The sequence below is a fragment of the Pseudoliparis swirei genome, chromosome 16 (genome assembly GCF_029220125.1).
Source record: "Pseudoliparis swirei isolate HS2019 ecotype Mariana Trench chromosome 16, NWPU_hadal_v1, whole genome shotgun sequence".
Taxonomy (NCBI): Eukaryota; Metazoa; Chordata; class Actinopteri; order Perciformes; family Liparidae; genus Pseudoliparis; species Pseudoliparis swirei.
The window spans coordinates 10174731-10232121 of record NC_079403.1 but is presented as its reverse complement, the minus strand read 5'-3'; the positions used below and the strand labels follow the sequence as shown (position 1 = coordinate 10232121).

General features: G+C 41.3%; 7 protein-coding genes across 10 annotated transcripts; 3 read left to right on the top strand and 4 right to left on the bottom strand.

Annotated features, from left to right (window-relative positions):
* Window positions 1-593: 593 nt before the first annotated feature.
* drd3 (dopamine receptor D3) lies at window positions 594-15232 on the bottom strand. Of its 2 annotated transcripts, none has more exons than XM_056433977.1 (7): window positions 14925-15232; window positions 11122-11234; window positions 9374-9510; window positions 7411-7589; window positions 5471-5536; window positions 2999-3368; window positions 594-1676 (listed from the first exon to the last, which is right to left on the bottom strand). In XM_056433977.1, the coding sequence occupies exons 1-7, from the start codon at window positions 15210-15212 to the stop codon at window positions 1480-1482; spliced, it is 1350 nt and encodes a 449-aa protein (XP_056289952.1). In that variant the 5' UTR covers window positions 15213-15232; the 3' UTR covers window positions 594-1479. The 2 variants fall into 2 exon arrangements, with proteins under 2 accessions (XP_056289952.1, XP_056289953.1); XM_056433978.1 differs by having other exon boundaries at window positions 594-1615.
* A 4277-nt stretch (window positions 15233-19509) lies between these two features.
* si:ch211-161h7.8 (thiosulfate:glutathione sulfurtransferase) lies at window positions 19510-22796 on the bottom strand. 2 transcript variants are annotated; one of them, XM_056434048.1, is made up of 4 exons: window positions 22631-22796; window positions 21988-22110; window positions 21738-21900; window positions 19510-21409 (listed from the first exon to the last, which is right to left on the bottom strand). In XM_056434048.1, the coding sequence occupies exons 1-4, from the start codon at window positions 22782-22784 to the stop codon at window positions 21355-21357; spliced, it is 495 nt and encodes a 164-aa protein (XP_056290023.1). In that variant the 5' UTR covers window positions 22785-22796; the 3' UTR covers window positions 19510-21354. The 2 variants fall into 2 exon arrangements, with proteins under 2 accessions (XP_056290023.1, XP_056290024.1); XM_056434049.1 differs by having other exon boundaries at window positions 22649-22796.
* A 7184-nt stretch (window positions 22797-29980) lies between these two features.
* On the top strand, window positions 29981-31475 carry LOC130206404 (cystatin-B-like). The gene is made up of 3 exons (XM_056434356.1): window positions 29981-30140; window positions 30231-30332; window positions 31135-31475. The coding sequence occupies exons 1-3, from the start codon at window positions 30063-30065 to the stop codon at window positions 31246-31248; spliced, it is 294 nt and encodes a 97-aa protein (XP_056290331.1). The 5' UTR covers window positions 29981-30062; the 3' UTR covers window positions 31249-31475.
* A 3723-nt stretch (window positions 31476-35198) lies between these two features.
* On the top strand, window positions 35199-36508 carry cst14a.2 (cystatin 14a, tandem duplicate 2). The gene is made up of 3 exons (XM_056434355.1): window positions 35199-35371; window positions 35462-35563; window positions 36155-36508. Exons 1-3 carry the CDS (start codon window positions 35294-35296, stop codon window positions 36281-36283), a joined length of 309 nt encoding a protein of 102 aa, XP_056290330.1. The 5' UTR covers window positions 35199-35293; the 3' UTR covers window positions 36284-36508.
* Window positions 36509-37445: 937 nt separating this feature from the next.
* Window positions 37446-39633, bottom strand: mix23 (mitochondrial matrix import factor 23). The gene is made up of 5 exons (XM_056434354.1): window positions 39530-39633; window positions 38729-38854; window positions 38494-38640; window positions 38285-38344; window positions 37446-38202 (listed from the first exon to the last, which is right to left on the bottom strand). The coding sequence occupies exons 1-5, from the start codon at window positions 39578-39580 to the stop codon at window positions 38140-38142; spliced, it is 447 nt and encodes a 148-aa protein (XP_056290329.1). The 5' UTR covers window positions 39581-39633; the 3' UTR covers window positions 37446-38139.
* A 463-nt stretch (window positions 39634-40096) lies between these two features.
* fam162a (family with sequence similarity 162 member A) lies at window positions 40097-43058 on the top strand. Its single transcript, XM_056434093.1, has 5 exons — window positions 40097-40202; window positions 40985-41086; window positions 41675-41786; window positions 42341-42449; window positions 42703-43058. Exons 1-5 carry the CDS (start codon window positions 40160-40162, stop codon window positions 42817-42819), a joined length of 483 nt encoding a protein of 160 aa, XP_056290068.1. The 5' UTR covers window positions 40097-40159; the 3' UTR covers window positions 42820-43058.
* Window positions 43059-43280: 222 nt separating this feature from the next.
* Window positions 43281-50726, bottom strand: kpna1 (karyopherin alpha 1 (importin alpha 5)). 2 transcript variants are annotated; one of them, XM_056434091.1, is made up of 14 exons: window positions 50705-50726; window positions 49499-49632; window positions 49140-49253; window positions 48909-49008; window positions 48498-48592; window positions 48135-48266; window positions 47831-47919; window positions 47620-47719; window positions 47316-47479; window positions 46703-46781; window positions 46467-46592; window positions 46251-46378; window positions 45648-45823; window positions 43281-45280 (listed from the first exon to the last, which is right to left on the bottom strand). In XM_056434091.1, exons 1-14 carry the CDS (start codon window positions 50709-50711, stop codon window positions 45093-45095), a joined length of 1632 nt encoding a protein of 543 aa, XP_056290066.1. In that variant the 5' UTR covers window positions 50712-50726; the 3' UTR covers window positions 43281-45092. The 2 variants fall into 2 exon arrangements, with proteins under 2 accessions (XP_056290066.1, XP_056290067.1); XM_056434092.1 differs by lacking the exon at window positions 50705-50726 and adding an exon at window positions 50339-50382.
* Between the last annotated feature and the right edge of the window lie 6665 nt (window positions 50727-57391).

Genomic DNA, 57391 nt, shown 5'->3' with positions numbered 1-57391 from the left:
CAGTTTATTTACAGGAAGTTTTTTTATTATGGTCTCCGGATGACTGGATGTAATCTAGAAGCACATTTGCACAGCTGTGCAGTATTTACGACCTAAAACGCATCTTTAATTTAATTAATTCACACTCAAATTAATTTACAGAAGAGCAAACACCATGAATCTTAATATCAGTCTATTTATGTCCTGAATACACCATTAAGTATTTACATTTGAAATAAATGTCTAATTTTTTAAATATTGATTCTGGTTGTATAAGGATTTTTTAGAGAAGGATAACATAGAGTAACCCGATGATGTTATTGTATGTTGATCAGAAGCTGGAGGTTTCCTCACACATCACAGCATACATCCATAAATAGTCACACACACACGCACACGCACGCACACTTACACACACACAAATAGAGTGACACACACCTGGTGCTTTATCACCATAAGTGGCCTCAGTGGAACGAGACGACGCAATGGCACAACATGTCAGGGGTGCAGGTGTTCATGTTTCTTAGAGAAATCGGAGAGCTTGAAATATGGACTGAGAGGCACATGAATACACACAAGCTGAATGAAACCTAATGTGTATAAATAGCCCAGAAAAATGTCATCTTTTTTTAATTTACAGCACACTGCAGTAAATGCTCTGTTGATTACAGTCCTGACCACATGACCATTTACAATCCTGCTTGATGTATTAATATCACAAAGCTCCTGCTAGGCAGCAGGCAACTCTCAATTAAAGAGACTGTCCCTTTAAGAAAACACTGAAACAGTTTTCACTTTGATTGACATCAACATCTCACATTTCTATCCACATTGAGCACAATGCTTCCACATCAATATATATGACAATCTCCAAAATGATGTGAGTCTTGACCAAGACCAAAACGATCCTTCCAGCTCAATTCAAGTGCATTTTTACATTTTATGTGTGAATGCACTGGAGTGTAACCGATGGTGATGATAGTGAATACGGGGTGAAAGGGTGAGGTGAGAATCATCAGTTAAGCCACACAGTGCAGCGGGCCTCAGGACAAAATGACCCACAGCGCTACAATCAATAAATCGGCATCAAAGCTTCATCTTGGCTCCAAAGAGCTTCCGAGCGTACATTGATTGGAAAGTCCTCTGCCAAAGAGCAGCACACATACTGTAAAAGATATTTCACAATAAAGTCGGACAAATTGTGCTATCAACAAGACTGTATACATGTACAATGTAGGTCTTATGAGGAATAATGTGGTTCAAATGGAGTCCCAGCCCTGTTGAGAAAACAAGTCTGTTTTGAAATAATAACCTTTTTATTGCATACCACAGTGTGTTGTTTTTTATGCTTCACTTTGCTTCTGCTGTGTAACTCCTGGGACATCTTTGCTTCTGTGGACCATGACCAGCGTAAATCTGTCGTCACTGTTTACCGTATACGCCATGCTCGAGTGCACAGCCTAATTTCCATTTTAATTGTCCTGACGCACTTCGTCTTCCTCAGCAGCTGAGGATCTTGATGAAGGCCCGTCTGAACTCAATGTTGAAGGTGGTGTAGATAATAGGGTTGAGGGCACTGTTGACATAACCCAGCCAGGTGAAAGCACTGTAAAGCCCAGGAGGCACGTAGCATGTCCTGCAGTGGGTGTTCATAATGTGAGTCACAAAGAAAGGCAGCCAGCAGATGAGAAACACCCCTGGAGCAGCCAGAGAGCAGAGAGGTGTAGAGAAAGGGCAAAACCAAAAACACAAGAGCAGAATAGTCAGGAACAGTACATTTATCTGCTGGGTTGTAAGCTGCATATGTTAGCATGTTCGACTATCTAGCTAGACACCAACAATAGGAGCTTTACAAAGTGTTACTTCCAGAATAAGCTAATAATAATAAATGTAGTCATTGGCTAACTATGTTATTATTATTATTATGTTGGGTTATAGTTCATATATACATATACTGCTCCTATATCTGAGTTTAGAGTACCAACTGAATATGTTAGCATGCCCAGCTAACAAGCTTGCTAACAACAGTAACAGTGGGGTACTTTCAAAGCTTACAGTTAGCTAATAATGAATAATAATTAGTCGTCCTTAGATAACTACGTTGTTATTAATGTGGTTCCGCTTGAAAAATCCCCAATATACCAACTCATAGTGACGTGTTAGTATTAGTTAGGTAACACTACATCTGATACAAATATTCTAGTTATTTCAGACAACAAGTTATGTGGTCGGGCCCTACAGTTGGCCTCTTTTACTTTATTATTATTCCACTTTCATATAAAAGTCCACAGCTTAAAAAATGACGATGATTTCCGAGTAGGCCTAGTAAGGAAGCTGCTCATTAAAAACGGAGACTGTAGGCTATCGTATTCATGCCAGAATGAAAAGCTTGGCGAGCTTAACCTCTACTGTGAGTGGTAAACATAGGAAAATGTGTAATGCCACTCAGTGTGCCGAGCAGCAGCCAACAGGGCATGTATTATGTACAAACGACTACGGATGCTGCAGCCCACTTGCAACAACAAATTCAAGCACTATAATTGGGGTCACAAAATCTGTGTTCAGTCGACTTGAAAGCAGGTGGTAGGTAGGCAGGACAGGAAAGTGTAACGTAAAGAGACACCTCTGATTACATTTTTGTCAGCAAGATCTATGCCAAGCCGAACTTGACCGGCCTTGTAACAACCTGGCTGATAATTGGAGCGTGTGGACGCTGTGTCAGGAGCTATACGGCTCTTGTGGACACTCACTGTGATCCGGAACCAGCCAGACATTTCTGACATTCAAACTTGATTTATTGTGGCTCTGCAAAATATGCAGCCAAAATATTCTGGTGCCATCACCACCAGGCAAGAGACCGAACAGGTGGACGGGTACATTAGGTGGAAAAGACTATCCCGAAAATGTTGAAGGAGTTGAAGCAGAATAAGCAACTTTCTATAAACTTGCCTGCATTGGGTGTTTCCATGACATTCATATTTTCATTCATTTTATCCCAGTTAAGACAATTTCCACTCACCAAGCACAATGGCCAGCATCTGAGTCGCTTTTTTCTCCCGTGCGTGCATGCTCCTGAATCGTGGAGTATTGATGGAATGAGCCATCGGCCGCAGTGACGTGTGTGTTCGTCCATTGGAGCGATCCTTCACCTCGCTGCCCATTCTGACAGAAGGCCGCTCATTCTGGTTGTTGCCCTCTGCCTCCTCTTCCCCTTGCTGCTCCTCCAGATCCATCTTGCTGGGACCGCAGGAGGCGTGGCTTATGCTGCAGCAGTTCTGCATGTCCACTGGGGGCAGCATGGAGTTCTCCGCCGGTCCCGTCTTTGGCCATTTGCGCCACAAGCATCGTGACAAAAGGTTGGGCTTGGAGGGACCTGAAGGCTCTACAGTCTGCGGTTGGAACAAACGAAACCCAATGAAGAGATGCCATACAACCGTCGCACATATTAAATAATGTAATCGTTGCAATAGTTTAGTTTTATGTTATGTCATTAAAGCTGCAGTAAAAAAAATTTAGGCTATGAACAATACATCATTTGAAATACAAAAGGTGCCAGTGCTTCAGAATTATCAACAAACTCAGAGGCCCTGAGCTCCATAAAGGCTTTGAGCGTCCTTCAAGGCATTGGCTAGCTGCCATGCACCAAATGACAAAGTTAGCGGGTATCTGTAAACATACATACCTGTAGAGTTAGTGAAGACTAGAAGATGGCGAAAGGACCGAATATTGGACATTTGACAAGAAATACAAGCTTAAATATATCTGGCCAATGTCTACAAATGACTAATAACTTAATATGGTGACAATGTGTCAATATTGTGTTTTCAGCTTGTTCTGCTGTCTTAAATTGATAAAAACTGCAGCTTTAACATTTGCATTTTAAACATCCAGTTCATTGCTCTGTTTATTCTGCTAAACATTGAAGTTATTATGTCCGTCTGGACCTGCCGTGACCTCATGTGGAACATTTTAGAAGCTGAGACTACTCCAGTGAGTCAACAAAGTGGCTCCTCCACTTAGAGTTTTTAAATCACAGATGCTCAGTTAATGTTCGGCATACATCAGTGCAACTGCACTGTGCAGCAAGTATTCCCACTTTCTAAAACGCAGCTAATTCAGCAACTACAGCTCCAATGAGCCTTTCCCCCTTGGAGTGATAAGTTACGACATTAAAGATTTAAGTATAGTGGAATGTGGATTTCCAGTAGAGCCCAAAACATAAATTTCGGTTTTCTCTTACTGGACTCATCAGACATTTTGCTCAGGGGAAAACTGCAGATCATTATTATTTCCACCTTGGAGCAGCAGGAATATGCAGGTGCTGCAGTGCGTCACCCACAGATATTGCTCAGGTGACAAGTGACCAGGTGACGAAGCCATGCTTTAGAATCACAAGTATCAGCTCTTTCTCAGAGCCGGGGCTGCGGTCACACAGCAGAACGCCAAACTCAAGTGTGCATAAATTATACACGCAGACAGACTCGCATAATTAGCCAAAAACAGAACCACGTTGAGTGCCAATGCGTCACAAAAGGCCGAAACAGTCACTCAGGCGCAGGCGGCGCTGCATTGTACAAAACTAGAGGATGAAAAAAAAGGATAAAAAATTCATGAACAGTTGTGTCCTTCACGGAGACGCCAGGCGGTTGGTTGTCCGACTGCCTGCTGAAGAACAGCACACCATCTCCAGATGATGAGGAGAACTAAGCTGGGATAATGGTGGTGAAATATATGATATAGTGAGAATGCACTGGTGCTTTAACACAGATTAAGATGAGTGTTTTTGCTTTTTATAGTTTATTACCTTCACATTGAAAATGCCGGAAGGTTATGTTTTGATCGCCGTGTATTTATTTATTTATTTGTATGCGTGTTATTCGCAAAACTCAAAAAGTATTGAACCGAATCGCATGAAATTTGGTGGGATGATTGTTTATTATCCGGGGACCAGTTGATTAGATTTTGGGATTGATCGGGTCAAAGGTCAAGGTCAAAGGTCATGAACAGGTCAAATCTTCTTGAATCACATGGAATTTGGTGGGATGATTGGTTATTATCCGGGGACCATTTGATTAGATTTTGGGATCAATCGGGTCAAAGGTCAAGGTCAAGGTCATGGAAAGGTCAAACTATTTTTTTTACCATAGCACGATACATTTTTGTCCAATTGGCATGCAACTAATGCCAAAATGTTCATAATTCAATGCCCAATCTTGTGATATGCGAAGGTATGCGCTCTACCGAGTGCCCGTTCTAAATGTGTTTTTTCTGTTTAAAGGTTTTTCACCTCATTCTAATGAATGGAGCTTTTGTTAAATGGATTGTCACAAATTACTTGGAGACTGAACCTACCAATAAAAAGAGGGAAAAAAGGAACAAGTTGTTGTGGTCTGAGTGGAATTCCAGTTTTAAATGAAGACGGATCTATTTCCTCTCAAGTAGGAAATTGCAAAAATCCAAAAGACGGCAACTTGACAATAATAGCACGTACCACTTTAATCCTGATAGGTGACAAGTCTTGCTTTGCCTTAGGAGGTCCTTCTTGCAGACAGGTCTCCTAGGGGGTGAGAGGGAAAGAGCATATTTTTCAGAGAAATACTACTAAACCCCCTCATCTTATGATTAGGTATAAGGTTTTTGACATTCACATAGAAAGTTATTGATTCATCTCTTTGCATCTAAGGGGATTGTTTTGTCAAAGCTCCAAGAAATCTTGGTGAGCGTCTCGGACACAGACATAAATTAGGACTCACATCTGTTATGTTTTGTCGCTTCCAAATGCTGCGTCACTCAATCAAAGCTCACAGCAGAAAGAAAGCCCTACTATATTATTTCAAAACACACTTCCATTATAACTGTCTCAGTCTGATCTCCTCCAGGGCTCGGATCTTACCCATGGATGAGATCCCAAACTGAGGCTCAACCACAACCAATTATCTTTAAACTGCTGTTACGATGCAGGACTTGACTGTGAATTAGTGTGCAATGAAGGGAAAAATGGAGAGGAACCACATAACACAGGAAGCTCCTGGATATGGAAATGATGATCATGTTACAGGATGTAATTATAATGTTATTTTATTCACCAGATTTTAAAAATAGAGTAGATACTGATGCACAACATGACCATGTGTGTCTCCTTGTCCGAGGTTAAGAGGTAAGACCATCATTTGTATTATTGATGGAACTGATGTGAGTCCTAGAATGATGGATGTGATCAAAGACCTGACAGCTGAGAACAAAAGTCCAATTTGCTTTTCAAAATGAAAATAAATAACTTAGCAGAGAGATCCTTCATATTTCATTGACCATATATATCAGTCTATCTATCTATATATCTATACAACTGTATGTTTCTTTGTTCCTAAACTAAAGCTGTTTGTGTTTATTTTTTCTATCCTTTTTTATCCTCCAAGAACTCATCAAGTTGTGTAAATGACTCAAAGACTGAGGCCAGCACAGAGAACGTTCCTCCTCCTGATTAAACTGACCATGTTTTAGTTGACAAGCCATTTAAATTAACTTCAGTTTTTTGCTGACAGTTTGTCAGCTGCTAATGAACCAAATGATAATTTTTTTTAACACATTTAATCCTTGACCTGGGTTCTTCTGAGAGACCAAAGGCGCTCCGCCTATACATTTATTCTGAACATTTTAAACTCCAAATTACTAAAGTGTTTTATTTCACTCTAATGAGTGTTTGGGGGAGATTTACGAAAGAGATCCAACAGAAAAGTCCCAAGATAATGGTAATTAGCAAGTCATTATGAGTATAAAGAAAGTGAATAGAAACATATGGCTTTAATTGAGGAACACACCGTGCATCTACAAAGAATCAGCTCATTAGGAGTTTAAACAAATAGCAGTATTATTCTGAGCATTATCACCATGCAATTTGTACCCAATCAGATCTAAAAGGTTATATATAATGGTGGATAATGGTACATTTCATTGTGTAATAACTCAGGTACCACTATATAATAAGACATGAGATATGAAGGGTTTCTAAATTGTAACTAATGCCTGGTTTAATGGTCAATAAGTAATTTAGTAATGCTTTATAGATCAATTAAAAGCTGTTGATAAGACAACTTTTCAGTTGACAGGTTGAGCAAAATGTCACTGGTTCTTGAGTCATCAACAGTCGAGAGTCATTAATAAGTCAATAAAAAAAGGTCAAGAGTTTCTAATAAGCCAACAGATTTAAACATTTGTAAATATGAATGTTAATGAGTCATAAAAATAAAATAAAAAACCATCAAGTCTGTCGTCATTATCGTTCGTAAACATAAATAAGTAATGAACAAAAATACATATCTAGTCTGGAGTTGAACATTTTACTAAGTGATGAATAAATGATAACTAATCATTATGTCTGCAGCTGGAGCACCATTAGTCAGTAAAAGTGAAAACACTGACGAAGGGTCTCACCACAGACGGCTGCACCTTTCCGCTGGCCTGGCCGAAGATGATCCTCTTTCTTCTCATCCTGAGGAAGACGTAGATGCGGATGTAGACCAGCAGAGTGACAATAAACGGCAGGTAGAAGGACACCACAGAGGAGTAGATCACAAAGTTTGGGTTGGAGATGGAGCACACCGTGGGGTCATCTGAGTCAAAAACAAAATAGCAAAACAGCCTAAAACTCAAAGGGCATGATTAATCGCCAACCTAACACCCCGGTGATGATGTTCTCTGTTGTGAAAATAACCTTCATGACTTCATGTCTCCTTTCATATTCTGCATGCATACTAAATCATACAGTGATGACTGTGAGGTGGAGGGGTGATTGATTTGACAATAATTCCACCATTAATTTAGAACAAAAATCTAATTAAAATAATGAGAGGGTATAGATCAATTTTAGATTCAAGAAAGATTCCACAGTTAAATATCTATCTGGGCACAGCTGTGAAATGCATATTTCATGTCAGTGGCATGAACCAACTTAAGTGATTTGCCTCTCCCTGGATGTTCCCCTGGATCAACACCACACACCTCCATACACAGACGGATATATATGTCTAGCCACATTCCAAACCACCTTCAGTTTCTAGATTCATATTATGTTGTGAGGCACAGTTTTTGTCTAGCTAAGCTGTTCTTATTCAATGCTTTTATTTTGAAGGGCGGTGAAGGACCACATACCTCAATGTTGATGCATGGTTGCATACTGACAAACAAGTTGGATTCCTGCAATCAGCAGCCATTATTTAGCATTGGCTGGAAGTGGACTAAATCAAATTGCCGTATCTGTTAGTATCTTTACATTGTGTCTGCGTAATGCCCTTGATTGTGTATGTGCAGTCATGTATCAGTGCTTATTCAAATTTAAATATCTTTATCCGTTTTATTGTTTGGTGTTTCATTCACACAAATGCAGAAGGCTCCATTTTATTGGCACAGTAAGTAAGTTATTGTTCATTTATGTAGAACATGAATAATACTCTAAAAAAATCCGTTATAATTACCACAGAAACACTTGTCACCATTTCTCCTCAGACAGTAACTTCATTCAACCAGATTCCATTGCAATATTTAAAAGCTAAAAAGGAAGACATTTTCTTGAATCTATCACTTGGTTCCTCCACCAATATACAACAGTTTCTGAATAAGCATGCTCAATAACTAAAACAATAATGTCACATTTTGGAAAAATGAAGATAGCGAAACACATTACCTTGTCACAGATATATCATATGCTATAACACTGTAAGGGTGAATTCTGTTATTACTACCCTCCAAAAAACACATCTAGTCTCAGCTGCAGAGGCCGAGTTGTCTTACGTATCTCTCCCTTCGTTACCTAAGATAAGAAATCTCTTTTTTGCTTTCGCTTGGCATGTACTTTATCTTATCAACGATAAAGTTTATCATAAGCAGGTTGTGCATGCACAGTATATCTAGATCTTTAACACAAGTAAGACACAAATGTGATCTGTGGTTTTAACAGTAAAATGAGACTTTAACTCAATTTTGTAATAGTTTTAAAGCTTAGTTTTCACTCAGATTTTAGTGGATGCTGTGATAGCATATATGTATTTTACACATTTCCAGGGGATTTAATCCATTGCCAAAAAATAAATCCCTATTATTGCAAATTGCAGGCACTCAGACATTATTCAAAGACCAAATCACCTTCACTGGTAACCTTGTTGCCAATAGTTAATATAGTATAAATGCTGATTCACATTAACACATTATCACTACACTCTGACATGCTAAATTGAGGAAGTGCACCTCAGAGTTCAATTCTGGATTGCATTTCTTGTCCCACCGTTGACCCTAAAAAGCTAAATTGTTACCCTGAATCCTATTTTGCATCCTGCATAAACATGGATTTTCTGCTACGATGCATTTAAAGCAAGATGGATCCATAAGTTGTGGATCTGACCTGTGGTGTTGAAGCCAAACAGCAGTGGGCAGGAGACAGTGAAGGCCAGCACCCACACGGTGGCAATCATCATAAAAACTCTCTTCCTGGAACAATGGGTGGTGTTGTAAAAGAGGGGCATCACCACTGCTGTGTACCTGAACACACACACACACACACACACACATATTATTGTCATTCCAGCTTTGAAAATGTGTGCGTGCAGAGAATAGTTGTTGACCTTTTAATGAAGACATGAACATTGCTAAAATAGTCCAGGAGAATGGAGTAATTAGAGTGAGAAAAAAGCACCCTTGAAAATACCTGGACTTTAGTGATGCCAAGAAATGCACTGCTGAGAGAAAGCAGATAATATAAAGAATAACAATGGGGCAGAAAAACAGGCATTTCCATTTCAAAACAATTTGAGTATTCAGCAATAAAGCAAGAGAAGCTTTGATTTAATCGGCTCACTGTATGCCAAGAGTGTATAATGAGCCCAGGAAAACTAGGCAGCAATTTACGAAGGACCCCGACCCGACATGGATGGGATGTTATGTTGTTTAGAGCCAGATATCTGCCACGGTTGTTTATCCTCATCAGACTAATTACATTGGTACTTCTCTGGGCAAAATGCAGGGCTAAACCCGGAGGACAGACGTTCACTAAAAATACTCTTCCCTCGTGCAACGCTGCTGTCTGGTTGAATGAGAGGGGTGAGGACAACATTGCAGCAGGTAAAACATTGTGTATATGATTTATTAATATAGTGCTGCTTTAAAACACATTTAGTTGACGACGAAACAAGGCTCATCTGTTCTGAGGCGCCTCTCAAAATGTGACCTATGCGCAGGCACTACACCTTGAACTTCCTTTCTGGAATCTCCAGGCTGCCTTGAAACTCTCCAAACCAGAGGCACGTAATTATATAATTGTTTTATGCAAGAGGTGCACATTCCTTTACACATTTACAATTAATCAAAAGACCAAAATGCGGCATGGTGACCGAGAGGACGTTGGGGTCCCCTGGTAGCTGTCGCTTTGCCTGGTTGGTGACGTTAAACCAGCTCTTTGCACTTGAGGACACAAGTATCTGAAAGTGCATATTTAATGTCGTAATTTATCCTGGAGAAAGCTCCAGTCCTTATTTAGATCCCAATTAAATGTTACATCGTTAAGCTCTTGATGCCTGCAGGTTGTGAGTTCAAAGAACGTAGTGAGCGATTAAATATTAACTGTGACACTCGAAGAAAACTGAACAAATAAATAATTGAAACACCTGGATGTATTTTACTGTGACGGTTCAAATGGCACAGTTCCACCTTCATTCATGCAAACAAATCACACAGCAATTAGACGTCAAAAGACCAGAGTCCGAACCTAGAACATCAAGTAGAGAACATTGGGACTACAGATGAAAAATAGCCTCTTGGCTAACTCTGGCACATTTACTGCAATGTTTTTATCAATGTGCACTGTCCCTTATTAAATAAACCATTTAAGAGAAAACTCATCTCCTCATTTATGTCTCTTCCTCACTGTCTCTCATTCTGTCATGCACACACACACACACACACACACACTTATCAAGAAAATATGAGCAAGATGGGAATATATGCTCTCCCCAGGGACGTTTTGAAGTATCTGTCAGGTGAGGTTAAGAAACGAACGAGACCTTGAAAAACGTAGATATGACATTTACACTTGAGGTGTCCCTTCAAAATGTCTGCAGTCATAAAATAGAACCGTGGCACACACTGCACACTCACCTGTCAATGCTGATAGCACACAGGTTGAGGATGCTGGCGGTGCACATCATCACGTCTAGCGTGACAAAGACGTTGCAGTAGAGCCGGCCGAAAAGCCAGGCACCGCCGACCACCTGCACAGGACACACAGGCAGATTATCAACGCACACGTTTCTCTTTCCCTCCTTCAGCGTGGAGCGTGACGCACACGCTTGCACATGTGACAGAAGGGCGAGGGAGAGGAGAGGACGCACACATGGAGATGGGTTTGCCTAAAATAAAGGGAAGGGTTCGGAAGAATAAGTTGATAAAGTGACTCCCATCAACGTAAGCATTTATACTAATGTTCTTTTGAAATAGGCAAATGTACGCATTAATTACCTTCGCATTGAAAATGCGGAAGGTAATGTTTTGATCGCCGTGTATTTATAAATTTATTTATTTGTATGCGTCTTATTCGCATTAGTAAAAAATTATTAAACCGAATCGCATGAAATTTGGTGGGATGATTGGTTATTATCTGGGGACCATTTGATTAGATTTTGGGATCGATCGGGTCAAAGGTCAAGGTCATGAACAAGGTCAACATCTTCTTGAATCGCATGACATTTGGTGGGATGATTGGTTATTATCCGGGTAGATTTTGGGATCGATCGGGTCAAAGGTCATGGTCAAGGTCATGAAAAGGTCAACATCTTCTTTTTACCATAGCGCGGTCAATTTATATCCAATTGGCATGCAACTAATGCCAACATGTTTATAATTCAATGCCCAATCTTGTGATATGCGAAGGTATGCGCTCTACCGAGTGGCCATTCTAGTTACACATGTTTATGTCACTTGTTCTCAGGTTACACAAGGGGGGCAAAGAGTCAATGTCCTTTGATGATGCACCATGATGGATAACGTTTAAGGATCCTCAAGGAAATGGGAAATGTCTAAAGAACATTGACCATCCTTCGAAGCAGGTAAGACCCAAAACCTCCTCCTCAGGATGCTCAGGCCGACGGTTTCCCCTGATAGGCGCTATGATGCCTGGTTATAACTGTCTGACAAAGATATATGACATACAAAGAGAAGGCGGGAGGCCCAGACGGGCACACGCGCACATATGCGTGCAAGAAGATGTAAATCGACAGAAATGTCTCTCTCAGAGACACCGTTGTCACACACAGAGACACACAGACCAGTGTGGGAACATTCACTGCTGTCGCTCATTATGTTAACACAAATCTAGCCACAGAACCATTTACGGTCATTCTCATTCACTTTTTAAAGGAGCACTGCAACAATTTTACACGTGACAATCTGTTAACTTGACATGGTTAGTACCACTCAGTCTGTGAACACAGTTGCATAACGTTCTCCACAAGCTGGGGACGCTGAGTTTAAAAGATGTGAGTGTTTAGCAGGCAGGGGGGATGTCATCAAATATGCAAGTGAAATGCATTATGGGAAGTACGGGAACCTTTATTTCTTGGAAGAAGTGACACAAACACGTATGCTCAGTGAAATCATAGTGATGCAGACTACTGACCCACAATGCATTGCACAAAGGAAATAAAGAAGCTGCTCACAGCTACACAAATCTGAATACATTGCAGCCACTGGTGAGAAAACAGAATTTAGAAAACTAAAATGATGGAAGTATGCAGATTTTCAAAAACTGTAAAAACAATATTCTATGACAATGACTGCAGATTATACGATATACAACTAGTTTGTATGGAGCTGGGACATGGCACAAGTGAAAATATCCTCTATTTAAATGTCCACTATAATCCATTTAATCTAGATTGGTCTTCTTAGCGATATAAATAAGACCAATACACACAATATATATGCACAGCATGTACATAGTACTTATTTGTACTCAGTATAACGATGGTGATTCAGTGGGGCTTGCGGAAACTCGGTGTCGACTGTGTTTGAGCATCCTGTATGTGATCTTTACTTTACTTTTAAATGTACCGAGCAGGAAGAGCAATTATCAAGACGCCTGGACAGGAGGCAGAGTATCTGTCAGAGGGATCGATTGTGTTCAATTCTAAATAGCAAGTTATAATAAACTACTATTTTTTAAATGATGGTGATGAAACGGGTGCAGATGATGAAGCTCTTTTTTAGATACCTTTCTTGACAAAAGTCAGAGGAACAAATTGTTGACCGGAGAATAAATCAGCAGGATACGCAGCAGCGACTTTGGATCACTTAATCTTGTGTTTCCTGTCAGATCTCCTTGTACTCCACTTAATAAAACCCCACTGAGGGGATAAACTCTTGACTGACTCAGGCCGTCCATCTGCTGAGGCCGAGCAGCATCCTTTAAGATGAATAGTGGAAAGTGATCTCTCGCCTTCAAGTACAAGTCACGCATCAACGGTGCCTTCCAGGGATACGATGGCTTGCTCAAGGGCACGTGATTGGTAGCTGATACACCTGCAGAAGGAAACCAACGACCCTCTAGTCACAACAGGCTCACCCTTCATCCATTAGAGCTCGCAGCGTGTTGGCACTGGAGTGTTGAAAGTCTTTGCCTATAACTCATGCTGTTTTCTCCCAGTCTTATCCAAGGCATCGTTGACCTTTACGTTCCTGCTAAAAGAATGAATATTATACCTTCCTGTCATACGATCTTTTAATAACTCATTCCTTAAGGGATTGTCTCCCCTTTGAAATGAAATGGAAAATATATAGCACCATGCTCTAACAGCATGACTGCCTGCGTGGAAGTTCAAACACTCATGACTGAATCCAGACGAGGTTCATGGTGACCTCAGATTACTTTTCATCGGATAAAATCATGTTTAATTTGTCAGCTTCTGCTCACTGAGTTAATTTTTGTATTTTTATGGTTGACCTGCTGTTGAATCTTCTGCACACTGTATGAAATAGGACTTCAATCAGATGATTTCTGGACCTCATGTTGAGCCAGACATGAGCCGCACGCACACATGAATATCAATTTTTTAAAATCTTAATGTACCTTCTACCAGTCAATAAGATTGGCTATTCCAACCTAATAAAATCATTGCTGAGGGGTGATTTGTGGCAATATGAGTTTGTCCTTATTTATTTATTGAATTATTATTTATATATTCATATATGAATGATATGCTTGTTGTTTCCCTGCTGGTGTGTGTGTGTGTGTGTCACAGTTGCGAGGCGAGCAGGGTCCTTGCCCCCTCCCTTACTTTTCTAGATGGCACGTTCTAAAGGGCGACTGTGTTTGATACAGATGTTGTATTATCCTGTAAAAAACAGTAATAACAGGATTAAGAAAATGAAATTCACAGGTTTCCATTTGCTTTTATGTAATTTGAAGGCCCGACAATTACCAAAAGCAGATCATTTTTGTATCATCATTACTGTCTTCCTATCGCCTACACACTCTACCAGCAAATGATCAGACCTTTTGTTTCTGCACTCATCTTTCTCCTCTGTTAGTATCTCCCTCACTGCCAAGCATCTGTATGTATTTAAATCTCTCCACATCCTCTTTACTTCCTCCCCACTTTCTTTCCCGTCTTTCCATTCAGAGCTCGAGCTCAGTTATTGATTTTTTGAAATTCTTTTTTTTCAAACCTCCAAAAGTAACAGTTCAGCACAAATGAATGATAAACAGAGGAACCAGGAATACACAAGTGTTGTATGAATTATTTAAGGTCAATTCAACTGCATGAAAAAAATATATTTTAAACTAAATCCACTCATCCAGGTGATATCTCACATCTATTTTGAAATGAACTGAAATGACCTGAAAGGACGCGTGATGTACACCAGACCAAAAAGGGTTGTGAAAACAGACACTGTGACCTCCTCACCTCCAGGTACACAGCCCAGGGCATGACCAGCGAGGCCACCAGCAGGTCAGCCACGGCCAGGCTGACCACCAGGTAGTTGGTGGTCGTCTGGAGGGACCGCTCCCTCAGCACAGCCAGACACACCAGCACGTTTCCAAACACGATGGCCAGGATGAGCAGCGAGAACAGCATGGCGTAGTAGTTACGCTCATCCTGCTCCGATGCCTCGGAGCTCTCGTTCCTTTCAGAGTCCCATCCGAAACGATCGGATTCGTTCCAGGTCCACTGTGCGCTGCTAAACATCGCCATGGAGACGTCCCGGTGACATGGGAGAGCAGATGTTTGACCGACCTGCCAAAGACAATGAGCACAGTTTGACTTAACACAGATTTAACCCTTCTCATCTCATTAGACTAAAGTGGAGCATATTAGCCATCAGATTATGGGGGGCCAACATCCTTTCAGGAGATCTATGGCTCGTTTAAAACCCCTGCACTAATGTTCCCTGAATGAGAAATAGAGGCACATATTGATGCCTCATCAACTTCATGCTTCAATCAATTGCAAAAAGAAATCCACGCTCTCAACAGCAAATTTAATCGCCAATGCATTTATAATTACCCCAGTCCGCCTTCCTGCTCATGGATTATAAAACAGCTAACAGCGAGTTCAAAGCAGAGATGGTGACTTTAATGAGGCTGGCAGTGTGCCTTTGAGCACCGTCAGTGAGGTTAGCTCATCCAGGAGGGGTAATAAATCCGTGCTGCCACCCTGAGAGGTTCGGTTGGCTCTGGTCCCGGGCTCTGCTAATCACACTCCATCCTTCCTCTCATTTACTCCCAATCCTCCCAATCTGGGCTAAATCCAGATAAAGCGTAGTGACAGTGATCACACCTGTGTCTACACCTGAAACGTATACCGATCCATCTTATCCAGCTCCCCCTCCTTCTCTTTCTCTTTCTGTGACCGAAATAGGGAGAAAGAGACTGAGAAACTATCACCAGGACCTGGCTCAAACCCAGGAGGCTTTTAAAGATTTTTCCTTCCCTATAATTGCACTCAGTGCCTCACTGGCTCCAGTATCATATGATTGCACAAGAGGATCACAAGGCACATAAAAGGCATCCACTGATCCCAACCACCTTGAAGTCTCCTAATGGGAGTGAGGTTATCACAGAAGAATCAGGCGTGAGGTCTCGAGGAATGCAACTCAAAAAAACATCTGTCTATAAACATGTCTGTATCTTTATCATGGGGAATGCTAGAAGGCAGCGCAGTGCTCCTGGGAATGGGTTGGTTATATATTGTAGACCACGTATTGTAATAGTATAGTAATTTAATATGATTTTACCTCTTCACTTTGTTTCTAATACAAATGTCATGTCCATTTGCAAAACTCTGACCTTCTACAAGTGTGTGTGTGTGTGTGTGTGTGTGTTATGCAAGCCAAACACAATATTGTCGTCCTATAAACTGCCATGGAAACTTGATTTGTGCAAATCAAACCTTACTCGAAAAATGTATTTAAATTACCAGCATCTTATCGGGCTCCTCATGTCGCACGAGAAAGATTGGGGTCGAAGACAGTCACGGGACATATATTATGATGCTATTATATATTAATAGTTGCGCAAAACAGATTTCCACATATGATCACCTATCAGCTCGCACGCACAATGAAACAATTAGAACTCAAATGCAGCGGATAAAAAACTAATTGAAGTCACTAACATTGAAGCCGAAACAAGAAAACTTAAAATGGTGTTGAATGACATATATATATTATTTACAAGGCAGAATAAGTTAACACGCATACATACCTGTTACTGTTTCCCAGTGAAGAATTCATCAGATGCCATCGAGGGAACGCGTCATTCGTGCAGGTTTTAAAAGTTATCCGGTCAGCGCGCTCGGCACTGCGACCCGAGCGCTGGAGGAGCGCGCGGTGCCATTGCGCACAGGCGAACGGGGATGTGGGAAGCTCCCAGGAGAACCGCTCGCTTCCCACTGCGGTCAACTCAGCCGACACTCGGATCTCCTTGGTCAACTCAGCCGACACTTAAATTTCTGTGCACCTATAGACTGATGTTCACGGTAAACGCATTCGATCGGGAGCACGCAAGGGTTTTGATAAAGTTAGCGGCAGGATTCACGTGACACAACATCCGGTTTTACAAAGTTAGCGGAAAGAACTACGTGAAACAACATCCGTTTTTCAAAATAAGATGTCGACAAATCATACACTAGCATATACAAGTAAACTATTAACTGATTTTGAATCTTTCTAGATCGTTTCTGAGATTTAGCTTAAATTATGCTAACATTAAAACGTTTTACTGTACCAAGGAAGAGTTTATAAAAATAAAACTCAGACTTTGTATGATAAAAAATTCCTGTTTAAAGAAATCGGTCATTTCTTTCATGTTTGAAGTGCTTTATATATGTTTTTCCTCATAATGCCCGGCATTGACTGATGCAGCTGTGTTCAGGACAATCCAGATATCCATTATCCTGGGAATAAGACATATCTACGGTCCCAATTTAGAGATATTTCAAATTAAAAGTCCAAAATCTTTAGAGAAATCGGTCATTTCTTTCATGTTTAAAGAAATCGGTCATTTCTTTCATGTTTGAAGTGCTTTATCTATGTTTTTCCCCATAATGCCCGGCATTGACCGATGCAGCTGTGTTCAGGACAATCCAGACTTCCATTATCCTGGGAATCAGACATATCTACAGACCCAATTGGGAGATATTTCAAAGTAAATGTCCTAAATGTTTACAAGTAATCGGTAATTTACTTAATGTTTGAGGTGCTTTATATATGTTTACCCGGAAAAATCTGGGAAATAATTTGGGAATTGTTAATAAAACATGATTTACCCTTCAACTTCCACTGATATGCATGCAAACTAATACATTGTTTCACACACACACACACACACACACACACACACACTGACAGAAACACATAGACACACATACGTACACACACACACAGGCAGAGACACACATACTCACACACACAGACACACACTCATACGCACACACTCTTACACACGCACACACAGACAGACAGACACACACATATATAAAGCACTTCAAACATGAAAGAAATGACCGATTTCTTTAAACAGGAATTTTTTATCATACAAAGTCTGAGTTTTATTTTTATAAACTCTTCCTTGGTACAGTAAAACGTTTTAATGTTAGCATAATTTAAGCTAAATCTCAGAAACGATCTAGAAAGATTCAAAATCAGTTAATTGTTTACTTGTATATGCTAGTGTGTGATTTGTCGACATCTTATTTTGAAAAACGGATGTTGTGTCACGTAGTTCTTTCCGCTAACTTTGCAAAACCGGATGTTGTGTCACGTGAATCCGTCCGCTAACTTTATCAAAACCCTCGCGCGCTCCCGATCGAATGCGTTTACCGTCAACATCAGTCTATAGGCGCACAGCAATTTAAGTGTCGGCTGAGTTGACCACGGAGATCCGAGTGTCGGCTGAGTTGACCGCAGTGAGAACCGCTCGCTTCCCACCGACGCACTGTGGTTGTGCGACTGGCGGCAACACGCAGTGGGATCGCACTTATTTCGCAGTCACACGGGAGCAGGCTACGAGCGCGTGGTGGAGACGTCAGGTGTCTCCCTTTCAGCAGGGCTCTCAAGTTTTGAAGACAGGCAAGAGTGACATTTCCATCAGCACCCCCCCCCCCCCCTGATTGGCTATTGTGTAGCCCTTTGTTTGTTTGTTGATTGGCTGATAAGTGGCTCCTCACAGCAGAACTCCAGGGGAGCGCGGCCAGCTCATGTTTGCGCGCTGCGGCACATTAAATAGCCGAGAGTTTTTTTCAGCGTGAGAAATACGATGTGTGGCGGGAGTGCGTGACTTAAGACCGAAATGCGTGAGTCTCACGCTCAATGCGTGACACTTGAGAGCCCTGCTTTCAGTGATGCAGTGGCAAATGAAAGTGGCCCATTATTACAACCCTTCCATGCACGTTTTAAGGTGTTAATGAATTGTTTTATCTTTAATATGTTTCATAGAGGGAAAATAAAACGTATGAACAAGTCTAAGCTTAAATGGTGCTCCAGTCCTGTCCCGTGGCTTTACTCGTCGTGAGTCGTGACCCTGAACGGGTCTGGGTCGTGCTTCGCTGGAAGTGACAGCCGCTCAGAAATTGCCTCGTGTTGGCCTCGGAAAACCAGAGCGGAAATTGGGTCAGGGTTAAATGCATGACATAATAAATGTACAAACTGACATACTTTTGTGGCTCTGGTATCCTATGGGTCACTCTACAACCTATAGCAAAAGAAAAGTATAAAAATAAGATGAATTAACCCAGCGGTGAAGATAAGAAAAACGCGCCCAAAGCTTATTTTTTATAGATCTCACAATCCGAACCAATGTGCTTTATTTTACATGGCATTTTAAGATAAGAGTATATATACTTATAAGCCCTGCAGGAGTGTGCGGCAAACAAATGAGAACTGAACCAACGAAGTGTATCAAAGGTATTTTCCTCTAGGAATCAGTTCCACCTGGCAAATAACACCATTCCGTTGGAAAACCCAGAAAAAAATTAATAAACTTTTCTGTGGTAGTATTTTAAGACGTACATTTTATTTGAGCCAATACATTAATCTGTCAATTGGTTTGAAATAAAAACCGCACAGCTCACGTTTCTCCATATTTCTATAACAAACGCCTCACTGTAGATTTCATTACAGAGCCTTTTCAACAAGTGAGCAGCAGGAGGTTTGGGATCTGAATGGCACTTTTCCTCCATGGCAGCTGAGGAATTCTTCACCATGCAGCTGAAAAACAGACCGAACTGATCATTTCCCCGGACCAACCCGGAGTCAGTTCGCATTAAACTAATGTTAAAAGTGTCCACGTGTCCTTAGAAATTGGAGCCATCCTTCTTCTACAGCTGCACGCTAATTAACTCCTGCACATCTTACACTCGCTGGCATAAATCCATACATTTGAAACGTGACTAAATTGATTGGATGTGACATCCATAGCACATGCTGAATTCTGAGTGCAAAGCAGTTTCCCCAACTCATTCAAAAAAAATGTCCACCAAATCCATATTTCCTTTGCATTCCATTTCTGTCTATCATGCAACAATCAGGAAATCAATCTCAGTCTCTTCCATATGAATGCAGCTATATGGAAAAGTATCATTTGATTTCAATGGAGAGGCTATTGTCTGACGTGTACACACAGACACACACCTGCTTTACCGTTGATGTGTTGCAAATAGCCTGGATGAGAGGATAGGATGGAGGGTGAAGGTGAAGTGGGGTATGCTTTCCCTCTGAATGAAGGATCTAAAATGGATCTGCAAATGGGACGCCTGACAGCTGCTCACAGAGCGGTTGCTCAAAGGATCCATACCTGTCTGGACCAATACCTGTGTGAAGGTCAGGCCTGAGAGGGCAAAGCTTCCATAATCATAAACGACAGTGGTCAATGGAAATAAACATGTTCACAGTTGGTTGGAATGTTGCTGCCATCTACTGGTCAAGAGATGGAAGTGATTATCAAACTACAGCCTAAAACCAGAAGCAGGGTTTGAGTCGTATGTAAGAGTATGTTCACTCAGTGAGAAGATAAAGTAAAGTCAAAACAATCTCAATGCGTATAAAAAAAGAAAACTAGAATGTTGAGTGTGTAGTTAACAGGCACCATTCTCCCAAAATGCAGTGCACTAAGGAACTGGTTCTGGTTCGGTTCAGTCGACAGCTTCTATCACTATCTGTTTACTTTTTTTTTTTGCCCAATTTGTTGATGCATTTAAAAATGTTAACAATTGTGTCGAAACTTTTATAATAAACATTTTAATTTCTGCTAATTTGTGTTTTACTTATTATTTGAATAATACATCATACAATAAGTTTATATCTATGTATTTATTTGTTACATTTTGTTTTATAAAGATGGGCTAGCAATGTTTGAATAAGTCTGATAAGAATGATCCCTTATCAATTCATGCTTGTTTAATAAGATCAGTACTAATAAGCCCAGGACTCATGATTGAACAACTCAGAGCTGTGCTTCCCTTATTTTTAAGATGCCTACTACAAAAACCTTAAACTATGACAATTACTGCAAAAGTGTAAAAAATTATTATAATAATGTATTATTATTATTACTAATAATACATTTAAATTTGTAAAGCGTTTTATATGAAGCACATGAATCACAGAATAAAAAGGTTAGAAAGCATAATGCAACACCTCAAAAAGTGTAAAATAAGTAGCTAAAATGAGTTTACAAGGGAAATAATAATATGATTATTATATTAATATTATAATATTATTTAAACTGGTATTAACTTATGAATTAAAAGTTAATATGAATAAAACAATTAAATTCAAGAGTAACTGAAGTTCTGTAGTTTTGTATAAGCTAGGAACTTAATGAAGTTTGACTCGGGTTCATTTCGCTCCTTCCTCGGCCCACTCGGTGTACCCTCCTCTGTAATGTCTCGCCCTAAGAAAAGAAGCAGAAAGAGAAGAGCTTAGTCTTGTTTTCTACTCAAATTCAGCCAGCGTTCAACAAACCAAAGCAGTGCCCAAGGACATTTTGGTCTGAATAATCATCCAACAACACATAAGAGGAGCCATTTCTCCAGCAGTGAAGAAGCTCCACCACAGCACATGATGTGGTTTAGCAGGATCCACATCATCTCATGGGACTGAAATCTGAGACTAACAGGAGAGCGATTTATTTAACTCACCTTTGACCTCTACCGTGTCACGTAGTACTTGGACAACTGCATGTTTCATGAGTGTGCTCGGATGCATCTGCTGTTATTTACCTGCTAAATCCCAGCTGACGGGCAATATCCAGCGCTTTGAGGCTCCTGATGCCACTTCTGCAATGAAACACGATGTTTTGGTCATCCTTCCCAGGAGTCTTCACTGCAAATATTTGCTGAAAGTGTTCCGGGGACAGCTTCAGAGACTCCTCCAGGATCCCCACTGATATTGAAAACAAGCCAACAGCATGAAAGTGCAAACACATAGAAGATCACTCGTTTCTCCAGCGTGTGAAGTACGAACACTTACGCGGGATGTTGACAGCCTGTGGAATGCGTCCAGCCAGGTGTTCATCAGGATTTCTCACATCAAACAGCTGGATGTTTTGGCTGGACAGCATGGTCTTCAGCTGGGAGTAGGTCACCACTGAAGCTTAAACGTGAACAAAAAAAGAGTACGCATTAGTATAAGGTTCAAATCTACCTTTTGCCTATTGACTGCCTTTCACACAGGCCTGTAAACACATTTAAGCTTAATTGCCATCCATCATCTCAACAGTAACCTGACTGGTGCTAATCTATTCGTGGTGCTGACGGGTCAATGCTGTTAGGATAGACTCGTCATTTCCTTGCTGACAGATCATTGTTGTCCATTTGAGAGGAAAAAAATAGCCTGTCAACTAAACTCTCTGTCTCACACAATCACATGAGCACCACTGTACACGCTGCAGTCCTTTCAGGGTGACAATGCAGGTAGTGATGCACTGGCAGCCTCTGCTCGTCCCAAAGTGCAGCTGTTAGAACTCAAATAACATTTTAAAGCGTCATTTCAACGCCACAATAATACTCATATTTTGATATCCAGACCAGTAGATGATACAGGGACATGGGGGCCAACTGGGACAACACAAGGACATGAAGGTGACCTGTTGGACAACAAGTGTTAGTCCTACCAGGAAATGTATTTTTACCACTTTCGGATGTTCCGCCACATTTGGGACTTGAGGTTGTAAAAGCTCGTAAAAGTGAGCCGAACGTCGGGTGAGACGTGGGTCTCACCGCCGCCACAGCCTGGCAGGACCCTCGAGACAGAAGACAAGACAACATGTCGAGGACAAGTGCGACCTGCACGCTGCTGCGAAGGGAAAGCATTCTTCTTCTTTGGTGTTTGTTGCTGGTTGGCAAACCACCTCAGAGGTGTATACCGCCACCTACCGGCATGATTCCTTTTTTAAATGATTATTCCCACTTATATTCCTGTTGCTCTTAGGGAATACATGCCTCCCCAACAGATACCCCAATGTAATATTTAGTTTTCCATTGATAAATTCTGATATTTATGACTTTTTTTCTTCGTCGTACCTTTTGTAATCCAGTTTCTGGTTCATTACAGTGTGCATAGTCCAGTTGAACTAACATCTGCGATTGGAATGGTTACACTTTCTGTACCCTGTCGTGTTATATCTTTGGCCCTTTCTATCACTATTACACACTTTACAGGCTTTATCATCCCAAAAATTCGCAATTCCACACTAATTGAGTCTATATTATTGCCATTCCTCCACTTAACATTTCCTCCACTTCTAACTGGGTTCGTCCTTTGATTCCAAGGTATTTCTCAGCTGAATTTTAATACCATCTTGATCTTTTCAGTCTTTTTCTACTTGTCTGTTCTGAGCAGCTGATCACATCTACTATAAACAGGAGAAACTCCTTCTTCACCACAATTAGCATGTCTTTATTTACAGGTTGCTTGTCTGTTGTTGCTCTCTGTTCCCACTGATTCAGGGGCATCTGTCTGCATGGACACTTTCTGCTTCAGCATATGAAACCCCCTGGGACTCCGTAATTGTTGCACATCTTCCGCTTTCTCGCTGACTTTGCACCCACCAGGCTGAGCTACGTTCTCCCCCACAATTCCAACACTTTAATTTAGCTCCTTCTTTGCATTTCCTATTAACATTATCGACTGTGCACCTTCCATATCTTTGCTTGTCTTTGCAATTTGCTGCTACGTGAACATATTTTTCAGCAAGGTTGAGATCCTCCTTGTGGCAGATTTTTGTCTGCCACACATTCTGGTGCAGGAAATAAACATCCATGACTATCTTTAACAGTTAAGAAAGAAACCTCAGTCGATTTGTGCATGTCAGCTTTTTATCAGCTGGGATTGGAGACTTTACAAAACGCTTCAGTTTGTACACTTTTTGTCATCTTCCCAAACTGTCTTCCCAGTCCTCCCACTTGATCAGTGAAAACCGCCCCTCAGTGGAGCTGTGCCCCATCTGACGGCATAATTCAGCCAATGTGAGAGAAAGTATCTAGTGCCTCCTTATCACTGATGAATTTCACCAAGCGCTCATTTAAGCATCTTCCCATATTACTGCAGCGGAGAAGCCTGCACACAAAGATGAGCTTTAACTGCAAAACAACTCCCAAAACTGCCAGTGAGGTCTGGAGATATTTCTGCTGCACAGATCATGTCTGTCTGCATTTCTCAGATCTTTGCTCTTTCGCTTGTGAAAGACTCTAACAGACTTCAGCCTGTACAAAAAACATACTTTCATTATACTTAGAGATTCGAAGCATGACCACATTTCCTCAATTAAGCAAAAACAAATGAATTGTAAGTAAAACAAATAATGATCAAGAGTACATACTAACAGCTTTCCATGTCAATAATAATGATTATATTTAGGTTTAGTGTAAACCGTGGTATCCAAACTTTTTGCAACGAGGGCCACATTTGATAAAGTAAAGATTCCCTGGGGCCAATAGTTCCTTCTGACATTTTTTAAACTAAAAAAGTTACATGAAAATACACACTGTAATACAACATTTAAAAAATTAGTAAAATGAGAGAAATTAGGCACACTGTTTGATAATAAGGTTCCTGTAGAAACTAAAATGTATATGAATGGAGCATTTTTGGACATATGCCCTCTGCAGTAACAATACATACTTAGTGTATTTTCTTTAAAAACAAGACAATCAACTTAGGAATTCATGTCTAATGTTGTTAAAGTGTTTTATAACCCGATACAGTGATTCAGAGAGAATGTTAACCCATTTCTAGAAATATTTAAGCTATAAATAGTTAATATGAGTGATTTTTGTCAGATTATGATCAGTTGTTTTATTGCATGTGTTTAATGTTTTAGGAAGTGCCTGCTGCTGCTTTTTTTGTCAAGAGGAGGCAGCCCGCAGTGGAGGGGCTCCAGGACAGTAACAGATGGGCACCATGAAGCCCAAGAGGTGGTACATGGACTGTTTGCCTACTCCTGGGGTCAAAGGCCCGTGTCTGAAGGATTTCAGAATCAAGGTCTTTATGGATGCCAGCAGCCAGATCTAGCACCAGTATTCAAATAAAGAATGAACTATTTCAATTTAGTGAGTACACTAGTCTGATGTTTTACTTTTCGAACAGACATACACTATGATAATGTTGGGGCATCACTCGATATGATCGGGTTTAAAACTATACAGATTTTTAAATGCTGATGACAGTATTGTTGATATGTGTCCCTGCAGGAGATGAACAGGCCCAGTGTGCTTGAGTACAGGTGGACTGCTGCACACGGATAAAGACACTGGACACAAGTCCCCAATAGACTGAATCACTTTAGACATTCTTTACTTTTTGAGCCATTAAATGTAAACCAAATTAGTTTGGTTTACTTTATGCTTTTTAAACATTAATTTAATGAATGACACAAATGTTATGCCTTGTGGCACTCAGCACTTTTCATCTCAATGGTTAGTTTTTGAACACCACAATGTATTGAATAAATACAAATACTGTGAACAAACACTGTTTTACTCTTCAAGACAATTCTGTTACACATACATCAATGTAGAATCACACAAAGTTGTATTGTAGAGGGGAGCACGCCAAAGTCTTATGCAATTATTCACAGTTCCACAAAATACCACATTGTGTCCTCCTTTTTGGTGTTACGGTTGGGTATCGGAAACCGGTGCCAATGTGGCACCGATTCCAATACAACCGGTATTACCCGGACCGAAACGCCGATTGAAAATGAAAAAAAAGTATTGTTGTGAACTTCTGTGGTGACTCCGCCCTGTCAGCAGGTTACGATAGCCTCTCATATTTAACTTTGAGAGGAGGCTGCGCCGTGTGTGACCGCGTGAACCCGTGCGGAGCACACCAGCTTCAGGCTGGGCGCGACGGGGAGACCGTCACCGGTCCCCCTGAACACGGGGAGACCGATTATGACGAGCAGCCTTAACTCAGATTAGTACCGTATCGTTGATTGCAAGTCTTGCATTCATAAAAGTAGCCCAAGAAATAATAAATGAGCCATTATAACCATGTTTAAGATAGCTCGTAGCTAGCGCTAGCTACGAGCGTGACAGTCTGCTAGCAGATGTGTTGATGTACAGCGGTCCCGGCTGTATACCCGGTGTTACCGGGAATGTAATGACGGAGGAATAAAGACCGTGGGGCATCACTTTGTTTCAGTGTAACTCGCTGTCAGAAGCAAAACTTTATTTGTCACGTGTCATCTTCAGTACCTCTGATTGGTTGTTCTCTTTGCCCATCAACACAGTGACAGGATTAACCCTATAAAGTCTGCACATGACAATACATATCACATCATGGAGAACATGTATTGTGTATGTTAACAGTCTGATATCCGTTGTGTGTCGGTGCTCCATGATAACGGCTTCTACAGGGAATATGGCCAAAGAGGTTTTTAATGTCCTCATTGTGCGTTTAAAAAAAAGAGTATCGGTCCAGGCACCGTTAAGGCACCGGTATCGTTTTAAAAGTACAGGTTTAGCACCGGTATCGGAAAAAACCCAAACGATACCCATCCCTAGTTATAATCGGCCTGGTCTGATGGAGGTCAGTCAGACAGAGAAGCTTTTTCTTTAATATGTTAAAACGTTACTGTAATTATCTAAAGTTATAACAATAACCTATTTATTCTGACTGTGTTAACCAGCTGAAGTTTAAACCTGTTATTCATGTGTTATTCAGCTCCTGGCTGTCAAATGACCTGATTATACATCGCTGTCTGTTCAATGCACTATTTTTTTTTTTTATTACACATGATATATATTAATACATTATCTATATATTATAGGTTACCCACTGTATATGTATTATACTGTTATTATCAATTATTAGATATAGTATATATAATACATATATTATATATATTATGTTACCCAGTGTCTATTTCATACACTGTTATTATACAGTGCATCCGGAAAGTATTCACAGTGTCATGTGGCGTCACGGTTGTCGCAGCGAGAGAGGACCCAAATGCCGACATTACTGCAAAAACCAATCTTTACTCCAACAAACCAGAAAGGACGACAAAAACGCAGACCAAACAGTACGAAGCCACACTGGGAATGAGACGAACAGGGTTTACATACACAGGCAAGGTGAGAGGATTGGACAACGGGGAACGAGACACAGGTGAACACAATGAGGGCGGGACCAGCAATCACACAGAAGGAAACAATCAGGACCAGGGCAGACAATCACAGGGAGACAGACGACACAGGGACTTCAAAACAAGACACAAAACGAGACACAAACTCCAGATCATGACACACAGTGCTTCATTTTTTCCCACATTTTGTTATGTTACAGCTTTATTCCAAAATGGATTAAATTCATTATTTTCCTCAACATTATACACACAAAAACCCATAATGACAAAGTGAAAACTGTTTTTTGCACATTTATTAAAAATAAAGAACGAAAACATAACATGTACATAAGTATTAACAGCCTTTGCTCAATACTTGGTTGAAGCACCTTTGGCAGCAATTACAGCCTCAAGTCTTCTTGGCTATGATTCCACAAGCGTGGCACACCTATTTCTGGGCAGTTTCTCCCATTCTTCTTTGCAGAACCTCTCAAGTTCCATCAGGTTGGATGGGGAGCGTCGGTGCACAGCCATTTTCAGATCTCTCCAGAGATGTTCAAGTCAGGTCTCTGGCTGGGCCACTCCAGGACCTTCACAGAGTTGTCCCGAAGCCACTCCTTTGTTATCTTGGCTGTGTGCTTCGGGTCGTTGTCCTGTTGGAAGATGAACCGTCGCCCCAGTCTGAGGTCCAGAGCGCTTTGGAGCATGTTTTCATCGAGGATGTCTCTGTACATTGCTGCATTCATCTTTCCCTCAATCCTGACTAGTCTCCCAGTTCCTCCCGCTGAAAAACATCCCCACAGCATGATGCTGCCACCACCGTGCTTCACTGTAGGGATGCTATTGGCCAGGTGATGAGCAGTGCCTGGTTTCCTCCAGACATGACGCTTGGCATTCAGGCCAAAGAGTTCAATCTTTGTTTCATCAGACCAGAGAATTTTGTTTCTCATGGTCTGAGAGTCCTTCAGGTGCTTTTTTGCAAACTCTAGGCGGGCTGTCATGTTCTTTTTACTGAGGAGTGGCTTCCGTCTGGCCACTCTACCAAACAGGCCTGATTTGTGGAGTGCTGCAGAGATGGTTGTCCTTCTGGAAGGTTCTCCTCTCTTCATAGAACAACGCTAGAGCTCTGTCAGGGTGACCATCGGGTTCCTGGTCACCTCCCTGACTCAGGCCCTTCTCCCCCGATCGCTCAGTCTGGCTGGGCGACTCTAGGAAGAGTCCTGGTGGTTCCAAACTTTTTCCATTTCTGGATGATGGAGGCCACTGAGCTCATTGGGACTTTCAATGCTGCAGAAATCTTTCTGTACCCTTCGCCAGATCTGTGCCTCGATACAATTCTGTCTCGGAGGTCTATAGATAATTCCTTGAACTTCATGGCTTGGTTTATGCTCTGATATGCAATGTCAACTGTGATACCTTATATAGACAGGTGTGTGCCTTTCTCAATCATGTCCAATCAACTGAATTTAGCACAAGTGGACTCCAATCAAACATCTCAAGGATGATTGGTGGAAACAGGATGCACCTGAGCTACATATTGAGTGTCATGGCAAAGGCTGTGAATACTTATGTACATGTTATGTTTTCGTTCTTTATTTTTAACAGATTTACAAAAAATTGCAAAAAACTGTTTTCACTTTGTCATTATGGGTTGTTGTGTGTAGAATGTTGAGGAAAATAATGAATTTAATCCATTCTGGAATAAGGCTGTAACATAACAAAATGTGGAAAAAGTGAAGCGCTGTGAATACTTTCCGGATGCACTGTATATAGCATATATAATAATACAGATAATATTGTTAGATATTATCCACTGTATATTTAATACACTGTTAATAATAAGTAGGAGCCTCATTGGAGCACAGGGTGTAGTCCAACCCTTTAGGCCCCACCCGTCTTCCTTCTCCAGCCATCAGTAGTGTGTGCATGTTGTTCTTCATTTCAGTGTATATGGGGTGAATTGATTCTGCTTGAAGAGTTCATGTGCAGGACAAAGACATGATTCACTGTAGGTGTGTGTGTGGGGGTGGCAGAGAGAGAGCCCATGTGTATGTGCGTGTGTGTGTGTTTGTGTGTGAGGGGTCAGAGAGGGCCAGTCTGTCTGTGTGTGTGTGTGTGTGTGTGTGTGTGAGAGGGCAAGACAGGGCCAATGTGTGTGAGTGTGTGTGTGTGTGTGTGAGGCCAAGACAGGGCCAATGTGCTCAGTGTTCCACTATGATTCTAAAGTGTCTATATACGACCTGTTTTCTATTAATCTATTTCTACAATACACTTTATTATCTTTTCTCCTGACACTTGATTCAAAAGAGGAACTTCATAGGAACTTTGCAAATATTAATAATCTGTCACAAAATCCATTCAGTGAAGATGTGGAAAGTTTTCAAATATCACATGACCACAGAGAGGGTTAAACTCCTGATGCAGTCCAGCCTACTCTTTGTAAGAAGAAGAGTACATGTTTCGACATCTTTGTCCCTCGTGACTTTTTGTCAATCTGTCAAAAATATTACTGGGAAGTGACAAGTCTTTGCTAGTTGGACGAATCTGGTTTAACCAGATTCGTCCAACTGGCAAAGACTTGTCACTTCCCAGTAATATTTTGAACCTAGTAGTAAACCTGAAAGCCTCCAAACACAAACACGCCTCGGACGAAACCAGATTCTCCATAAACACTGAACAATGAAGATATCTGAAAATATATTTAGAACCGTCCTTTGTGATAACTTAAACGATTAATATGAACAGATTTAAGAGTACATGTTTAACCAATTCGACGTTAGTTGCTATTGTAGTTGGTACGTAACATCGTAAATAAAGCAACCCCCCCTCCGCTGATGGTATCGCCAATGATTCAGCGTCATATGATTCTGTGACTCATCCTGAACAGCTCGCTGACACAAACCCGTGGACGTATAAAACAAAACAAAAATCGCGTTCCTTCATTATTCGCAAATTCGTAATCAGTAAAACTGTCACGATGGCATCACATGGCATGTGTGGAGGACTGTCGGAAGCTAAAGAGGCAACGGAAGAAGTTCATGAGATCTGTCGAGGCGTAAGTAGAAACTAAAAGTATGAATGACGTTCTTCCCTCTGAGCTATTCACTCAGCCATTGATTGTTTCTGTATTCTCATTGTTATTCAGATGAAGGTCCATGCAGAGTTAAAAGCAGGGAAAACATTTGAAGTTTTCACAGCAGAGAGCTTCAGGACTCAGTGCGTGGCCGGGGCCAACTACTTCATCAAGGTAATATCATCTACCAGGCAAAAAAGCTTCAGATTCGTGAATATAAACAACTTTTATTTTGCAGAAACAAGATCAAGTAGCATTTAATAAAGCGGTTATAGTCGATATAGTTGTTCACAAACAATGAATCCCATAATTACTTTGATGTGAGATCCCCTGTAGTGATGAACCCACAGAGAACACGCAGTCTGTCTTTATGTAGGCCAATAAAAGGAAAATTACAAGATGCAGCAAAAAGAGGGATTGCTGGAGAACTTTAACCTTAATGTAATATATTTTTTTTTTTATTAATCCCCAATTAGTTCTCTGCATTTAACCCATCCTTAGTTATTTATTGGCTGAGAAGCGCGCGAAGAAGCGCCGGTTCAGCAACTGCCTTGGTCATGACACTGGACTCTGGTAACCACGGGGAGAGCGGATCGGACCCAACCAACCCGTTGCAGCAGGACGGCCCTCTTACCCCACTGAGCTAAAGCCACCCCAAAATGCATGCTGGGAAGCTGATACATGCGCACAAGTTGACTGAGATAAGTAGCCTCAGAGATCAATTGGACATTTGGTCTAGTCATTATTCAGTTACTTCTGAACTCATGTGTTCTGAAAGGCAGAACTAGGAAATGTAAACTTAAACTCACAACCTGATCTAATTACACAGATAATAATGTTACAAGAGACATAAACAAGACTTCCAATGATTGCTTACGTTGCTTCATGTCTGATTAATGTATATATAAGTAACCACTTGATGACCAGTTAGAAATCCTCATTAATCTCTTCAAACTTTACTTTTTCTTGCTTGCAGGTCCATGTGGGAGGAGACGAACATGTTCACCTCCGAGTTTATGATGGAGGAGAATTAGAGTTGACTGATATGCAGCATCCCAAGAGCCAGGCAGACCTTATTGAGTACTTCTAATATGATCCTACACCAAACACAGCATCAGTGCCAACAGGTTGCCGTCTCATTATAATCAGTGATGATCAAATTATCCTGGCTCAATATATAAAACAATCCTTCTGCTGTTTCCACTTCTAACATGTTGCAACGCAATGTGTCATACTGCAGATCATGATGTAAAGAGCATTTCAAAATAAAGAATTTTGTGCCACATTCAAGAATAAATGAATCAAATTATTATGTGATATCAGGTGTTGCTTCTCTTTCTGTGGTATTTGATTTGTGAAACAGCTGCAGGTCAGAGCGTATACGTCTTCAGCTGGCAGACGTCAAGAAAAAGGCTCGGACAAAGAAACAATGAAGACAAATAGAAGTCAATTCACAACTGGGCTTAGTGTCACATGGATATGGATCATGGACAAAGTCCCGCTTGCCTTAAAACAGGAAGTGCAACATAGTTGTGACGTACAATAGAAGGTGCACTGCTGTAGGTTTAGCACACAAACCTTCGGAAATATACAATATAAATATAAAAAGTAAAATACATTCATATTTTTATCGCTTTTTCATTCCCAATATGTGAACAATGGCTTAAAATAAATAAATATTCAGTATGTGTATAAATAACAAACATCAAAAGTAACATTTAAAAGTAAATTATTTGGTTGCATATAGATTTTTTTAGGTTTTCAACGTCGTGAAAAATTAGTGAAAGTTAAAATTGTACCATGAACAAAAGAATCTATCGCACAGACACTGAGCCGTGAAGCTCACTCAACCATATTTTAATGAGCCACATGTAGAACATAGTTTCCTTATCTTGTTTGAACAAAACTACATTGCGTAAACTAAGTACACGTTCATGAATTACAAACAATGCACTAGAAGGAAACAAGAAACCTGATGGCTTCATTTTTAAATAAATGAAATGCGTGTTGTCATCTTTCTTAAAATATTTAGCAATTATTAATGCATTAACAACTATTTCATTACTTTCTTTCAATGATTTACTATTATTTTTAGTTACATCATTTAAATGCATATAAAGCTATCTAGTTATAAACGTGTTTTAAAGTTAAATCCATCAACACCTTTAACTAACTGGACTTGTTTAACGTTTTTGCAAGATCAAGTTATATACAATTCAGGAGAACATTCTTTTTTTAGATGAAATGTTTCAGACGAAAATTCACACCCCAAATTATAAACTGTGCCTTACTTTGGGTGATACATCTTTTTTGTTTTAGGCAAGTGAACTTTAGTCTTCAATATTTACAAACTACGAGAGAAATCTGTAAGTTTGACATCTTCATGAGTCTCTGCTCTCCGTACAGAATAAAGAGCAGCAGTGTTAAGTCTTTCAAAATGATATATAATGACTATAATTGAATAGTATAACAGTCAAGGGGTTTTCTAACGCAGGCTCCAACAACGAGGGGCGGCGAGGGCAACGAGGCCGTCTCCCGAGTGAGGGACGATATATACAGGACTGTCTCAGAAAATTAGAATATTGTGATGAAGTTCTTTATTTTCTGTAATGCAATTTAAAAAACAAAAATGTCATGCATTCTGGATTCATTACAAATCAACTGAAATATTGCAAGCCTTTTATTCTTTTAATATTGCTGATTATGGCTTACAGCTTAAGAAAACTCTAAAATCCTATCTCATAAAATTTTAATATTTCCTCAGACCAAGTAAAAAAAAAGATTTATAACAGCTGAGTGTTTGTCAAGGCTCAGGAAACCCTTGCAGGTGTTTCGAGTTAATTAGACAATTCAAGTGATTTGTTTAATACCCTACTAGTATACTTTTTCATGATATTCTAATATTTAGAGATAGGATATTTGAGTTTTCTTAAGCTGTAAGCCATAATCAGCAATAAATCAGAATAAAAGGCTTGCAATATTTCAGTTGATTTGTAATGAATCCAGAATGCATGACATTTTTGTTTTTTTAATTGCATTACAGAAAATAAAGAACTTCATCACAATATTCTAATTTTCTGAGACAGTCCTGTATATATATAACCTAAAGGTCACTGGATACATTTATGGGGAAAAAGGCTTCAAGAGGTCAAACCATGAATTCAAGCCCTGATGCTCCTGAATCCCAGGATTCAAATCCCTTCAATATATCAATGTAGTTTAAGACAACATTGTTCAGGGTGTGAGCCTTGATGTACCTTAAAACAAGAAGTGTAAAATAGTTCTGATTTAGAATGGAACAGGCATAAAGTACAATTCTGAGTTGAATAACATTATTTATTGTCTCATGGGCATCGTCAGCTACCAGGTCACAGAGGTCGTGACCTTGTCATTTTTTTCTGGAAAAGTAACCCACTGTCTTCCTGCATCTGAAGGATGTTTCTACCACACAAGCTTTTAGAATCAGGTTTTACCTGTACCAACTTGTCCTGTTTTTAAATGGGTTGACGTTGAATGAATTCAACCATTTTCACAAGGAAGATAATCAAAGGAACCAACTTTATTCAACTGTATCTTTAAAATATTTATATATGTCCGCAGTGGCTTTTTGTACTTCATTAACATTTTGTGAAGGAGAACGTTGGTAGCAACATCCCAACTTTGCGTCTGCATATTTTTCCCTTTTATAGTTTCAGTACCCTTTTATATAAACCCCGGAAAAAGATGGAAATCATTATTTCCACTATTAAGTTATTTGTCATTATCCAGGAAACACATCTCGATTTAGAAAGCAGCCAGAGAGATCTGCCTATGATGCCACACTGTGTTAGTATGTCAGGGAGCAGCAATTACCATCTAGGGTTGGGTACCGGAAACCAGTGCCAATGTGGTAAAGGTTCCAATACAACCGGTATTACCCGGACCGAAACGCAACGCACATTTCGGTGCTTCCTTCCGGTGCCTGAGCCGATTGAAATTGAAAAAAACTATTGTTGTGAACTTCTCTGGTGACTCCGCCCTGTCAGCAGGTTGCGATAGCCTATCATATTTAACTCTGACAGCGGAGGCGTGGCCGTGTGTGACTGCGTGAACCCGTGTGGAGCACACCAGCGTCAGGCTGGACGCGATGGGGAGACCGTCACCGGTCCCCCTGAACACGTGGAGACTGATTATGACGAGCAGCCTGAACTCAGATTAGTACCGTAACGTTGATTGCAAGTCTTGCATTCATAAAAGTAGCCCAAGAAATAATAAATTAGCCATTATATCCATGTTTAAGCTAGCAGATGTGTTGGTGTCCAGCGGTCCCGGCTGTATACCCGGTGTTACCGGGAATGTAATGACGGAGGAATAAAGACCGTGGGGCGTCACTTTGTTTCAGTGGAACTCTCGCTGTCAGAAGCAACACTTTATTTGTCACGTGTCATCTTCAGTACCTCTGATTGGTTGTTCTCTTTGCCCATCAAAACAGTGACAGGATTAACCCTATAAAGTCTGCACATGACAATACATATCACATCATATAATGGAGAACATTGTGTATGTTAACAGTCTGATATCCGTTGTGTGTCGGTGCTCCATGATAACGGCTTCTACAGGGATTATGGCCAAAGAGGTTTTTAATGTCCTCATTGTGCGTAAAAAAAAAAAAAGTATCGGTTCAGGCACCGGTATCGTTTTAAAAGTACCGGTTTAGCACCGGTATCGGAAAAAACCCAAACGATACCCATCCCTACTTGTCACTTCCCAGTACTATTTTGAACCTAGTAGTAAACCTGAAAGCCTCCAAACACAAACACGCCTCGGACGAAACCAGATTCTCCATAAACACTGAACAATGAAGATATCTGAAAATATATTTAGAACCGTCCTTTGTGATAACTTAAACGATTAATATGAACAGATTTAAGAGTACATGTTTAACCAATTCGACGTTAGTTGCTATTGTAGTTGGTACGTAACATCGTAAATAAAGCAACCCCCCCTCCGCTGATGGTATCGCCCATGATTCAGCGTCATATGATTCTGGGACTCATCCTGAACAGCTCGCTGACACAAACCCGTGGACGTACAAAACAAAACAAAAATCGTGTTTCTTCATTATTCGCAAATTCGTAATCAGTAAAACTGTCACGATGGCATCACATAGCATGTGTGGAGGAGCGACGGAAGCTAAAGAGGCTACGGAAGAAGTTCATGAGATCTGTCAAAGCGTAAGTAGAAACTAAAAGTATGAATGACGTTCTTCCCTCTGAGCTATTCACTCAGCCATTGATTGTTTCTGTATTCTCATTGTTATTCAGATGAGGGTCCATGCAGAGAAAAAAGCAGGGAAAACATTTGAAGTTTTCACAGCAGAGAGCTTCAGGACTCAGTGCGTGGCCGGGACCAACTACTTCATCAAGGTAATTATCATCTACCAGGCAAAAAAGCTTCAGATTCGTGAATATAAACAACTTTTATTTTGCAGCAACAAGATCAAGTAGCATTTAATAAAGCGGTTATAGTCGATATAGTTGTTCACAAACAATGAATCCCATAATTACTTTGATGTGAGATCCCCTGTAGTGATGAACCCACAGAGAACACGCAGTCTGTTTTTATGTAGTAGGCCATTAAAAGGAAAATTACAAGATGCAGCAAAAAGAGGGATTGCTGGAGAACTTTAACCTTAATGTAATGTATGCTTGGAAGTCGATACATGCGCACAAGTTGACTGAGATAAGTAGCCTCAGAGATCAATTGGACATTTGGTCTAGTCATTATTCAGTTACTTCTGAACTCAAGTGTTCTGAAAGGCAGAACTAGGAAATGTAAACTTAAACTCACAACCTGATCTAATTACACAGATAATAATGTTACAAGAGACATAAACAAGACTTCCAATGATTGCTTACGTTGCTTCATGTCTGATTAATGTATATATAAGTAACCACTTGATGACCAGTTAGAAATCCTCATTAATCTCTTCAAACTTTACTTTTTCTTGCTTGCAGGTCCATGTGGGAGGAGACGAACATGTTCACCTCCGAGTTTATAAAAAACTCCCATGTCATGGAGGAGAATTAGAGTTGACTGATATGCAGCATCCCAAGAGCCAGGCAGACCTTATTGAGTACTTCTAATATGATCCTACACCAAACACAGCATCAGTGCCAACAGGTTGCCGTCTCATTATAATCAGTGATGATCAAATTATCCTGGCTCAATATATAAAACAATCCTTCTGCTGTTTCCACTTCTAACATCTTGCAACACAATGTGTCATACTGCAGATCATGATGTAAAGAGCATTTCAAAATAAAGAATTTTGTGCAACATTCAAGAATAAATGAATCAGATTATTTTGTAATATCAGGTGTTGCTTCTCTTTCTGTGGTATTTGATTTGTGAAACAGCTGCAGGTCAGAGCGTATACGTCTTCAGCTGGCAGACGTCAAGAAAAAGACTCGGACAAAGAAGCAATGAAGACAAATAGAAGTCAATTCACAACTGGGCTTAGTGTCACATGGATATGGATCATGGACAAAGTCCTTCCTGAAGTGGCAGTCTGCTTTATGGTATACAAATATATCAAAAAGCAGACTTCATTTGGAAAAAATGTGCACATAATTATTTACAAGATATTGTATATTTACTGCAATGGTGCAGCAATTCAGTCACTGAATAATATCAGGAATATTGTTTAAAAAAACAGGATATTTGTACTAAATCATAAACCATCTGAACACTAATTCAACGTTTTAATGTTAAGTATTGTTTAATATCATTACTGTATCCTCTCTGTCGCGACACAGAACATATGTGATGCAGTTTAGCAACTTGTATTTTACTTGAAGTAAACATCACACAACTTCAGTGGAGATCTGGAACAAGCTGATCCACAATATATGTGTGGTCCTGTCATACAGCATTTCAACCTAAAGGATACTATAGGAAACATTTATGAGAAAAAAGGACGTCAAGAGGTTTAAACATAAATTAAAGCCCTGATGCTCCTGAATCCCAGAATTCAAATCCCTTCAAAATATCCATGAAGTGTAAGACAACATTGTTCAGTATGTGAAGACTTGATATCTACCTTTAAACAGGAATCGTAATATAGTCGTGACTCCGGCACTCTCACATAACTCTCTGCGACTTTGATCAAAGGAGATTGCCAAATGTGTCGGCAAATACAATAAAGACATTTATATTTGCTGAAAGGCTGCAGCCATTCATTCACTTGATATAATCTGTAATCAGTGTATAATTAAACAAATGAATGTTAATTCATACCAAATCATATACTATCTGAAGACTATAGTTTTATTTTAAGTATACTGTCAAATGATTACACAGATTTATAACCCTACTAAATACCAATACTGTATTTTATTCATTTTTTAAAAGAAATCCAGAATATCACCAAACCAGGAAATGCACCAACACTATCAAACTTTGCTGAATCAAACAAAGGAGAACACCATGATGCATCTACAGGCTGCTGGCAGCTCTGAGGCTGAACTGAGGCGCTTTGGTGCTTTGAATCCCAATATGCTGAGTCGTTAGGATTCCTGAGCCTGGAAACCTGAGTGTCTGTACACAACTACCTGCCAATTCACCGGACTGTCGTGTAGACATTTAAGATATTTCATTCCGCAGAACTTAAGACAGCGTGGATCAAACCGTATCACCTCATTGCATTCAGAAAACACGGAGCTTCTCAAAAGACTCACAAATAATGTAAATCACAGACAACACGTTGCTTGAAAACATTTCAGTCTTTAAAAAAACAAACTCTTTTCGTACACCGTTTCTCATTAAAGAAGCACAGTAATGACTGCTGTACAGCTGTGGTAATGCAATGCAACGGTCACAATGGAATACAAGCGTGTTGGCGAGGAGGTCGGGGCGATCTGGCCTGCAGTCGGGACTCAGCATCAGGTCACAGTTTCAGCTCAAGAATGGATTCGAACCTCAAGTGAAGCAGCTCCTCTCATCAGACGGAGCTTCGCTTCACGTTGGGAGGCGTGTAGTGGATTCTGCATCTTTCACTGAAAATCTTAACACGACAAATCAGGGATAAGTAACTTATAAGATAGGGACAGAGCATTTGCGATTATAGAACGTGACAGTGAACATACCTTCAGACTTCTATCATTGACAACTTCTTCAACATTCAGCTCTGACTTCATTAACTTTAACTGGAAACAAGGATGGAAAAATGCATTACTGAATGAATATTTTTCAAACGTACATGATAGCACCCATTGCTGACTTCCATAAGAATGTATGGCCCATAACTTAGAGCTTGGTGGTCTTTAAAGCCCCCAGTGTGAGAAACAGGACCTACTTTGGTCTGCTCCTTTCTGAGCAGTCTGAGGAGGGCCAGGTTTTCGCTGTCTTTTGCTCTCTGTTCACGCAGTTGTCCCACCTCCTCTGAACTTTGAGCTATACAGTGCTTGATAGCTTTGTCTCTGGTCAGATGGGCATCCATCATCTGTGGAACGCATGATATTATTAATGGAACTGGTTTAATATAATAGGAAAAAGCTAGCTTTGACACAGTCATTATTGTTGTAACTCACAGACTCATAGAGTTGTCTGCACGTTTGTGTGGCATCCACTTTGCCCGAGAAGGAGACTGTGGGCAATGTGGTGTTCAGCGCATGGACGATGTGGTCATCTATGGTGCGCATCACCTTCAGCACCTCCTGAAAAAAAGGCAGTCAGAAACTTCCCTTCAACTGAAACCAAAGCAATGATTTGAAGCTCAATTTTATCTGTTTGTTATGTCGCAATACATTACATGTAATTGATCTCTGGTTATCAGTGCATAGCCTGAAAACGCAGAGGATCAACACAGAAACAGTGGACTATTAGACTTTCTGCAAGCAGTGCAGAGAAGCTCTAAAATATCTTTAATGAGAAAATATAGCAGATAACTGCGTATGATAGCAACATGTTTCAAGCTACAGCGCAGCCTGCGTTCAAGCCTTACTATTGCACCTTTGGGCAAAATAAATGATCACATTAACTCTATATTTATCTATTAGTGGTTGCGTACTTGTGACACCTTGTGATGTGGTGACCCCTGGGTATTTTTGCTTTTTACGTTATCGAGAAAATTAGACCCACTTATTTGTAATGTAAGCATACTTGAGTCATTTAAATTGACTGGAGATACTTAAGCAACAGTTTCTGCTGGGCGAGCTTGTATGTACATCTGTCTGTATGCACAAAGTGATCAGGAGGGTCACCCATTCACTGGCTTGACGTTACACAGAAAATAAACAACACATCATCTGAACTTTCAAGAGTTTCTGGTTCAGATCGCATCAAACCAGTGACAAGTTATCACAGATCTTTGAATTATTCGTTGAAATTACCTGAAACATTGAAAAGTCCTCACAGTTTAAAGTTCCACCGGACGCCGCCATGGTGCACTGATTGGTCCTCCGTACCCACAACGCGGGCGGACAGTTCAAGACAATGCCTGAATACAAACCACCTCAAGCTAAATATATTACCACATTAAATTCTAATCCTCACGGTGATTCCTAAAAATGAAAGTTTTTTCGCGGTATGAGGCAATGTCACTATTAAAATTAAAATACCATCGACAACCTTTTATCAAGAACAGTTCCATAACGTGATGGAGACCTCCGTTGTTGTGTCGAAGTCTTTTTCCTATTGATTTAAATCGTCCCCTTACCCCTTACTTTAACCTAAACTTAAGCCAAACCATCATCGTAATTGCCGAAGCATAACCAAACAATTACTCGAATTACAATATAACTCCAACTATGTATGGTAAACAGTATTCGTGGATAAAACTGACTTTAAAGAAAAGCCTGTCTCATTTTTTATCAGGCACATAACACGGGCTCCTATGCTTATGTCAGCGGGTCCCCAGTGGTTGAAAACGCAGCTAGCTCGTTGACATTCAACCAACCAGCAGCTGACGGAAGACGAGGTGCTACGACGCAGTTTAATGGCTTGATACAAAATACGAAAACATGAATTTTGTTAGATCTCGCCTTTCCATTGGCAAATTTATAGGTTCGTATTGTTTACTATAATGTTTGTGTTCTTTTTTTATATGATTAAAACATGCCTTGAAGTGTCCTCTCTTCTACTTGTTTGTGTATTTGTAACTTTAAAAGGCTATAGCTTGCAGCTACAGTTGTAGTAATCTTGCATACGACTAAGGAGTTATAGTTTAATATATTATATATGTTTCATATATATTTTACCTCTGCTTCTTGGAATGTCATATGTGAATAAACGATGATTTCGTGGCTATAGCTGGTATTTGGCTATAGCTGGTATTTGGGACATTTGTAGTTCGGGTTTCATCCAAATTAAAACTCCACACACGCTTCTTGTTTGGGCTTCGTTACACTGAAACACCTCCGTCCCGTTTGGAAAGTGGCTGTTCCTTAATGATTGTAATGTGACGTGTCATGTGAGTACTTTAAACAAATTAAGAAAATTAGTTGTTGTGAAATGTTGACATGATCTAGAGCTGAAATAATTAGAACAGAAAAATAATCCGCAACTCTTTTGGTCATCCAATAATTTAACAAACTCAACATATGATGTTGAAGTTCCAGCCTCAGTTGTGATGATCGGCTGTTTTTCTTTTTCTTATGTCAAAGTTAACAAAATCTTTTTTGTTGTTGCACTGTTTATCCCCTATCTTTTCAAATTGTATAGACCAGTTTATGAATCAAGAAATTACTTAGCAGGACAACCAACATCCAAATGAATAGTTTGAGTTAGCCCTAGTTGTGAATCCTCCTAAATCCAATAGACTCCTGGTCTTTTTTATATCTCATCAGGTCAGAGGTGCAGACAGGTCACGGAAACATGGAGCCACAGAGGGATGTGCAGTAAACCACAGGCGCCCAAAGCAGAGCCTCTGCCTGCAGTCCCAGCAGCAGGTAGAGTTGTGGATCATGTGGGTGGACAGATTACTGTCCTGTAGAAATTCTGTCCATGTTTAGTTGTCTTGTGATGTCATTAATGCTTCAATCAGTTAAGCGTTGGAGTCCTAAACACTTACAATCAGAGGTCGGGATCTCCAATGCTGTAGGAAAACAGTCAGAAATGCCTTTTTATTCTGTGTGAGCTGGAACTATTTTACATTTCAGAAAGTTGTTCTTCAGTGTCCCGAGTAGCTGAATGATTACTTTGAATACCTTGTGAGTGCAACGTCCCGGTTCAACTCTAAACATGGGACCTTGGTTGCATGTCACACTTTTTCGTCCTGTTTCCAGTCTGCTAGTCTTAATCTCTTTATCTGTCCAATGAAGGCAAAACAATACATTGATTGCCAGAGGATTTTGTACATCAGTGTGTGAAAGTTGTCTTTAGTTCCAGAGGGAAGAGGGACACAGGAAGTGGGGTTAGGATCGGGGGTGATGGAGCCAACGACTGGGGCTCGAGAAACTAAACTTCTCTGAATTTTTCCAGGATGTGGATTTGTGGACATAAACTCTGTTTGTTCTTCTTTCATTTCTTTCATTCAGCGCCTCGTGCCGGGTTCAAACTCCCCGGCTTCAGACCGTCAAAAATGGACCAGAGGATGCTGGTCTGGTCGGGACGCTTCAAGACAGCAGACCAGATACCAGAGCTTGTGTCGTAAGTAGCCTTTTCATTACATTACATTACATGTCATTTAGCAGACGCTTTTATCCAAAGCGACTTACAATAAGTGCATTTCAACCTAGAGTATAAACTAAGAACTTTTCCTGTTTACACCACACCTCCCAGGACAGTGTAGTTAAGATAATTCACACAAATAGAGCCAACTAATTGGATCCTTGCTGCTGCGGCAAGCCGGTATTCCAAGATGACTGCAGTTCAAACAAGGAGTCTGTTTTTGGCTCGAGGTAATTACTGCTGTCCCTGAAATCAGGCTGGAGATCATATCTGGTCCACTGCGATGATAAAAGACCCGACTGTCACGTCTGCAAACTGCAGACCTTCAGCCTCTTGCACTCACAATGAACCAAATATCTGAATGAGAAGCATCAATGATGGCTGGTGGCGATTGTTGACATATTGCCATTGTTTGAAGAAACAAGCAGAAAAGAAAAGCTTAAAACAGCACACTGTATTTGATAATATTATTTTTAATGTATTAAATTATCTGACTACACTGCCGTTTGTTTGTGCACCTGCCCCCGCCACAGGTTTGAGATGATTGATGCTGCCAGAAACAAAATCAGAGTGAGAACGTGCTATGTGATTATGGCGGGCATAATAGCGACCTGCCTGATCATGGTGTACCGGGGCAAACAGGTGAGTGGCAAAAGACAACGGATTGTGTTTGCATGCATTGGTTTTCTCCAGTATCAGTTTACAAGGAGGAACATTTTTGTTAGATTGTTTACAACAATGTGAAAGAGCCGTTTTGTCTGTGCATTGGTGTTCATCATTTGTATGCTCATTTTATTCCACAAAAAAAAATATATATATTTGAGAGAAAATACAAAAAATGTGGAACACAAGACTTTTTCAAATGTTATTTGTAATTTCTCTCATTTTGTCGCAGGCGGTCGGCAGGCATGAGTCCCTGACAAGTCAAAACATGGCGAAAAAAGCTAGATGGAGGGAGGAACTACAAAGAGAGAAGGAAGCTGCTCTTGCACTGTCAGCGAAGGCTCAGTGATGAAAGACAACAAGGCCTTGCATATTAACCCCCCCCCCCCCAGATAACACACAACTATGTATTAATTTCTAAAAGCCAATATAAGGTTTGACCTTTTCATTTAGGTTATAAACTGAGAGCTGTTTTTTGTCCCGATACTTATGTGATTAGACTAGTTTTGTTTGACAGATGTGACATCCACTTGTATAAAGTCAACACCAAAATAAGAATCAAATAAAGTACTGCTTCTTGAAAATTCCCATCTGTTTTAATGACATGATTTAATGTTATATAAATTGCAACCCTTAAGCCAAAGATTTAAGTTATTTACTTTGCTATTTATAGACATAACAATGAATTGTGAAAATAATCTTCAGATTAATTGAGAATGAAAATGAGCCTTTGACAGAGGTACTTCATTTCTTCAGCAGTCAAGGAAATGCTCCCCGAAATGATTATCCTGGACACAAACGACAAACTGATTCACTTACAATGTGGTTCATGAACCAGCTTTTATGCAAATAGCATAACGGGGACAGTTGCACAAACTCTATACAACACATAGTAATTAACATGTAGAGCTGGTAATCTCTTGCAGAGATTTTGATAAAAGTAAGCAATGTTAAGAGGACTTGGTAAACAAACATTCAGTTTTGCTATAACTAAGGTGACCACCAGTATTCACGTTTTTATCTGGATTTTCGTTGAAATTATCCGGAAGGATTCCTGTGAAATAAAGTGTATGGCACCATCAGCAACATGGCAGATGCTAACCCCAACTAAATAATAAACATTGTTTTTAATAAAGACCAGCTTCAGACCAAATAGTGGATATACATGTTGATGTTTTGGCCGATTGAAATTGGAAAATACTACCTGAATGTGTGTTGGAAAGACATCTAGACTGCTCATGTTTTAACAGCCAATTTTCCAATAGTCTGACTTTCTTTAGTTATAATACAGTTCTAGCTTTGCTGAGGCAGCATGATCTACTGATTGTAATTAGTGTGCTAAAAGTTTCAGTCCACTCCACAATCTGTTCTGGGTAAACAGTGAAATACATTGTCATCCTTAACACACCAGAAGGAGGTCGAGGATTCAGACCACACCTCGCTTCCTGAGGGAAAAGCCGTGCCATCAACCAATTCAATAGTGAATGCAAAAACTATGGTATATTCTTGAGGCGCAGGTCCTGAACTAAAGTGCTGCAAATGAAATGAAATTATGGTACAAATTCCTGCTGGTCTGCTGCTGGTCAGATTCCAGGGTTAAATAGTCTGCTTTGTCTCGTCCAAGTCTGTCCAATTGTCTCAGTGCGAGGGAAGACTCCAATTCCCATGATTCCATGGGGTTATTCACATCACACCTGAGGCAGTCTAAACTCTTATAGGTGAAGCATGTGCAGGTGAAAAGTCCCATTCCTGGATAAAGGAATGCATGATATGAGGTCCAGGAGGGAGCGCAAGCAGCCTGGTGGACAAGCTCCACCCCTCAGCGACAGTCAAGTTCCTAATTTGTCCATCCGTGGTAACTTATCCAAAGGTCGGAGAGAGGAGATGAGGAAATTCAACCTCCATTTTTGAGTTAGTTAAGTGCCTTTAGTAGAGGTCTGTTGAGTCCTTGGGTAGGGACTGGCCACGTGGCCCAAGTGTGGGCAGTTTGGTCCAAAGACCAGTCAAGCATGTGATCAACGTCTCATGGTCAGTCCAGTGTTTAGTTTCGATCATTCTTCTCCCTGTGCCTGTGTGTTTGTCTGTGTCCAAGGGGGGGATAAATCACGTCCATGTTTGTCTGTCTTGTGAGTCCTTAATGCTTCAATCAGACAAGCAGTGCAGTCCAACAAACTCCCACTTAATCAGCGATCGGGTTGGCCAATCCTACGGGAACACCGAGAAGTGCTCTTCATTTGGGATGAGCTGAGGAAATCCAAAAAGTACGACGGGGTGGTGTTACAGGAACAGCCTGCTTGTAGGAGACCCCGGGGCCTGAGCAGGTAGGTGGGTTTCAGACGCAGAGGGGAGCTCAGCGCAAGACAGACGGATGAGTGAGACCGTCACAAACTGGCTGACAAGACGGCAGAACGCGACCCACGTTTGACGCGACGCACACACACGTGCTCCTGTGATGTTACATTTGCCATAATCATGATAATGATTAAATCAATCTCTCTGACGATGCGGAGGAGGGGAACCCGTGGGTTGTCGTGACACTTGATCGTGGCAGTGGGCAGAGAGTGAGAGAAATGAGCAGAGGTGAGGATGAAGGTGGAGCTCATAAGGAGGGAGGAGTTAGCATTATAGCTGGAAGCCTTCCATCGGGGCCTCGCACTGCTGGAAGAGGAACTGCTGCTGCTGCAGATCAACGGCTGGAGCCACAGACGGGTCCTCGTCTTCAGTGTTGAAGTAGCGCTCGATCAGGTCGAAGGCTTTCTGGTAGATTTCCTGGTTCTCGTGTCCCTGTAGGAACTCCAATTTGTCCAGACCTGGGAAGAAGGAGGTGGGCCTTAATTAATTAACAGCCAGATTTTGCACAACAAGGTCCATCATTCTATACATTTCTGATAGATTTCCAGGTTTCCAATTAGTTATTTCTAATAAGTCTGGTTATTTAGTAACAAACTGGTCATAGTGTCATAAAGTTGTAAAACCATGCGTCTTTAGTTTGTTTACGTGACCTACATTCTAGATGTGGGGCACTAAACTGAACTGTGGGCTCATAAAACTAAGGAAATAAACCGTATGTTCTGATCGAGAAACTTACTTTAATCAGTCTCAACTGAAATTGCTGGATGACTTAAATGTAAACAGCATGAATGCAATCATTTTAACCGAGTGTCAGTGTACACTAACCATAGGCCTCTTCAATTAGTGCACAGTAAGGGTTGATGCCTCCTCCCCTCTTGGCCTCCAGTTCTCCCAGTCGCAGGATGTTCTCGAGGCCATTTAGCGCCACCTGAACTATTTTGGAGTCCATAAGTGTGAGCAGGTCACACAAAGGTTTTATACAGCCGAGATCCACAAGGTGCCTGCCAGAGGGCGGGTACAAAGACGGTGAGAGTCGAACATGTACTACTTGTTTAAAGCAAATAACTGTCTTTGGCTCAACAATGGACACAAAGCGTGATCAGTAAACCACACACACCCTCTCAAAAGATGAGTGTACCAGCTGAATGACAGTATCCCTACTTTCTGAGATGATCATTACTGTAATTGAAAGTATTCCTTTTGTCTAGATCCTAGTTTTTCAAGACATTTTGCAAAGCATTCTGTACGTCATGTAATTTTCTTGTCCAGAATGGAAAAGCTAACACTGAATTTTTTCTGATAGTTTGAGTTATTCATTTGCTCTTAAAATGTCATCCATTTAAAAGGAATAAGCCACAGTTTGACTTTAGGTATTGTAATGTACACACTGGCTGTATACTGCTCTAAAGACTGCATCAGTGGTCTCACCGTATTTGTTCAGCAGAGCCCCCCGAGGTGGCATTGGTAATCGCCCAGGCTGCCTCCTTCCTTGTGCGAAACTCTGCTACCTGCAGGATAGTGATCAGAGGAGGCAGCAGGCCCGCATCTATCACCATCTAATAAGAGAGGAAAAGACTTCATGAGATGAGGAAATTCTCACGTTAACTTTTGAAGTTATTCTCTCACACACACACACACACACACCTGTATTTGTGCTCTGTTCCCTGCTGTGATGTTGGAGATCGTCCAGCAGGCTTCTTTCTTGATGGACTCCTTGGGGCTACTCAGAAGGTGAAGTAGGGACTGGAGCACGGAACAGTTCAAAATCACCTAGAGGACCACACAAATCACACACACAATATAATTAATAGATCTATAAGTATTCAATTACCTTCTCCAAAAGTAGCATAACTGTATGTGTGTCTACATGGAGCCATTACTTGTGTCTGCAGATCATCTCCAGTGACTATGTTCCCAACAGCTCGCAGTGCAGGGGATACAACCTTATAATCCGAGTGCCTGGAACAAAGCAGAATTGTAACGTATGATCAGATGTGTGCCACCTCGTGTTAGGATGGCAGCAATTCATATTCAACCTCACTTTCCTCTGTAGCAGCTTTATGGTGTTTTTTCACATGGAAATACTATATATAGTAACCTATCCTGGCTTTTGCAGTTTACTTGAGCTGGTAATGCATTAGTCAAACTTAAATACTGTCTGCAATCATTCACAACACACCCACATCTTCCGCAACAATTTATATATAAGTTGTGTAATCTTTGTAAATTGTAAAGGATACCGTATGTGCTTAAAGCTGTGCTTACATTTTGTATTACCGAACTGTTTTGTACCGTCAGGTATAGACTATAATTGATTGTAGTTTATCACTACTGCACTTTGGCATAACTTTTTCCTCTAGGACACATTCTGGCAGGGGGACAGACAATGGAAATCAGCCTTGTGGCTGTAATTGGGTGCATTAGGTTTTTAATTTAAAGTGTTCATCAATGTACATTGTCCCTCTCGAACAAATAAAAACTTGAAAGCCTTACATCAGTAACTCCACCAGCCTGCGACAGACTCCCGAGTCAATAACAGCTTGTATTTTGTCATTGGGGCCATCAGATAGATAGGAGAGTGCCCAGCATGCATCAGCCAGGATGTCTGTGTCATTGACGAACAGCAGCCAAGACAGCACACTGAGACACGGGGACACCTGGAAAAAAAGAGAAATCATACTTGTATTAAGTTTAATATGAATGACAGCTTGTGACCTTGGAAAGTGAGATATGATGTACTTAAGCAATGTGAGAGATGTGCTGTTGCCATAGCAACATATTTATCTTGGCAAATTACCTTAGTAAAGTCTGGAGGTGGGTTCTTTCCTCTGCACAAGTTTGACAGCGCCCACACTGCATTCCTCATCATGGTTAGACGATTCTGTTTGGCCAATAATCTACCAAAGGAGCATGTTTTAATGAGGATACAGGATCAAAGTTTCCCTGTTTTTTCTAGAGTAATAACAAGATTTAGGAGGAAGATAAAGTGACATTGAGTTGTTACTTACTGCACCAGGGAAGGCAGAATGTTGCAGTCTATGACAAAGTCTCTGCATTCTGTGCTGTCGCCTGCTATGTTTCCCAAGGCCCACACTGCCTGAGGGGGAAAGCAATTATTCAGGTCAGTCAATGAACACAATTTAAATGTACAATAGCATTAATTATAATGTACAATAGCAGGATTATGTTTTATCCAACCAGTCAGTTAAATCAATTCTGTATATGTTGTTATTGACATCAATACATTATAATGGAGCAGTCAGTGGGAAGTTTTTACAAGAAAAAACACGGGTACGTCTGAATTCTCCCTACCTGTTCCTGTACGTCCTCGAAATCCGAGCTGAGCATCTCTATGAAAATGGGCACAGCTCCTGCCTGGATTACCACCCGGGTCTGATGGGATGTGCCTGATGCAATATTGGTCAACACCCATGCAGCCTCAAACTGAAAGAACAGTCAAAATATAAAATATTTAATACACATTCACTCAGTGGGCTGAGAGGCCCTTCTCTTTGGCGTTTTCATGTTCTCTGCGTGTTAACGTGGGTTCTCTCTGGGTTCTCTGGCTTCTTCCCACAGTCGAAAGACGTGCAGCTTTGGTTATCACTCTAAATTGCCCGTAGGTGTGAATGGGAAACAAAGTATCTTTACCAAAGATATTCTGAGGAAACGTACCTGCAATGTGCAGTTTTCTCTCCTTTTCAGGAACTCAACAAAGCGCTCCACCACCCCTGAAGTGGCAATGACTTCATCAATGGGTGGGTTGGGTTCTAAGTGAGACATAAAGTAGAGGTGAGCAATATAACAAATTAATACAGCAATACTTATCAGAACAATATCTTTAAATCAATAGATTAAAACATTTACTTACATATTCAAAATGACATGATAAAAATGTTTCTTTCATTGTCAACTTGAATTTCTTAGTTTTTCGGAAGAAAATTGCTTGTGTACTGATTTCTTACTTCATACAATGTATGCTTACAACAATGTATAATTTGTCATGTAGTAAGCTTTCAATTGTCATCTAGCTCTCGTAACAATCAGGTACCCACAAGGAATTATGGCAATATATGGCACCCTTACCTTTAGAAAGAAGCTTCCTAAAGCGCTGAGTGCCTATTAGTTGCTGTTCAGGAGTACTGGAGAAGATCATTTGAGTCATGTCTTCAGAGATCACGCCACCCTGCTCAGCACAAATATGGAAATATTATCAACACAGAAGAAATGCTGTCTTACAACTTCATACATGCTGTGCATGATGGCACAGCATGTAGGTTAGATGGAGAGCAGGATTATTTTCAATTCTCATCTTACTGTGAGCGGGTCCATGTTGTTAGCCTGGGACTCCAGGTAGCCACTATCAGCCATCCCATCGTCCTCTGGGAGGCCATCATCCTCCACTGTGGCAACATTCCTCCTCTTGAAGAGCTACAAGAGAATAATATTTAAATACATTCTAAAGCATATTTCCTCTTTATCGTTACAATGTAAGGAACACAGCATGGATTACAGTTTCCTCCCTGACATTAACAATGACGGCAGAATATCATTTCAGAATTATGAAGGTTGTTTATATCAAATCTACCTGGAGGACAATTCTACCTTCATAATAAAACATTAAAACTCATGCTCTGCCAAGGAGGTATACATGACTTCCTTCACACTTTGCTCACCTGTTCATCCTTCTTCTGTTTGCGAAGCTGTAGGCCTTCCTCTTCCCTCCTTCTTCTCATTTCATCTGTATTGAGGGACTTGTTCTTGTAGCTCTTAAGTCGTGCATTGTCCTTACCCTGACTCATTGTAAAGCCTATGAGAAACAGAAATCAATGTTATCTAGACAGACTTAAATAAGATAGGGAGAATATATTTGAACTTCACAATATGGAATTGAATTGACGGATGCCAAAATCCTATTAACATCAACAATTGTAGAACAATACACATGTCTATACATTTATTTAGACACAGTATACTAGAGTTAGCTGGAAGGTCCAGCTCCAGTGTTTTGCATGCGTCAATTACTGGTTACCAAAATATTCACAAGTAAAACTAAAATACGCAAATATTAGCTGTAGATCACATAGCTAAATAAAGCATCAGCCTCTTAGCAAAGAGTTCAACACATCGGGGCATCTAAGCATACTCGCTAGCTCGCTGCTTAGCTTTATGCGACTTGACACGGCGTGATAATAAACAACCAAACACATCAGTATCTAATGCTCCCATATGCTGCTTCCCCTCATCGATCCACGAATCAGCAGAACATAAAACGATAATAAACGAACCGGGGATAGGCCGACGGGAGGGCAACACTTCGCCAGCTCCCGTTAGCTAACGTCAGAGCCCTCGTTAGCTCAATCAACTTCCGACAGCTAGCTGGCGTTAGCTTCGACATGTAACGCGACATACCTATGTTTCTTAAATGTTACCAACATTAAGAATCAAATTAGCTTCTCATTATAAAGCCCTATAACACATACACTCACAAATATACGTAATTATGTTTAACTGACCTGTCAAAATGGGCTCTGTAATCCCCTTGTTATTCGCTAGGCCACCGTTTGTACAGCCGTCGCCGGTATGACAGTGCGCATGCGTGATATCAAACACCGCCCCCTGCTTAACAATTGCCCTTACTTATTTACACTCCTCCCCACCCACACGATGCTTCTACTTTCTAAATGGCGAAACCAGTTTCTTCCTTGCCTTTAAATGTACAGTTAAGTTGTTCAGTTAACATACACAATACATATTTGACTGTACAGCAACACTGAAAGGTGCAGACTGTATTTCTAGAAACCTCTATAGGCCTCTACGCACGGCACGCAGCAACATAAACGACCCGTGCAAGGATTAAACGGAGCTGAAGACCAACTGACCAAGCATTCAAAAAGGACAACTTCAAGGAGTAGGGATGCATCCGTCGGCCCCTCAGTTGTATGAACGAGCAGTGCTAAGTGCAGTGCAGGTGTTGTGAAAGTTGCTTGAACATTTAACAGTGATACAGTGAAGTGCGCTAGACACGCACTGGTGCCAGCGCACATCAGGTGGAGGCGGGGCTCGTCTGTGGAGCTCCTCCGACAACAAATAACAACAAACGCCATATGGCAGATCATGCGGATGAACACAACCAGCAGCGATGACAAACAGATACAACACGCATCATTCAGGAGCACTTAAATTGCACTCACTTAGAGCATTTTGTAGTTTGGCTCTTTTAAATAAATGTTCTTGATTCTTGTTGTTCTGAGTTTGTACTCATGGTTGAAAATACTTATTGTTAGACGCTTTAGATAAACGCGTCAGCTATATGATATGTAATCTAATGCATCATAAGCGTTGTTTTTGTCGTACAAGCCCCCTTTTTTGATTACCGTCATCGCAGGCCAATCTTGAAAAAACACGATTACACACGATAGAGATATGATAACAATAACATAAGCATATAGGTAGCAGAGGGGGTGGGGTAAGCAAAATAATGTAACAACAACATTAACATTAATATTATTAATGATCATCCTCAATCATCACTAGTTGCACACATTAAAGGGACATATGTTGCGAGGAGATGATAAAAGAACAAAGCAAAAACACAAAGGTATAGTCACATGTAGACACAATCATCAAGGTTTAAGATTCAAGGTTCAAGGTGTGTGTGTGTGTGTGTGTGTGTGTGTGTGTTTGTGTGTGTGTGTTAGTGTGTGTGTGCATGTGTGTGTGTGTGTGTGTGTGTGGATAAGATCCTATTTTTTGCACGTGACTTTTGCGGACAATCAGAGGCAAATCATGCATTAACTCTGTCTGACCCTTATAGCCCTTCAACACAATAGGTGCACTCTCTGAAACATTTGGAAACGGTTACAATGAAATCGGCTCAGGTTGTATTTTCCGATCACGTTCCAGCTCGGTCGTACGACGTCATGACAAGCATACAATTAACACTGCGGTCAACTCAGCCGACACTCGGATCTCCGTGGTCAACTCAGCCGACACTTCAATTTCTGTGCACCTATAGACTGATGTTGACGGTAAACGCATTAGATCAGGAGCGCGCGAGGGTTTTGATAAAGTTAGCGGAGGAATTCACGTGACACAACATCCTGTTTTGTAAAGTTAGCGGAAAGAACTACGTGAAACAACATCCGTTTTTCAAAATAAGATGTCGACAAATCATACACTAACATATACAAGTAAACAATTAACTGATTTCGAATCTTTATAGATCGTTTCTGAGATTTAGCTTAAATTATGCTAACATTAAAACTTTTTTACTGTACCAAGGAAGAGTCCCAATTGGGAGATATTTCAAAGTAAAAGTCCTAAATGTTTAAAGAAATCGGTCATTTCTTTAATGTTTGTAGTGCTTTATATATGTTTTTCCTCATAAGCCCCGGCATTGACTGATGCAGCTGTGTTCAGGACAATCTTGACTTCCATTATCCTGGGAATCAGACAAATCTACGGTCCCAATTGGGAGATATTTCAAATTAAAAGTCCTAAATGTTTAAAGAAATCGGTCATTTCTTTAATGTTTGAAGTGCTTTATATATGTTTTACCTCATAAGCCCCAGCATTGACTGATGCAGCTGTGTTCAGAACAATCTTGACTTCCATTATCCTGGGAATCAGACAAATCTACGGTCCCAATTGGGAGATATTTCAAATTAAAAGTCCAAAATGTTTAAAGAAATCGGTCATTTCTTTAATGTTTGAAGTGCTTTAAATATGTTTTTCCTCATAAGCCCCGGCATTGACTGATGCAGCTGTGATCAGGACAATCTTGACTTCCATTATCCTGGGAATCAGACAAATCTACGGTCCCAATTGGGAAATATTTCAAATTAAAAGTCCTAAATGTTTCAAGAAATCGGTAATTTCTTTAATGTTTGAAGTGCTTTATATATGTTTTTACCCATAAGCCCCGGCATTGACTGATGCAGCTGTGTTCAGGACAATCTTGACTTCCATTATCCTGGGAATCAGACAAATCTACAGTCCCAATTGAGAGATATTTCAAATTAAAAGTCCAAAATGTTTAAAGAAATCGGTCATTTCTTTAATGTTTGAAGTGCTTTAAATATGTTTTTCCTCATAAGCCCCGGCATTGACTGATGCAGCTGTGATCAGGACAATCTTGACTTCCATTATCCTGGGAATCAGACAAATCTACGGTCCCAATTGGGAAATATTTCAAATTAAAAGTCCTAAATGTTTAAAGAAATCGGTCATTTCTTTCATGTTTGAAGTGCTTTAAATATGTTTTCCTCATAAGACCTGGCATTGACTGATGCAGCTGTGTTCAGGACAATCCAGACTTCCATTATCCTGGGAATCAGACAAATCTACTGTCCCAATTGGGAGATATTTCAAAGTAAAAGTCCTAAATGTTTACGAGTAATCGGTAATTTACTTAATGTTTGAGGTGCTGTTTACCCGGAAAAATCTGGGAAATAATTTGGGAATTGTTAATAAAACATGATTTACCCTTCAACTTCCACTGATATGCATGCAAACTAATATTGTTTCACACACACACACACACACAGACACACACACACACTGACAGAAACACATAGACACTCACTGTAGCGGCGTTCCGTCGTTGTTGTTTTCTTAATCCGCTAAAGAGCTGCAGACACAGTGAGTTTCCTCTCACGCGCATGACAGGAGACCATTCATTTCCTTTTCTTTCGATTTTATTTTAAACAGCAAAAAACGCTGACAAAGTAAACAAAATAATAAACGTTCAAAACGATCTCATGGTCTTACGTTAAAAAAAACTATCTCTCATGTCTAATGCGGCTCTGTTCTTACACCTGCTGCCGTCATGACGTCATTAAATAGCCTGGCTCGAGCGTCAGTCATTAACATAAAGATCTTGTAATATATTCAACTTATAGTTCCTCCAAAATGAGCATAAATCTAAATATTAAATTATAAACAATTCTGAAACTTAAATATATTAAAACACACTTGTGGCTCTTACACTCAGAATCAGAATCAGAATCAGAAACAGTTTTATTGCCAGGAATGTTTACACAAACGAGGAATTTTTTTTGGTGGAAGGTGCAACATTTGGACATGACAAACAAACAACAATCAACACGACAGAAAGACAACAAGTAATGTGAAAGTGTTTGGGTGTGTGCTTCAAGTGGTGTGTTTTAGTTAAAAGTGTATGTTACGCGTAACGTGTGTTTAAGTTAAAGTGCATGCAAATAAAGTGGCATGTGTGTGGAGGAGGCCTCAAGTTAAAGTGCATGTTAAAGTGACGTGTGGAGGAGGGAAGAAGAAGGAGGAGGGAGGAGGAGTGGGAGGAAGAGGAAGGAGCGGGAAGAAGGAGGAGAGAGGAAGGTGGAAGAAGAGGTGGTAGTCCTGGGGGTGACAGTCAGTCAGTCCGGGTTCCATTTATGAGCCCGACTGCCGACGGAAAAACTTTGGTGTGGCGGGTGGTCTTTGTCCTGATGGACGCAGCCTCCTCCCGAGGGAGGGACTCAACAGGAGTGTCCAGGGTGGGAGGGGTCAGCGACAATCTTTCTGGCCCGCTTCAGTGACCTGGAAGTGAACAGGACCTGGAGGGAAGGCAGATTGCAGCCGATAACCCTCTCGGCCGAGCGGATGATGCTCTGCAGCCTGCGCTTGTCTTTGGCTGTGGCTGCAGGGTGCCAGACGGTGATGGAGGAGCAGATGATGGACTCAACGATGGCCGTGTAGAACTGTACCATCATTCTCCCTGGCAGGTTGAATTTCCTCAGCTGCCTCAGGAAGAACATCCTCTGCTGGGCCTTCTTGGTGATGGAGCCGATGTTCAGCTCCCACTTGAGGTCCTGGGTGATGATGGAGCCCAGGAAGCGGACGGACTCCACAGCGTCGACGGGGGAGTCACACAGGATGAGAGGGGCGGGTGGGGCTGCATTCCTCCTGAAATCCACAACCATCTCCACTGTCTTTAGAGCGTTGAGCTCCAGGTTGTTCTGGCTGCACCAGGTCACCAGGTGGTCAGTCTCCCACCTGTAGGCGGTCTCGTCCCCACCAGAGATGAGCCCAATGAGGGTGGTGTCATCCGCGAACTTTAGGAGCTTGACGGACTGGTGACTGGAGGTGCAGCTGTTGGTGTACAGGGAGAACAGCAGAGAGGAAAGAACACAGCCTTGGGGGGAACCTGTGCTGGTGGTCCGGGAGCCTGAGACGTGTTTCCCCAGCCTCACGTGCTGCTTCCTGTCGGTCAGGAAGTCTGTGATCCACCTGCAGGTGGAGTCGGGCACGTGCAGCTGGGAGAGCTTGTCCTGCAGCAGGGACGGGATGATTGTATTGAAAGCAGAGCTGAAGTCCACAAACAGGATCCTGGCGAGGTTCCTGGGGAGTCCAGATGCTGGAGGATGTAGTGAAGGGCCATGTTGACTGCATCGTCTACAGACCTGTTGGCTCTGTAGGCGAACTGCAGGGGGTCCAGGAGTGGGTCGGTGATGGTCTTGAGGTGTGACAGGACCAAGCGTTCAAAGGACTTCATGACCACAGAGGTCAGGGCGACGGGCCTGTAGTCATTGAGTCCTGTGATCTTGGGTTTTTTGGGGACGGGGATGATGGTGGAGGCCTTGAAGCAGGCTGGAACGTGGCATGTCTCCAGGGAGGTGTTGAAGATGTCGGTGAACACCGGAGACAGCTGGTCAGCACAGTGCTTCAGGGTGGAGGGGGAGACGGAGTCCGGGCCCGCTGCTTTGCGGGGGTTCTGCTTTTTAAACAGCCTGTTGACGTCTCTCTCCAGGATGACGAGGGTCGTCGCTGAGGAGATGGAGGGTGCTCCAGAGGTGTGAGCCCCTGATGGGCTGGGGGAGGGTGGGCTGATGGTCTGTGGCTTGTTGATGGGGCTGTGGGGGATTGTCTCAGGACTGCTCCATTGTCTTTCAAAGCGGCAGTAGAACTCATTGAGCTCGTCTGCCAGAAGCACATTGTTCATGGAGTGGGGTGATTTGGGCTTGTAGTTGGTGATCTGCCTGAGCCCTCTCCAGACAGAAGCAGAGTCGTTTGCTGAGAGCTGCTGTTGCAGTTTCTCAGAGTACAGTCGTTTAGCATCTCTCACCGCCTTGCTAAACCTGTATTTTGACTCTGTGTACAGGTCCTTGTCCCCACTCCTGAATGCCTGGTCCTTCTGCAGTCTTAGCTTCCTGAGCTCCGCTGTGAACCAGGGTTTGTCGTTGTTATAACTCACCCTGGAGCTGGATGGAATACAGCTGTCCTCACAGAAGCTGATGTAGGAAGTTACAGCCTCTGTGTACTCATCCATGCTGTTGGTAGCAGTCCTGAAGACATCCCAGTCAGTACAGTCCAAGCACGCCCGTAGGGGTCCTCCAGAGCCTCACTGGTCCACTTCTTGAACTTCCTCACCACAGGTTTGCAGAGCTTTAGTCTCTGCCTGTATGAGGGAATCAGATGAACCATGACGTGGTCAGAGTTTCCCAGTGCAGCTCGAGGACGGCGTGATAGGCCCTGCTGATTGTTGTGTAGCAGTGGTCCAGAATGCTCTTCTCTCTGGTAGGGCATTTAATTAACTGTCTATATTTAGGAGTTCGTGGCTGAGGTTTCCTTTGTTAAAATCCCGAGTACAATAACTAAAGAGTCCGGGAAGGTCCGCCCACACACCGTATCTGTTCAGCGAGGGTCTGTTGTGCCTCGTGCACGTTTCGCGGCGGCATGTAAACTCCGCCAGGATGAATGAAGCGAACTCACGTGGGAGTAGAAGGGTTTGCAGTGAATGATAAAGATTCCAGGTCCGCGAACAGTGCTGTAGAATCACCGTTACGTCGTTGCACCAGCCGTTGTTGAGGTAAAAGCAGATTCCTCCACCCTTGCTTTTCCGGAGAGCTCCGTGACCCGGTCCGCTCGAACAGCTGGAAGCCAGCGAGCTGGAGCGCAGAATCTGGTATCGATCCACTTAGCCATGATTCCGTAAGCACAGGACAGAGGATGAGGAGAAGTCTCTGTCTCTCCCCACCAGCAGCTGGAGTTCGTCCAGTTTGTTGCACAGTGAGCGGACGTTGAGAGAAATATGCCCGGCAGCGCTGTACGAGATCCCGTTTCCGTAGCCGCATAAGCGCCCTGAGCGTTTCCTCTCCGGCGTCTCACCGCGTGGGCAAGGTGAGCACACCTTTTACAAAAATGTCCAGTAACTCCACAGAAGTTAAAAACGTTGGAAATAAATCCGCTGGAGTTGTTCCCCTGATGTTCATGAGCTCTTCTCTGGTGAAAGAGCTCCGGGAATCACAGCAGAAAACAGTATTTAAGACGAAAACAACAAAAAACATCGCGCACCAACGCACCGAGGCGGCCGTCCGCGGCGCCATCAGTATCAGTACATACGTACACACACACACAGGCAGAGACACACACATTCTCACACACACAGACACACACTCTCATACGCACACACTCTTACACATGCACACACAGACAGACACACACACACAGAATGACAGACACACACTCACACACAGACACACACATACAGACACATACATACAAACACAGGCAGAATCTCACACACGCACACACACACCCACACACACAAA

Coding starts and splice junctions, on each gene's coding strand:
- drd3 (XM_056433977.1), bottom strand. CDS start 15,212: ATGGCGATGTTTAGCAGCGCACAGTGGACCTGGAACGAATCCGATCGT. Junction 11,235..14,924: donor CCTGGGCTGTGTACCTGGAG/GTGAGGAGGTCA, acceptor TGTCCTGTGCAG/GTGGTCGGCGGTGCCTGGCT. Junction 7,590..9,373: donor GTTTGGCTTCAACACCACAG/GTCAGATCCACA, acceptor TTTTTGACTCAG/ATGACCCCACGGTGTGCTCC.
- si:ch211-161h7.8 (XM_056434048.1), bottom strand. CDS start 22,784: ATGTTGTCTTGTCTTCTGTCTCGAGGGTCCTGCCAGGCTGTGGCGGCG. Junction 21,901..21,987: donor ACAGGCTGTCAACATCCCGC/GTAAGTGTTCGT, acceptor TTTCAATATCAG/TGGGGATCCTGGAGGAGTCT. Junction 21,410..21,737: donor CGTCAGCTGGGATTTAGCAG/GTAAATAACAGC, acceptor TTCTTTTCTTAG/GGCGAGACATTACAGAGGAG.
- LOC130206404 (XM_056434356.1), top strand. CDS start 30,063: ATGGCATCACATGGCATGTGTGGAGGACTGTCGGAAGCTAAAGAGGCA. Junction 30,141..30,230: donor TTCATGAGATCTGTCGAGGC/GTAAGTAGAAAC, acceptor ATTGTTATTCAG/ATGAAGGTCCATGCAGAGTT. Junction 30,333..31,134: donor GGGCCAACTACTTCATCAAG/GTAATATCATCT, acceptor TCTTGCTTGCAG/GTCCATGTGGGAGGAGACGA.
- cst14a.2 (XM_056434355.1), top strand. CDS start 35,294: ATGGCATCACATAGCATGTGTGGAGGAGCGACGGAAGCTAAAGAGGCT. Junction 35,372..35,461: donor TTCATGAGATCTGTCAAAGC/GTAAGTAGAAAC, acceptor ATTGTTATTCAG/ATGAGGGTCCATGCAGAGAA. Junction 35,564..36,154: donor GGACCAACTACTTCATCAAG/GTAATTATCATC, acceptor TCTTGCTTGCAG/GTCCATGTGGGAGGAGACGA.
- mix23 (XM_056434354.1), bottom strand. CDS start 39,580: ATGGCGGCGTCCGGTGGAACTTTAAACTGTGAGGACTTTTCAATGTTT. Junction 38,855..39,529: donor AGGACTTTTCAATGTTTCAG/GTAATTTCAACG, acceptor CCTTTTTTTCAG/GAGGTGCTGAAGGTGATGCG. Junction 38,345..38,493: donor TCAGAAAGGAGCAGACCAAA/GTAGGTCCTGTT, acceptor CCTTGTTTCCAG/TTAAAGTTAATGAAGTCAGA.
- fam162a (XM_056434093.1), top strand. CDS start 40,160: ATGAATTTTGTTAGATCTCGCCTTTCCATTGGCAAATTTATAG. Junction 41,087..41,674: donor GCCTGCAGTCCCAGCAGCAG/GTAGAGTTGTGG, acceptor TCTTTCATTCAG/CGCCTCGTGCCGGGTTCAAA. Junction 41,787..42,340: donor CAGATACCAGAGCTTGTGTC/GTAAGTAGCCTT, acceptor CCCCCGCCACAG/GTTTGAGATGATTGATGCTG.
- kpna1 (XM_056434091.1), bottom strand. Junction 47,480..47,619: donor CACCTCCAGACTTTACTAAG/GTAATTTGCCAA, acceptor CTTTTTTTCCAG/GTGTCCCCGTGTCTCAGTGT. Junction 46,782..47,315: donor AGGCTGGTGGAGTTACTGAT/GTAAGGCTTTCA, acceptor GCTTTGTTCCAG/GCACTCGGATTATAAGGTTG.